Source organism: Coffea arabica, chromosome 7c (assembly GCF_036785885.1).
Source record: "Coffea arabica cultivar ET-39 chromosome 7c, Coffea Arabica ET-39 HiFi, whole genome shotgun sequence".
NCBI lineage: Eukaryota > Viridiplantae > Streptophyta > Magnoliopsida > Gentianales > Rubiaceae > Coffea > Coffea arabica.
The window spans coordinates 39,199,898-39,271,986 of NC_092322.1; the positions used below are offsets into that span (position 1 = coordinate 39,199,898).

Here is a 72,089-nt window from a genome sequence, read left to right on the forward strand (position 1 = left end):
TCTTATTCAAAATTCTTTTGTAACTCCCACAATTCCAAATAATTGTTTTGTAACTCTTATTCAAAAAAAAAAAAAACTCACAATTATAACTCCATTCAAAATGCAATGTAACTCCCACAATAACAATTTACATAACTCACCAATGAATACTATTGTAACTCCTTGAAAAGATTTATCTAAAAATTAAGATTTTATTAAAATACACCAACACATAGCAGCATTAGGTCCAAGCAGAAGAATTTGGAAGCCTCCAGAAATTGCTTTGAGATATAAATGAATTAATATAGCATTGAACTGATTAAACATATAAACAGATGAAAAGTCAATTACGGTCTTTAGACCCATTCTTTGGAGAGGATGGGTGTATCCTCATAACAATCTTCAATTACGGTCTTTAGATCCTTATTTCCCATATCCATCTGTTCTAGCTGAATTTGCTTTACAGAATCTGCAACAGACTCGCGGCACCATTTCACCTCAATCATTTCAAGAGTCTCACATTCCCCTAAACAAGAAGGGACCTCTTCTAGCTTCCTACACTGGTGCACAGCCAATTTCTCAAGACGGAAAAAATTATCAGAAGATGCAGTCCAGCTGCCAATGTCCAACCATAATAATTCCAAGACTCGGAGGTTAGGGAACTCCCCTTCTTTCATTACCCATTCTTCCCCAATAAAGGAGGAATCGTGTAATTTAAGCACTTCAAGATTAGGCAACTTTCCAATTGTTGAAATTTCACTCCATGGCTGACCATTCTTTGAGAGAGTCAACTTCTTCAAATTCAACGCGAATTTAAACCCATATCCCTGAAAACCAATCAAATGAAGTGACTCTAGTTGACTCAAACAGTCAAACACAAGAATCTCATCACAATTTCTGGTAGTTTCTCTTGATTCATCATCTCTTGATTCGTCATCGGTTGATTCGTCATCTCTCATACATTTTAGCCTGCAGATGCTTGGTAATTTTTTCAGTAACTTTTGCAAGTTTTGAGACAAGGGATCAATTGCAAGGTTTAACGTGTCCAAATGATCTAAATCTGGGGCTACTTCAAGATTTCCAACTGCAAAAATAAAACCTCTTTTCCAATATATAGTACGTAGATAACTCAATGTCCTAATGTTCCAAATAGTATTTGGCAGCACAATATTACTCTCTGGATGTTTTATGATGAGAGTTTCTAACCTTGAGAGGTTGGCTATTGCAGATGGGATTGATGTTATTCCACAGAGAGCCAGGTATCTCAAGTGAACAAGCAATAAAACTTCCATTGGAAATGATTCACCAGAGCCCCAATCCCCCAAATCCAACACTCTAAGAAGCTTAGGTAACAAAATCCTCGAAGGCTTCTCTTCACAGCCAAAAGCATCATATCCAAACAACAGTAAACAGCGTAAATTGGGAAAAATTATCACTAACTCCCAAGTCTTCAATTCCCAGCTACTTTGAACACAAACTCGGTGGTGGCTGCTTGGTTCAGCAAGACTAAAAGGGTCTTCCCAACTTTGAATAATATGTAGAAAACTTTCTTCTTTGGCTTTTTCCACACAAAACTCGTGTACCAAATCATGAAGTTGGCAGGCTTTGGCACCACTCATAGTTCTTTGGTCGGTAACCATAACTAAACTTCTATTAATTAGAGCCATCAAGTAGTTGTAAGCTGCTTCCTCCAAGCTCTTTTCTTCAGTCTGTTGCACGAATCCTTCAGAGATCCAAAGCCATAACAACCTTCGGACATTAATGACCTCATCTTCTCGAAATGCACCAAAGTATAGAAGGCATGGCTTCAAATAATCTGGTAAGTGATTATAACTCAACTCAAGCGTCTTCATGCAATATTCAATGTCAAGGACAGTAGAACTAAGATTTTTTGCAACTTCTTCCCAGCTATCTTGTGCAGTGGTAGCAAGAATTCCAGCAACAAGGACAATTGTAAGGGGTAAGCCCCTACAAGTTTTTGCTATTTGAGATCCAACTTCACTAAATGTTGAAGGACAACCTCCTTTGTCAAATAGCTTTTTCTGCAGCAATGTCCAACTCTCTTCGTCCATAAGTTGGCGGAGATAGTAAGGCTCAGTATTAGGTTTGAATTTTGAAGACAAATTCTGAAATCTGCTGGTGAAAAGAATCCTGCTTCCATTGGCATCATTTGACAATGATTTTACCAACAAATTCCATGCCTCAATGTCCCACAAGTCGTCCAAAACAAGGAGATACCTATTTCTCAGCAAAACTTGCTTTAGCTCCTTGGCCAAATCATCTTCATCCTTCTTATGATATTTTTCAGGACTCTCAGAAGAAATACTACACAAAAGCTGAACTAACAAACTACGCATGCTATACATTTGAGAGACATAACACCAGCCACACACATGAAAATGTGACGTAACTGAATCAGCAACATAAACTTTATTGGCTAATGTGGTCTTACCAATCCCAGGCATACCTACAATGGGAACAAAATCCAACTGCTTTGATCCACTCCTAAGTCGATCAATGATAGATTTCACCTTGTCATCGAGACCCACCAGATCTTCATTGTGAATGGTGGCAATAAGTTGTGATGGTATGTGAATGGACGTCTTGTTAACTCTCTGGATTTGACCATTTTGGATCTCCAAAGCCTCAATCTTCAGAAGATTGATATCTCTAGCAACAGCATCCAAAGAATCTTCACATTTATCACTAACTAGTGTTGAGTCAATCAATAACTCTGCCTTGTTTGCAGCCTCCATAACATGACTCCAAAAAGCTTGGAGTTTTCCATTCTGATAGCGCTGCTCCTTGATATTCACCAGGACAGGTCTCAAGAATTCAAGATCTTTTTCGATCCTTTGGATTCTATCCTGTAGAAAAACAATTGACTCATTAGCCTCATCACACCTTGCTAGTTCCTTGAGATTTTTTAGGAAAAAATCCATACAGCCCAACTCATTGGATCTAGGATAATTAAATAATGAATGTGGTGATGTTAGTGGATAATTGTGCGCAAGCTCTGCCATCATATACTTGAGAACTTTGTACAAATGAAACAACACAAGATCTGTTTCCTTGGAAAAGCCTTCTTTGATTTCGTTGACAGAAAGGGAGAAGATCAGAGTTCCTGCATCATGGACCACAACTCCAATAAGATCCTTAATTTCATCGCCTAGTTTCTTCTCCTGTTCAAGAAGGATACTCAAGTATTTTACTCCTTGATGGAGTTTTAGCATTTGATCCTTTTCCAGAACCTGAAAACTAGCACAATATCCTAGAAGACCCGTAAGATAATCTAGGAGAGAATCAATAAGTTCGACTAGCACTCGATGCTCATTCTGCTCAAGGGCTAAACCATATGATGTTCTTGATTGTTTCTTTGAAGCTATCAGGACATGCATGCAAGTTTCTCGGACTTGGGGACCAAGAGGATCTATATTCTCATCCATCAGGTCATAAATCTCATAGTCCGTTTGACTGGGCACTTGTTCTTCATCACTGTCAAAGCAACATTCAAAAATCGCGCATTCAACCACAACTGCAGCGTGAGTCAAGAGATCTGCCAATTGCGTACACTCAACACCTCGCATTATTGCAAAGCGAATGAGACTCCTTAAAAGCTTTAGCTCGTGTCTCATAGTATCCTCTAACTCAATTAAAGGATGCCGTAGAGCCTCCAAAAGGGATGCAATAAGATCCACAACTAGTTGTGGATCTCCCGGTGGGTAATAGTCAAAGAAGATGACCAAATATCTGTCTTAAGAAATGACCAAATATTTTCCGAGGATCTGGATGTTGCACTTAATACTATTTGCTTTCTATCTGACTCATCAGAACCTTCGTATAAAAGATAAGCAGACTGAAGATCATGACCCATCTTAATAACCATATCTTGAATTCTGAAGCAAATAGTACTATGTGACAAACTTTCAGACAAAATATTACCCTTGTCTTCCTGATCATGCTCTAAAAGCGCTTTACCCTTGTCCTCCTGATCATGCTCCAAAATCCTTTTACCCATGCCCTCCTGATCATGCTCCAAAAGCGCTTCACGGTTCCTTATCCTCCTACACTTCTTGACATACAGAAAAAAGGTTTTCAAGAATCTTATGTTTTCCTTCAGATCCGTGATATCGAAGAGCCGGAAATCGACGGACTTCTCAACCTTGCATAGAAAATCTAAAGCAAGATCAAAGCAACTAGTGCCAGTGCTGGAGGACATGTGATGCGACCGCAGATAGTCAACTAAAGCAAAATCAATGAAACTGGTGTTACTGCTGCAGGGAATCTCCATTATTGTATCTTCTTTTCCCTCTGGTATCAGACTTCTACCTGGTTTAGCCACTGAATAAAATTAGTTCAGGATCTACACTTTCTCATCTAACAAAATAGCCAACAAACAACAGGCAGGACCTTTTTTTTAACTTTTTGTGTTAATATTGTGAGACGCTATTTTGTTCATAGAAGATATCGTGCAGCAGAAGTAATAAAAAGTTAAATAAGTGTGACTACACTTCCCCAGCTACTTTAGTGGTGCCAAAAGAAGACCAAGATCAACAGATAAGTTACAATAAGGTACTGATCGATATAGTCCTTTGTTAGTGGCCACGTGTGTACCAATTTGGTCGCTTACTTTTTTTATGACCAAATTGAATTTTGCAGTCACGGTTCCTTCTCCTCCAACATATTTTCAAGCTCAATTTTGCAGTCACATGACCAGTGAGATTACGACATTCATGTAATGGTTTCTGCATTAACTATTCTGAATAATTAATTATCTCTCATCAATTGTATGACAAATTATTATGTAAGACAAATTATTACACTTAATATAGATAGATTAGAGTTTTTTGAAGTTTAACAACTGAATGGACACATTGAAGTTGTGCTTTTAGCCTTTTACAATAATACTTAGTTCCACTTGGACGGCGTTCTTTGATTATATACTCCCTTTGTCCCATAAAGATAGGTCTGTTTCTTGCCTCACGTAAATTAAAAAAATTAGTTATTGTAGTTATAACAATTATTCTTTGTTCTTACTTTCCACAAAATATCCCTTATTAATATTAGATTATTTGTTCAAAGTAAGAGGCACGTATTACTATATTGTTTTTGGAATTTAGAGTACTTTAGTTTCTTAATGCAAGAGTCAATCTAATTAATGTTACATGTTTGACTAAAATGAATAACAAAAATAAAACTGCCAAACAATCAAACATTTTAATTTGGAGCCATTAGAAGGCAACTAAAATATTCAAAAATTTATAATAATTATGTACATTAAATATGGGTATGTTAGTATAATAACAAACTAACTACTCTTTAAAAAAGGAAATAGGCATATAATTTGGGACAGGCACAAAGGAAAGTGAGCCTATTTTTATGGGATAGAGGGAGTATTAAATACTGAGCTTCTGTTCAAAAAAATACCAAGTTTTTCTCCTTCTCTTTTACTATTTTTTTTCCTTCAACGGCTTTAACAACTTATCTATTGCCTAGTTTTTCTTGGAATTCAAACTTTGACTTACTCAATAAAATTCTGCCTTGATCTCCAAATATAATTGCTTAAATGTTGGAGAAATATTTATGATCTCTCCTGAAATTTATCGTCTCCTTTATCAATTGAATTAGTTTATGCTTCTTTCCTTTTGCCTATGTGTAAAGGCACATAAGTTTCTGTTCTTTTTCTTTCACTTCTTTGTTGAATTTTATTTCAATTTTTTATAGCAGAGCTGAAAAAAATTCTTGAAATAAAGTCAAAAGGGACAAACAGAGCCAACATAAAAATAAATTTGCATGTAGAATGAGATAATTCTTGGTTTGTTGAATAAATGCCTACTTTGGTTTTTGTACTTTATATAAATGAATTAAGGAAAAATTGTTCAAAATACCCCTCACATTTTGTTAAATGAATTTTTTTTGTTTTTTACTTTTAAAATGTTATTTTTACATCTTTACAAATTTAAATTAGCAAGATTTAGTTCCAGTGGCGACTTCTAGTTGCAGCCTTAGGTGGGTCTAGGGGGCGGAGGGAGGGAGGGGAGGAGGGAGGAGGGAGAGAAGGAAGGAGAAGAAGAAGGAGAGGGAGGAGGAGAAAACAAGCGGAGAGAGGGTTTGAAAGAGAGGAGAGAGCGGGACGAGGAGGTAGGGGGTGGTGGCGATGGGTGATGCTGATGGTGGTGGTGGTGGATGGTGTATACTTTTAAAAAATACCAAAATAATTGTAAATTATAAAAATATTCTAAAATACTTAAAAAAAAAACCTCCAAAAATATATCTAAAAACACCTTCAAAAACATTTACACTAAAGTTTTACATATATACAGGGACAATAAAAGTTTTTGAAAAATACCCGCAAAAAAAAAACTAATTCAAACAGAGCCTTTCTTTTTCTAAACAAATTCCTGAATCGTTAGCTAGCTAAAAAGAGATAAAAGGAAAAAATGTTAGTTGCATGCAGAGAATTGTAAACACTAAGGGAGTTTTCGCTTTTTCCCAATTCCAAATCTAGTGTTTGGAGTGCAAATTGGCCTGTGGATTTAGGGTTGAATTACAATTGTATATGGCCCAGTTTAAAGCAGTTTTCTTGAGAGATTGAAAAATTAGAAAGTTTTCAAAATGTCATGTTCTCTATTTTATTAATCTTCTTGGGATTAAATAAGTTACATTGCACTGAACATCAGGATCACAAGCCTATATATTGTTAATGTTTCTTTTTTTTTTTAATTTTTAACTTTGCAACTTCTCCAAATTTAAAAACTTGTTAAGAAGACTAACAATTTTACTTCTTTTTTCATGTGAGATAATATGAAACAGTAAACCATCAAAATCTTTTTTTTTTTCTACATCCGTGGAGAAATAACAACAACCTACTTGTAAAATAAACACAGTGGAGGTGAAGAAACATATTAATTTCATAGTTACTCACCATACAATATCACAAGAAATGTTATCACATAATTGCTGCAGTAATTTAAGAATACATGTATTCATATAAAAAATTGATATATCTAATGCTGAGTCAAACAAAAAAGCTGGAATTTCCTCTTATTTCATCCTTAATTTCATCGTGTTTCTTTCCATGCTATGAGGTTGGGGGGAAATTGCTTTATTAAACTGAAACTGTACGTCCAAGGCTTAAGTGCATATGCAAAAAAAAAATGTTACATATATTTTAACCATTAAGTGGAAGAATACAATCATCAGCCTTAGTATATACTAGCAGAAAAAAGTGTCAAGAACACATGGAAGCCATATATATTTCAACCAAGAATAATGTGTGAAAAAAAAAAAGAAAAAGAAATTCAGCACTTACTTTGGAGAGAATGAATACTCCGGGAACAGGTGATCTGTTGAATCTGCAGAAATTCCATTTATATGGTGAAGCTACATTCAAAAAAAAAAACTTTAAATTAAAAAAGAAAAAACATAATTCAGCACTCACTTGAGCGAAAGTGAAACCTCTGGCAATAGTGGGTGATCTTGTGAATACGCAAAAAATTCCCAGTATATCATGCACCTACCCACACAAAATCAAGTTTAAGAAAGAAAAAAGAACATTATGATGATTTCAACCAAAATAAAAAGAATTCTTATATGCAAGATTTTTTGCATGTAAAATGGTAAACTAGGACATCCACAAGAGTGCAATCCCATTTGCTTCATCATCACTTTATTATCACTTTTTTTCATTATATCACTCACTATAGATTACACTCTACAGAGTATAATAGCATGAACCCACATCAAATCACACATTTATTTTAATAATCCACAATACATATCCCGTAAATAAATAAATTTATTTTCTAAAAAGTAATTTCATTATTTTTGAAAAATAATTTATTAACTTTTGGTGAAATTTTTACTTTTCAAATTATTAATACATATTTTTTGGAAAAATATTAATGATTACTTTTCAAATTTTTTTATTTTGGCAAAATAATATTATTAATTCATGAAAATAATACATATTTTTTTTATCTCAAATTAATACATCGTTATTTTCAAAAAAATAATTAAGTAATCATTAAACAAATACCCAACACTTAAAACGTAAATAAATCATAATCATCATAACTCAATTAATAATGATCCTCTATTTAATTAATTTAACCCCATTACATAACTTAAATCAATTGAAGTAGAAGTAAGATTACATAATAAATACTAATTTTAATTATCATTGCCTTCGAACCACTCCCAAATATTACTGTTGCCATGATGGAATAGGAGAGTGAGAAATTGAAAAAATATTAACAATATTTATGGACAAAATTTTGAGGATTGAAATCAAGACAGATATTACCATTGCAATGGTGCCATTATTTTGTTTTACCATTGCAAAATGGACAAAATGCACCTTCAATCTTTTGGATGAAACGGACCGTTGGAAAGCTTTTGAATAAAATGGACAAAATGGGTAATATTTTGACGGTTGAAAGCTTTGAGTATGGGTCCAATAGCTTTTGAGCGCCTCTTTTGTGTGAATATTGGTTATGCATGCAATACTCATTGTACTCCCACAATGATACGAGACACAATGCATAAGTGTAATAGTCTATTACACCCTCTATTACACACCATTGTTGATACTCTTATAACGGACAAAGTAGTAGTAGCAACTAGTAAACAATAGATACACCCCCATTAAAACAATAGTCCCTCTGAGTTTAAAGCTTTACAATCCTGAGCTACTTTGTTAAAACCGAAGGGTCACTTTCCATGATCCATGGCTGCCATTACACAATTGTGTACAATTAAGTATAGAGGCCACTGGGCTCTTGGTCCAGCGGTCAAAAGCTTGGTAGTGCGGGAGGTTCGACCCTTGCCTCCCACAAAAATTTGTCATAATATGTGACGGTTTTCAGTGGCCATTTTCGATAGAGTTTCTACTCACATATGAATCCTATCGTTGCGAAAAAAAAAAAGTATAGAGATTTCTTTTTTTCATTTCTTCCAATTTCCAATTCTAGGTACACTTGATATGCACATGATCCATGGCTGACAAACTTTGTATTGTTCCAAAATTATTAACTATGTTTTATGCATCAGACAAGTATTAAATTCTCCTAACTATTACTTGTTTGTGTTTCTAAAACTTGGGATAAAAATACCTAAAATTTAGGGGTAAGAAAATAGAATAGCATAAGTTTGGCAGATTTAGCATGCAGGGGTGTAAACTTTCAATGTGTTAAGCTAACTTTTTTTTATGTCCAAAAGTGTATTAAATAGCATTTGTTTGGGGCAATTGAGTTGAGGCCATTATAGTGATAATCTATTTTATTGGCTACATTATTACCAGAGGAAAATAATTTGGCCATTAAATTAGTAAAATGACCGGCCGGGCACTAGCTACTCATTGGGTCAAGGAGCATCCTGACAGATTATAAGGTGTCGGTAACATTATCGTAAATGTATTACAAAACAAAAGTGTAATTAACAAGCATTCTTCTAGCGTTTTAACACGTCAACTAACAATTAATGTATATTATATATATTTTTTCCAAACTTTAGATTTTGTGCCAAATTTGTATTTCAGTAGTTATAAAGAAAGACAAATAAAAAGAATGGTTCATTACACACGAAAATGAGGTTATGGGATGAAGTTAGAATTAGGGTATATATACAGTAGGAGATTAGTTGTAAATTACCCTAAAATGATCAAGTCGGTATATTTTAAAATTTCTTGTCTTAATTGCCAAGATAATTGCCAAGAAATAGTACAGAAAATTGTCCTGAAGAAATCATTAGCACATTGGTATAAACTTAGACAGTTTTGGATTGAATTTTATACAAATTTCATTATATAAGTTTACAAATTCAAGTTTACACCCATTTTAAACGACTTTACACCAAAAGAGGTTCGAACTACGACAATTAGATTGAACTAGACAACTTCCAACTGTGAGACCCTATTGTTACATATATAAGTATGGTCTGGCCAATCAGTGCACATTGAATGCTCGCTAAGAGGAGTCTCATATGTTAATTTTTTTAAGAAAAAGTATAGTTAATTTGAAAAAGTACATAAAATACAGGAGGTCCAATATTTGTGATTGTGTATATTCACATGGAAAGTCAGGTATAATTTTTGGCACGTTAACAAGTATCCATGCCTGTTAGGACAAAAATCCCTATATGTAGACCCAATTCAAACGAGCTTTCGCCATGTAAAGACATTGGTTTTTGGAGAACTTTTAGATGTTATTATAGCAATAAAATTTTATTGAAATAATTTTCCTTTTTAAGATGAATTGAAATTGGAAATTGCTTAAGGTTTACTCTTTAGGATTAACCCAGAGCTTACTAAAAAAGGATAGTAAAAAAATAAGCGAGACCCAATAGAAAAGTTCCCAATAGATTATTCTTTGTGGAGTAACAAATGTTTTTAGTTTTTTCGAAAAAAAATTCAAACAGGATTCCAAGAAAAACAAGAAACCATCCATCCAGCTATTAGTAACAGATGTCTTCAAAAACTAAATATATTTCAAAGAGTAACAATAATATGACTTATGGTCCCAGAGTATTACTACTTTCGTAATCGGCTAATTTGGGAAGATTATGATCATTAGTGAAACAAGAAAGAACTACAAGGATTCTTGCGCGCAATTTTGGGTTGAAGACAGGAGACTTGCCATGAAAAATGAGAATAAATCCTACCAGTGGATTTAAATGTCTTCTTCATCCTTTGTGGCAAATGTATGTGAGATAAGTTAGTATGTGCATGTCATTATTGATGTAGTTCCATTTAAAAGTTAATTTGGCAGAGTAATGCAGAGAATATAGAATTGAAGTATTATGAGATCTTTATATAATTATCTAAATTTGACTTTTTTTATTTTATCTAATCGATTTCTCTATCAAGGTGTTGAGCTTCTCAGACTAATCTAAAATTGTCTATTCTTTGGCTAAAAAAAGTTCCTCAAGTGATTATTATGGATATTTAGCAATACGTACGAGGCACTTCAGTTTAAGCTTTCGTTTCTATGAGTTCTTATTAGATACTTTAATTAGAAAATCTATATTTTGATTACCAAATTTGCTGCGTTAGGATGCTCATGTAATTTGACTTATTCTAGGTGAAAATCTGAAGGTGTTTCAATTGTAGAATTTCTACTTTAATTAATACCAATTTGTACGAAAAAGGTAGTAAATTTATTTAGAGAAAAAATATTGCATCATCAACTATTAGCCTCTAACTCTAACTGAGAAGGAGCACTAAGAAAAAATAAGTTTAGAAGCTTTTTCTATAATTACTTTTGCGGTTATATATTACTCACACGGTCCGATTAAATATTTTTTACATCTATACTTTATCATGAATGTGAGGAATGGAGTGACACAAGGCCTTAATATATCTAGCACTGATTTGTTCCATACCAAGAGCAAAATTAGCAGAGTTAGATCATCTTTTCCGACTTCAAAATGAATCAACTCAACCGATGATTCCTTCAAACATACAGAAAATATAAACAGCAGGGGAAATGGAATAATTGATTAACTTATTCTGGTTCTTTTTTTTTTCTTTTTTGATTTCCTTGAATTTAAAAATACCTGTTGTTGATGAGCACCGTAATCAGCTCTGTTTGAAGAAATTGACTGCAGAAGCTCCGGCAACCGGCAGGAACCAGCTTCGCCACCACCCTAACAAACCGCTGCTTACTTCACTCCTGCAGTTTAATCTCAGAAAATTTATCAAAATAAATGCAAATTTTCGGGCGATTTCTTTGAAAAATATACTACAACAATACAAGCAAATTTGTGAGAGTCACTACTGAAAGTCAGAGACGAGATAGTTCACAGTAGCAGGCCTTCACTTTCTTGCCCACAAAACGAAAAAACAGAGAGGTTGCTTTTCACTGTTCTTGCCCCACAATGATGCTCTCTGTTGTTTTTCGACAAGACTTTGTCGCCCGTTACCGCGGAAGCATGAGGCGTTCTGTGGGCCTCAGTAATAATTAGTGCTATTTGGGCAGGACCTTCACAATATTATCAAGGTTTTTTCAATTTCTTATTTAGAAAACACAATTGAAAGTTACAATAATATCTCCACCATGATTTTTTTTTGGCAAAGGATTATAACAACACCACATACGCTGAATATAAGGGGGCGCTTGGTTCAAGCTTAGGAATTGGAATTGTAATTGAAATCATACAAAAAAATTTAGTATGAGTTTTGGACAAAGGTATGATTACAAATGGGGGTACTTGGTAAATATTGGTAAGAAATGAGTATCAAATTTAATAATCAATTTTTTACCTTTAATTTCTTTTTTCTTTTCATATCTTTCTTTTTTTTCGTTCAAATGCTTATCCCACATACCCATCCACCATATATATATATTCATATGTAAATATTAATTTTCTATTTAAAATATATTTATAAATATTTATAAATATATATATATTTATATAAATATATAAATATATTTATTTCAATTTTGTTTTATAATATGTATATTAATATATATTAATATGTATATTTCAATTATGTATATTATATATATATATAAATTATTGTAATATTAATATGTATATTACAATTATGTATATTACATATATTATATCAATTGAAATAAATAATATATATTTATATATAAATATTAATTTTCTGTTTAAAATATATTTATTTATATATTTATATAAATTTATAAATATATTTATTTTAATTTTATTTTATAATATGTATATTAATATATATTAATATGTATATTTCAATTTGTATATTTCAATTATGCATATTATATATATAAATTATAGTAATATTAATATGTATATTTCAATTATGTATATTATATATATTATATCAATTGAAATAAATAATATATATTTATATATAAATATTTTTGTTTAAAATATATTTATATATATTTATAAATTTATTTATATTTATATTTATATAAATATATAAATATATTTATTTCAATTTTGTTTTATAATATGTATATTAACATATATTAATATGTATATTTCAATTAATATTTATATTTTATTATATATATAAATTATATTAATATTAATATGTATATTAGATATATTACATCAATTGAAATAAATAAATATATATATATATTTATATATAAGTATAAATATTTATAAATATATATTTATATATATAATTATATAAATATATAATTATATAAATATATATTTCAATTTTTTTATAATATGTATATTAATATATATTTATTTATATATGTATATTAAATATATATTAATATACATATAAATATATATTAATATACATATTATAAAACAAAATTGAAATACAAAATATTATATATATAAATAAATAAATATTAATATATAGAAACAAAGCCAATATATATTTTTAAAAAATCCCAAAAATAAATTTTTTTTAAGATTTTGGAATCAAATGTGGGATTCATCAAAATCCTCCAATCTACTTGGGTATTGAGAGTGGCTGATTTTTCATGAATCATTCCAAGATTTCAAAACCTATACCCATTAGCCAAGCAACAATTTTGGGGCTCAATCCAATTCTTGATTTCTATACCCTCCAACCAAGCACCCCCTAACTTTCTCAGTCATTACTTTTAAATATGTTAAATACTCACCAAAGTATGGAAATAAGAGATACGAAAAAATGACAACAAAAGACTTAAAAATTTTAGTGGGCTCATAGCATTTGTAACATTCCTACTTTTTTGCAACTGTTCATGATACTTCTTTTAGTTTGGACTATTGAACTTGTTTACTTTAGTAACCTTTTTTTTTTTTTTGCTTGATTGGTGGCAATTGGCTCTCGCTTATGTGGAGTAGTAATCCCTTTTGGTTCTTTTCTTTTTGTCCTTTTTTTGGGGTTAAATGATTTGAGGGCTAATTTTTTTTTCATCTAGTCATAAAAGGTTGATTTTGTTTTTTTTTTTTTTTGGCTTATGTGGAGTAGTAACCTGTTTTGGTTCTTTTTTCTATATATTTTTGGTTAAATGATTTAAGAGTTAATTTTTTTTTCTTGCTGTCAGGGAGAGGGAGAGGGAGGGGGAGGGGGAGGGGGAGGGGGAGGGGGCAAGGTGAAGGGATAGAAGGGAGAGGGGGCGGCGGGGAAAAGGGGGAAGGAGGAGGATATGTGGGGAGGAAAGGAAGAGGAAGGGAGGGAGGGGGGGAGGAAGGAGGAGGGGAAAGAGAGAGGATGAGAGGAAGAGAAATACAAAAAGAAAGAATAAAAAAAAAAGATAAAATGGTGGGGAGAATGAGGTGCTGGCAACAATGCTAGTGGCGATTAGGGGAGGCGGAAGGAGAAGGACGAAGAAGAAGAAAGAAAGAGAGGACAAAATAGAAATATGAAAGTTTTTCACATATTCTCTAAACATTCAAATACACAAAAGTTTTTATACAAATTATATAATAAACTATATTAAAGTTTTATTCAAATTTCCGGAAAAACACATCATCGAAATGGACCCAATTTGCTATTTCTAGTGCCTCCTGAAATTTTCTTTGAAACATTAAAGTCTCGTCATATTTGTAGTTTCTGATTTTTTTTAAAACTTGCTAGAGTGTTTATAGGTAATTATTATAAAGAGTTTTAAAAAAAGGAAAGTCATAAGTATTGCGAAGGCAAAATGTCATGAAAATTTTCTCCTTTTACTCTAGCTTTCCTACATTTTGGATATGTCATATGTAATTGCAATTATTTTTGATGGGCTTACAATTTGTCAGCTTAGTAACTTTGGCCTTTATTAGTCGTCAAGTCAACCCAAACATTCTCGAATCCTTTTGGTGAAGTTAAGGCTTTGTTAAGCATTCAAGCTGAAGTTAAGAATTTGTTATCAGCGGCGCAGCAGTGTCTTGTGAAGGGTTTCACTCAGTTACATATTGAGATTGATTCTCTTGTTTTGATTAGTATTCTTTTGGGAAAGACCAATTCTCCATCGGGTATCTGCAGAGAGGTTGAAGAATTGCTTAAACTGAAGCATCATTTTGTTGTAGTGTCGCATATTTAAACTGAAGCATTTTTTCTTTTTTGGGGCACGTGCGGTGCAACGTGGCAGCGATATATATCACAAGACTTAATCAAAGAAAGCATTAACTCCACTCGGTAAAATCAAACTTGTACTACTTTTCTACTTTGCATCATAAATGTTAATTTTGGACATTTTGAACTTTAAACTCTTAATTTTTGGATATTTTACATTCTAAACTCTTAAGTTTGTTCCATTTAAATCCAATCAATGACAACATTAGTAGAATTAACAAGATAAAAACTGATGATAGTATACCATTTTGTTCTAGCTATGATCCCTTGACTCATTTTGACCATTTTCAACACATTACCATTGATTTTTATGATCCCAATTAGCAATATTATTAACAAAATTAACAAATAAAGAATGGTGTAAACTAATGACAATGTATCGTTTCGTTCTAACAGTAATACCTTGACTCATTTTAATCACTTTTAGAATATTATTATTGATTTATAGGGCCCTTTATACCGTTAATTTTGTTAACATTGTTATTGATTGGATTTAAACGCTATAAATTTGATAATTTACTATACAAAGTGTTTAAAGTTTAGGATGTAAAGCATCCAAAACTAAATTTTGAGGTGAGTGCCAAGTGGAGTTAGTCCTTATAGGAGAAAGTGGTGTTGATAGATGAGAAAGTGATGGAAAAAAGTCGGCAAAGCACAAGCTCTATGTTGAACAAGAAGTATCCTGATAAGGTATTAAGCTTCCGCCAGATTATGATTCTTATTACAAATTATCGTAAAATGTACTTCAAAATAAAAGTGTAATTGATTGAGTTCTATGGCTCTAACGCATCACCTGAGAAAAAAAAATATTGTATATACATTTTTCAAAATTTAGATTTTGGGCCAAATTTGTATTTTAGTGGTAATAGAGTTATAAGACAAAAAAAAAAGACGAGTTTATCACCAAAAGAAAAAAAAAAGTTAGGATAAAGTGAGAATTAAGGTATCTATATTAGGAGATTAGTTGTAAATTACCTTAAAATGATCAGGTAGGTATTTTTCAAAATTTCTTGTTTTAATTGCCAAGAAATATTGCAGTAAACTTACTAGGTCTCTAACAAATAACTACCAAGGCCGCAATAATTTGTATGTTTGATAGGTTGCATTTTAGTGGGTATTTTGGGCGTTATTGCATAATTAATTGACTGAATATTTTCGTTAATTGGGTGGATTTTACTAATATTCTGTTTTGGGTGCTAATTGCAGGAATGGGTGCCGAAAAGTGCTTAAATTTAACTTTTAGAAGATTCATCGGACGTGGGGCCCGTTTGAGGAGCTGAAGAAACCTAATTGTAATAGATTTTATTTTATTATATTTTGAGGGAGTCTGGCTGCAATTTTAAGGAGTGACAATTTGTAATTTATCTGGGACGCGCGGCTTAGGTTAAAAGGGGGGTTCTTTTTCTCTTTGTTTTGGGGTTTCTTCTTTGGCTCTGGGAGGAGACAAAAACAGCCGCAGCTTTGTAGGGAGAAAGGGATAGCCACTTTTGTTGACTTTGGGGATTCTATGAACTATTGATTTGTTCTTTGACCAAATTGAGAAGTGAAAAACAATTGCAATCTTCCAATCTCTCGTATGTTTTCTTGCGTGAGAGAAGAGAGAAAGTAAAAGTGAGCCGCAATCGTGGACTTTGGTCATTGCTTTTCATTCTGGCTTTGACCGAAGGAAATTGAAGCAATCGTAATCCATTGTCGCTCTTTTCTCTCTTCGGTTGACCGAAGTGTACGAAGGTCAAGTCTTCCGTTTGCCTAGATTAAAGAATTGACAGCTTCCTCCAGCTTTGCCGCATGGCCTGTACTCCAATTATAAGGAGCTAATTCTTCAATTCTAGTCAAGGGGACAACTGATGATTTGGTTCAGAAATTACTGTGAGATCGAATTTATTTTAACTATTTCCTCCATTTATTAATATTTATATATTTCCTGTTTTTAAGTGTTATAGCCGTATGTATGATTGATTAGTGCGCAATAATTAATTGTTCATATAGGCTATTTTGCTATATAGGGGTGATTGAATCCGTAATTGTTCGTTACGTCTATTCCAGTAGCAACTGGCACAATTGGATTTGTGTCAGGGGAATATTTGATCTGGCTTGAATGAACCCTCGTAGCGTGTTTGTTAGTCAGGATTGGGCCTTTCTAATTACTAATGCAATCTAGAAATTGAATCCTACGGTCGTACCTAGGGTTGTTTTTGGGTTAGAAAAATAGCTAACGGTCGTACCTTAGCTATCGATAAATTAAGGAAGGGTTGGTTGTTTAGCGCGTACGAGACAACTAGAACCAATCTATTAATAAAGGTTGGAATTATTTTAGCATCAATGATCAGTGCATGAACCAGTTCTGAAGTATACCCTTGGCTAGAGTTTCTCTCATTTATTTCTTCTAATTAATTATTTTCTGCATTTAATTTGTTTAGTTGGCATTTGATACCAAAACCCCCCATTATTCTTGATTTGAAAAGAAACAAATATCTCTCCAGTCCCTGAGGAGACGACCCTGCTTACCACTGTCTACTAGTTAGGGAATTCAGTTAAATAATTAATTCAGGTATATCGGATTAAGCAAACTCTTCGGGAACAGGGTGAATCAAGTAACCCATTGCACACCTAGAGTCCCTGCTCCAGTACTCGAATTGATTACTAGCTGTTTCAGGTGGTAGTTAGGATTTATTTATTATTATTGCACAGGTTCGGCACCTATCAATGTTTAATTAATAAAAGTATTTGAGAATGTACATTGCACATCGGTGGCGTGTTTTTGCTGAGAGATTTTGTAAATTAAGTGAATCTATAATTGAAAAGTAAAGAAATGTTGTACAGTAACAATGTAATATGATAAGTGAACTAATCCCTTTTAGGTTCTTGGAACTGAAACTTAAAAGCATTCGGAAAAAGAAAAACCAAATTGACATTACCAGCATGTAGTAAACGAATGTTATAATGTTGTACAACCTTTTTGTTATGCTATCTATTTGCTTGACACATGTCCTATGCAATAATAAATAATAATTCAGGTTTTAAAATCTCGCTCTTGATCGGATACTTGTCACTTTAAGAAGTTGCGTACCAAACTGTGACATTGAACTGCAAAACAGAAGACCCCAAGCTATATATTGCCAAGACAAGACTTAATAAAGTAATTAATTACCTCTTAAAAGAGCTAGTTACACTATGTGATGCTTTCATACTTTGTAAGTTTGTGGACCGCATCTATACATCCGTACGTAAAGTAATCTGAAAATACCAAAATCATTACTAAAACCTAAATTTCTTCAAAATTTTTTATTCTTTCTTAATTGTTTTTTTATAGATAATATCCTATTTTGTTAATTTTATAACTTTCTTTTTATCGAACATAAAAAGGGGGAAATATACGAAATACAAGAAGAAAAAAACAAAAACTATATCAAAAACTAGAAGAAATTATAATATAAGTTATAAGGCCTGAGCAACTTAAAAAGGGAATGAATTAGGTTGATTATAAAGCAATTCAAAATTAAACGCACTTTAGCTTAATTTAAATTTTCCAAGTTGTCTAAGTGATCACACAAGTTTCTCAAGCAACAATCAAGAAATTTGAACAAAATGAACCAATTTAAAATCACGCAAGCAAATAATGAAAGGAGCTCTTAGAATTAGGAAAGAGTTAAACAAACCAAATACACTCCCAAGTTTTGACACAAATTTGGAGTTGAGTCCACTATTGAGTTTCTTCAATTTGGTGAAGCAAACCAATCATGTACAATGGAAGGCGCATTCCTTGCTCACCCCAAACTCCCTTTGGTTGAGGCAAAATGTTTTACAACTTGTCCAATGCAACCCTCACAAGACTACAAATTGAATGATCACTCACAATTGAAAAATTATACAAGATACAATTAAATACAAGGAGAGAGATAGGGTATTTTTTAACTAAAATTACTCTTGAGGACTTGTATTCAATGTAGACAAAAATTATTACAAGTTCCAACCATTGCACCTTATATAGGTGGAGAAAATTGGTGTTAAAATGAGTTTCAACGGTCAAGCATTAAATGGTGAAGAAACTAGATGTTAAGCCCGTCAGACATCCGATTCTTGAGTCATCGTCAGATGGCTTTCAAGTGAATTTTTCATTTTGGATGGTCGATCCTTTAATGCTGCGTCCAACAGTCTTGCATCTGACAGAAACCGAATGTTTGAATTTCCATCTTTATTTGTGTCGGATGGCCAATAGGGAGACGAGTGTCCGATCGGTGTGTCATGTTTAGCTTTGTCTTTCGGACATTCTATAGTTGTATTTATCACCCCACAGGCAATGTTTTTAAACTCGGACCGGCCAGTAAACGGAGAGGGGCTGGTTCGCGGTTCGATTGGTCCGATCGGTTCATCTGTTCTCTTTTTTTTTTTTTTTTGCAACTTCAATGCTAAGTATTTTATGGGTCTTCACTCTACACTTGAATTTGATAGCCGATGCACAGTCTAACATGATTATTGATAACTTAAGTCCCTAAAATGCATTTACCAACATAATTTAAAACTAAATTTAAATTGAGATAATAATAAATTTTCTAAAAGTTATACATGAAACTCCAAAAAATTGTAAAATTATAATAGTAGATAATACAATTTTCACAAGACAAACAACATCTCTATCATGGACTAGTTGAAATTTTTCTTTTGATAAAATTTTCCAAATATTTGTACTGAATCATTTTCAAATAGAAATAGAAAACAAAAATCTTGAAAAGGAAAAAAATTAAACTCATCAAAATGAAAAAACTCTTATGAAAGTTGAAGCTTCTAACTTGCTTATAAATCAACTAAGATTATAACTTGATGATAATGGGGAAGGCTTGAGAAAAAATTTTGTTATGGGTATTTGATTTGGAGGTGGAAAGGTTACAAAGAAAAAAAATGAACAAAAAAGGAGAAGAAGCAGAGACAGAGAATCGAGGATAAGGGAAGCAAAAGCAAAAGGTGTTGTTTGGTGTCCGTGTGTTAGTGCTAGGGTTTCCTTTTGTTTAATTAGATTTTAGTTTTTAACTTAAGATAAGTAGGATTGTACACAAGAAAAAGTTTGTCCTGTGAACATAGCAAGCCTTTGTTGTGATTGTGAAGACCTGGGTTTGAATCCCAAGAGCTCCATTCTTATTATTGGTTTGAAATTTGGGTGAATATTTGAAAATTTTAAAAAATCGCCGGTTTACAGTTCGAACGATTTTTAACGGTTTAAACGGTTCGCTCGATTTTCAACGATTTTTCATTACTTTGCGGCTTTAACACTAGACCGGACCGGTAACATGTCCGGTTCATGATCCAACCGGCCTGTCCGGTCCCAGTAGTCAAGGGAAGTTTTCAGAGTGTACTTGATTGTCAAGTTTAGGAATCGATTCCTGTGCCCACAGTTGGGTCTAGAGAGGGGTGAGAGGGTAAAAAAAATAAAATTCATGAAATCATTTCGACGGAAAACTTTAGTTGTGCCAGCATATGGTTTTCTCTATTTTCTAAATCTCCTAATATTAAACAAGTTACATGGTATTTGCATAGAATATCTGAAAAGCAATCTGATCTTTTAAAAATAATATGGAGGGGAGATCACATTCATCAAAACTATTTTCTTAAAGATAGAATTTTGACACACGTGAGGTCAGAGTGCATTAAGAATTAACGAGATCCTCTCTGCAAAAGCTGAAGTGCTAAATCAGTAAAATGAAGAAGTATATAGATTGCTCAGCAGAAAACGCCATCCAGCTTCTTTGATTTGTCATTTTTACCTGTTTGAACTTTGAACAATTAATCACATTAATCGGAAAATAAAAGATAAAACAGCGTAGAAAAAAGTCCAAGAAAAATTACTCTCTTTAGACTTCCGAAAAATGATTGCTAAGTTGAAGAATGCAAAGAAACATGTACGGCTAATAAATATCCTCCTTGTATTCCTCAATGACAAAATGTTTGACCTTTGTATTCGTTCGCCAGATCTTGTTACACATGAAAATATAATCACGTTCACACAAATTTACCATTTTGTTACTATCCACTTTCTCTATTAAAAAGTAACACAAATTAGATCTTTTTTTTTTTTTGGGTCTACACTAAGTATTTGTTGCGTGAGAGTTCTATCTAAGATAAACAGAAGCAAGTCAAAATCTTTTGTCTTAGGAAACACATGAAAGGAAAAGAAAAGTAAATCTCGCATACATGCTTTTTGTCTGGTGGTTTTGAGGATCATTTCAATCCGTAGCAGCATTGAAGAAGATCAACATCAAACCAGAAAAGAACATGGAGAACATTTTACAAATAGATTATGATGGATCATAAAGTATAAACACTAATAAACATCAAACCAGAAAAGAACATGGCGGATATTTTACAAACAGATTATGATGGATATAATGTTGGATTGATAGAATGCATAACTGTACTTGCTCCTGCAATGACAAAGTAATACAGCTGCATCAATTTCAAACCAAATAATTTGGAAGCTCCAGAAATTGCTTTAATAAACATGAGTTATTATATCATCCAGTTGATTCAAATGAAGAAGTGACATGAGTAATTATATACCATTGAACTAATTTAACATACGCATACAACTATATCTACACCAAATCAAGAAGAGACATGAATGCTTCAATCTTTACACCAAATCTGCTCTGGAAGAAGGGATAATTGCAGTATTACATCAGTTGAATGAAAGAGGTATACAGAACATCCAACAAAAAAGGTCATCTGGTTTCTCTGATTTGTCATTTTGATCAGTTCGAGCAATTTACCACTTAAAATGGAAAATAAAACATGAAACAACATAAAAATGTTTAAGAAAAATGGTTTCCTCTAGACTTCAAAAATATTGCATGGTGAAGAATAAAAATGTTTGTACTTCAGCATATTGCAGTGAAGAAAGACATGTTTTCAGATATTTAAAGCTATTTCAATGACACATGCTTCTCATATAACAATGTTATGCAACTTATAAAGGTCAAGTATTGACACGATTTTACAACCGAGTCCTACGCCTTTCCTTTTTGAAAAGTAACACAAACTATTGTATGTTTCAACAATCAATCAGTTGAGTTATGGTTTTTATTGAGGAAAAACAGAAGCAACTTACACTCCTGTATTACTTACATACACAAAGTGGGAGCAGAAAAGTGTATCTCGCATATATGCATGGAAGAAGATTTCACAAATTTGGGTTATAAATCCTTAAACAAACATTATCCAATATTGAAACAGATTGTGCTAGCTAATGTTGGTTTGGTTAATGCATGAATGTGTTTGCCACTGCAATCAGAAATTATATAGCATCATCGGGTTCAAACAGAAGAATTTGGAAGCCTCCAGAAATTGGTTTGAGATATAAATGAATTAAAATATCAATGAACTGATTCAACATATAAACAGATGAAAAAGAGACATTGAATCATTATATAATTGAATTGAATCAGCATATGCAAATACAATTTTACCTGAACCTGATGACTGGAATCCCACTGTACCTTCACTCCTACACAGATCAAGTGCGATGAGAGGAAATAAACTCTCATCCTGAGGAAATCTCCTCTGCTTCTGAGGGAATTGACTCTACTTCTGTGAAATTTGACTCTTCTTCTGAGAGAATTGACTCTGCTTCTGAGGAATTCGACTCTTCTTCATAGCGATCTCCAATTATGATCTTTAGAACCTCATTTTCCATATCCATCTGTTCTTGCTGAATTTGCTTTACAGAATATGTGACAGACTTGCGACACCCTTTCACTTCAATAATTTCAAGAGTTAGGCATTCCCCAAGACAAAAAGGGATCTCTTCCAGCTTCTTACACTGGTGCACAGCCAATTTCTCAAGATGGGGAAAATGATCAGAAGATGCAGTCCAGTTGCCAATGTCCAAGCAGGACAGTTCCAAGACTCGGAGGTTAAGGAACTCCCCTTCTTTCATTTCCCATTCTTCTCCGACAAAGGAGTCCTCGAGTAATTTAAGCACTTCAAGATTGGGCAACATTCCAATTGTCGAGATTTCATTCCATGGCTGACTATTCCGTGAAAGAGCCAACTTCTTCAAATTCAACGGGAATTTAAATCCATATCCCTGAAAATCAATCAAGTGAAGTGATTCTAGTTGACTCATACAGTCAAACACAAGAATCTCGTTGCAATTTCTGGTAGCTTCTCTTGACTTGTAGGGTCTCATACATTTTAGCCTGCGGATGCTTGGTAACTTTGTCAGGATCTTTTGCAAGCTTTGAGAGGAGGGATCAATGGCAAGGTTTAAAGTGTCTAAATGATCTAAATTTGGGGATACTTCAAGATTTCCATCTGTAAAAATGAAACCACGAGTCCTATGTGTAGTACGTAGATAACTCAATGTCCTAATCTTCCAAATAGTATCCGGCAGAACAATTTCGGTAAACGGATATTTTACAATATGAGTTTCTAACCTTGAGAGGTTGGCTATTGCAGATGGGATCAATGTTACTTTATTAAGCACCAGGTATCTTAAGTGAACCAGCAGCACTACTTCCATGGGAAATGATTTACGAAAGTTCAAATCCCCCAAATCTAACACTCTAAGAAGTTTAGGTAACAAAACCCCCAAATCCTCCTCTTCAAAGTGATCGCGTCCAAACACGATCAAACAGCGCAAATTGGGAAAAATTAGCATCGGCTCCCAAGTCTTCAATTCCCTGGTATTGTGAACACAAACTCGGTGGTGGTTGCATGGTCTAGTAAGACTAAAAGGGTCTATCCAACTATCAATAATATGCAGAAAACCTTGTTCTTTGGCTTTTTCCACACAAAACTCATGTACCAAATCATGAATTTGGCAGGCTTTGGCACCACCCATAGTTCTTTGTCTGGTAACTATAACTAAACTGCTATTAATTAGAGCCATCAAGTAGTCGTAAGCCACTTCCTCTAACCTTTTTCCTTCAGTCTGTTGCACGAATCCTTCAGAGATCCAAAGCCATAACAATCTTCGGACATTAATAATCTCATCTCCTTGAAATGCAGCAAAGTATAGAAGGCATGGCTTCAAATAATCCAGTAAGTGACTATAACTCATCTCAAGTGTCTTCATGATGTATTCACTGTCAAGGACAATGGGACTTAGAAGACTTTTTGCAACTTCTTCCCACCTATTTTGCTCAGTATTAGCTAGAATTCCAGCAACAAGGACAACTGTAAGGGGTAAGCCGCTGCAAGCTTTTGCTATTTGAAATCCCACTTCTCTTAGTTTTGGAGGACAACCTTCTTTACCAAATAGCTTTTTTTGTAGCAAGGTCCAACTCTCTTCATCAGTAAGATAGCGGAGATGGAAAGGCACGCTAGCATGTTTGATTTGCAAAGACAAATCCTGAAATCTACTGGTAAAGAGAATCCTGCTTCCATTGGCATCATTCGGAAATAATCTTTCCAACAAATTCCATGCCTCAACATTCCACAAATCATCCAAAACAAGGAGATATCTAGTTCTCATCAAAACTTGCATTAGCGTATCAGCCAAATTTTTTTCATCCATCTCAAGATATTTGTCAGAGCTCTTAGAAGAAATACTACACAAAAGTTGAACTAACAAACCGTGCATGCTATACGCTTGAGAAACACAACACCAGCCACAAACATGGAAATGTGACCTGACTGAAGCAGCAGTATAAACTTTATTGGCTAATGTGGTCTTACCAACCCCAGCCATACCCACGATGGGAACAACAGCCAACTGCATTGATCCTCTCATAAGTCGAAGAATGATAATTCTCGCCTCGTCCTCGTGACCCACCAGATCTTTATTGTGTATGGCAGCAATACGTTGTGGTGGTATGTGAGTGGATATCTTGTTAACTCTCTGTGGTTGACCATTATGGATCTCTAGGCTCTCAATCTTCAGAAGATTGATATCTCTAGCAACAGCATCCAAAGAATCTTCACATTTATCACCAATAAGTGTTGAGTCAATCAGTAACTCTGCCTTGTAAGTAGCCTCCATAACATGACTCCAGAAAGCTTGAAGTTTTCCATCATGATAGCGCTGATCCTTGATATTCTCCAGGAAAGATCTCAAGAATATGAGATCTTCCTGGACCATTCTATCCAATGGGAAGACAATTGAATTCTCAGCCTCATCACACCTTGGTAGTTCCTTGAGATTTTCTAGGAAAAAATCCATACAGCCCAACTCATTGGATCTAGGATAATTAGATGATGAATATGGTGATGTTAGTGGATAATTGTGTGCAACCTCTGCCATCATACACTTGAGAACATTGTGAAAATGAAACAGCCCAAGCTCTGTTTCCTTGGGCAAGCCTTCTTTGATTTCATTGACAAAAATAGAGAAGATCATAATTCCTGTATCACAGACCATAACTCCAATAAGATCCTTTATTTCATCACCTAGTTTCTCCCGCTGTTTAAGAAGGATTCTCAGGCAGCTTACTCCCCAATGGAGTTTTAGCATTTGGTCCTTCACTGATACCTGAAAACTTGCATAAGATCCTAGTAGATCCACAAGATAGTCTTGGAGAGAATCAATAAATTGGGCTACCACTGGATACTCATTCTCCTCATGGACTAAAGCAGATAATCTTGATTGATTCTTTGAAGCCATCAGGACCTGTATGTAAGTTTCTCGGACTTGAGGGTCATGAGCATTTATCTTCTCGTGTATCAGCAGAGAAATTTCAGATTCCATTTGATTGAACACTTGTTCATCACCTCTGTCAAACCGACAAACAGAAATCAGGCGTGCTGCCACAATGGCCACAAGAGTTAAGAGATCTGTCAATTGTGTAGACTCAACACCTCGCATTGTCACAAAGCCAATGAGATTCCTTAAGAGCATTAGCTTCTGTCTAATGGTATCCATTAGCTTCTCCCGTTTAAATTGAAAAGATCCTCTAGAGTCTCTAAAAGGGACGAAATAAGATCCATGACTAGTTGAGGATCTCCCAGTGAGTAATAGTCGGAGAAGATGATGATGTATGATTTCTTGATATCTGTCTCAAGAAACAACATGATATTTTTCCTGGATCTGGTTAGCGCACTTTGTAAGATGTCAGGACCTGACTCACCAGAATGTTTGTATAGAAGATAAGCAGACTGAAGATCCTGAACCATCCTGATAGCCACATCTTGAATTCTCGAGCAAATAATATTAAGTCTCAAACTCTCAGACATAATATTACCCTTGTCCTCCTGATCATGCTCCAAAAGCGCTTCACAGTTCCTCCTCCTCCTCCTACACTTTTTGACACATAGATAAAAGGTTTTCAATAATCTTACCCTTTTCTTCAGGTTTTTGATGTCCCAGTAAAAGTAGAACTTGTCAAACTTGGCTAGACAATCTAAAGCAAGATCAAAGCAGCTAGTGCTACTGCTGCAGGAGATGTGATCCGACTGCAGATAATCATCTAAAGTAAAATCAAAGTAACCGTTGCTACTCCTCCTGGAGGGGATCTCCATTATGGTATCTTCTTTTCACAGAAGATATGGTGCAGCAGAACTTCCGAAGTAATAAAAAGAATAAATAAGTGAGACCACACTTTCCCAGCAACTTCAGTAGTTCCAAGATCAAGAGAGAAGTTATAATCTTTGTCCCTTGAAAGACCAAACTGGTCCACTGTTAGTAGGCACGTGTGTACCAATTCGGTAGCTTACTTTTGTTATGACCAAATTGAAGTAAGATTTCTCCCATTTCAAACTCAAATTTGCAGTCACAAGAGCAGTGAGATTATAACATTCATGTAATGGTTTCTGCATCAATTACTCTGGATAATTAATTATTTCTCTCGTCAATTGTATGACAAATTATTACACGTAATATAGATAGATAATTAAGTATAGAGTTTGTTGAAGTTTAACACCTGAAGTAAACCATCTAAATCAATTTTTTTTTCATTTTTGTTTTCCACATCCACTGAGAAACAATAACAACCTACTCGTAAAATAAACCTTGTGGAGGTGAAGAAACATATCAATCTCATAGTTTTTTTTCATATTAATTTCATAGTTACTCATCATATCATATCACATGAAACGCGTTCACATAATTACTACAGTAATTTTACCAATACATGCATTCATATCAAAATTTCTTTATCTAATGCTGAGTCAACTAATAAAAGCTGGAATTTCCTCCTATTTCATCCTTAATTTCCTCGTGTTTCTTTCCGTACTATGAGATTGGGAAGAAATTGCTTTACTAAGCGGAAATTGTACACCCCAGGCCTAAGTGAATATGCAAAAGGAATGTCATATATATTGCAACCAAAAATATTTCAACCATTAAGTGGAAGAATACATTCATCACCCTCTAGAATACTAGCAGCAGAAATGCCAAGAACACATGGAAGCCATATATGCTTCAACCAAAAATAATGTGTGAAAAAAAAAGAAAAAGAAATTCAGCACTTACTTTGGCGAGAATGAATTAATACTCTGGGAACAGGTGATCTGTTGAATCTGCAGAAATTTCATTTATGTGGTGAAGCTACGTTTAAAAAAAAAACATTAAATTAAAAAAATACAGAATTCAGCACATACTTGAGAGAAAATGAAACTTCTGGCAGTAGCTACTTGCACCAGTGATCTTGTGAGTATGATGAAGCCAGTGATCTTGTGAATATGCTGCACTTACTCCTTCAAAAGTTTAAGGTCAAAAAAGGGGAACATCCGGAGGAAGGTGATGATTTCAATGAAAATACAAAGGCTCCGTTTGGATATGCTGTTTTTGGGGGTATTTTACAAAAATAGCACTATTCATTTATTGGAAAACAATCAATGTTGTTTGAATTAGTTGTTTTTTAAAAACAGAGTGTTTTTGAAAAACAAGTGTGTATGGATTCACTCAGTTACGAAGCCAGGAATTTTTTTTGGAGGGCCAAAATTTTTTCCTCATAAATTATCTTAATATATTATGTTCAAAATAATTTTCTTCTATTTAAATATATGACATCTAAAAATATCAAATATTAAATTTAATTATAAAGATACGTCTATTCATAAATATGCGGTACAGTCATAACAAAAATTAACAAAAAAGATAACCTTTGATTAAATATCTTATAACATCACAAACCATTCAATTTGCATATTATGAGAAGATGCTCCAATATGTCACCTATAACCATGTAATATAAATGTAACTATTTTCAATTGAAAAAAAGATAAAAGTTATGTTAAGATACTTTGAAATTTCAACATCTTTTCTTAGAAGTAAATTGAGCTCTACGCTCTTTCATAGAACTAAATTCATCTATGATTGAATCACTGCTAAATTTTTTAGTAACTTCTTTTTCTATATACACAGTTAGACAATCATTCAAGAAATTATCTTCCATCTCGTTTTGGAGCTTTGCCTTGATTATTTTCATAATTGAAAATGCCCACTCTGTAATTACAGTTGATACAGGAAGAGTAAAAACAAGTCTAATCAATCTATCAATAAGAGAATATATCACTGATTTTCTTGTGTTCACCAAGTCTTGACATAACTCATGAATACCAAATAATTCTTGCAATTCAGGATAATTTGGAATGTCGAGTTCAAAATGTTGAAGTTCTATTCTTAGATGCACAGTTCTCCATAAAATCATTCGGATAGAACTTCTTTGCAAGTTTACAAATATCATCAATCTTGAACAGCATAAATCCATTTCTAGGATCTAAAACAGTGTTCAAAACAAGCAATTCCACGGTATGATCATTAAACTTGCTATGTAACTCTTGCAATTGATAATCAATTGTTGCAAGAAATATATCCATTCGATAATAATGCTCCACATTAATCTCATCATGATAACTTCGAGATCTATCACGTCTTGCAATATATTGAGCATTCATACATGGGATATCAATTTGATGTTGCTCAAAAAATAATTTAACTTTCACCAAGAAATCATTCCATCCCGAATCTCGAAAATTCTTCAGTAGCTTTGTTGTGCTTGAAACAAGATACATTGCATTCAAAATATCTTGAGATTTACGTTACAATGCTATACAAAAAAGATGAGTAATTTCCACAATGTCTTTCATAAGATGCAAAGTGAAAACAAACTTAAAACATAACAACTAATTCAAAACAAAATTTGCATCTCCACGTTGAGAGTATGAACCTCCATCTACTGCAATGTTACTTAAAACCACACAAGTAGGATTGAACATTTTCAGTAAACTATAAATAGAATCCAAATGAGAACCCCAACGAGTATCTTCAACTCATTTTAAAGTGCCAATTTGATTAAGCTCCCTTCCAATTTCAAGTTCACCATTAGCAATCTTAGTAGCAACTTCAATTGCTTGAGCCTCCTTTAATTCATCATTATCATTACATTTGCTAGATGTAGTAACAATGTTGATAATGAAAACTAAATTGGAGAATAATTGGTGAACAGAAACAACTTCTCTAGAAACTGCAATTAAAGCAAATTGAAGCCTATGAGCCAAACAATGAATGTAACAGGCATATGGACATTCATGGCAAATTAAAGCTTGCAAGCCGTTCCATTCAAAAATGACTAATTCATATATATCTATATATATATATCAACTCTCATAATATAAACTAAAATTGTAAAAATTTAGGGGGGGCCAATTTTATTTTACACACATATTTACATATTATGAATTAAAATTCTCAAAATTTAGGGGGGACCATGGCCCCCTTCTGCCCCCTTGGCTCCATCATCGGATTCACTATTTTTGAAAAATAATATTTAATTTTTTTCCCTCTGTGTTTGAAATACTGAATGCCATTTGCACTTAAACAATTATCAATTTTTTAATACATAGATGAGACATAAGTGTACAATTTATTGGGCGTACTATCTGAACAAATAATGACAGAAGATGTTCTACTGGTGTTGATGATAGTACATCATATCAGCTATTGCTCTCCTACTTTCATTCCATTCAGCAATTCCTACAGCCGGCATATCTGGAGCTTGTGCTGCGGGCATTGGGTTGAAGGGATTTATGTTATCTGCCAATGCTATATCTGCTTCTTCTTCAACAAAATATGCGTCATTTGGAACATACTCGGGTATGAAGTTGTGCAAGGCACAACAAGCTAGGACAATATTATTTTGAGTAGCCATCATTTACTTCTGCATAGGGCCCTTAAGTATTGGAAACCGCTTCTTCAAGACACCAAACGTGTGTTCTATAATGTTTCTTAAAGATGCATGCCGTTTGTTGAAGAGTGTCCTCACTGCCCGCTCTTGCACGGTTCTCCGTGCATCTTTAAATGGAACCATGAGTCCTGTGATATTCTAATAAGCCGCGTCCACCGCGTAATACTTCCCTGGCATAATGAAATTATATTTAAAACTCATTGAAGACGCAATGAGAAAAGGAATTATGTAATTTAATTTGGACTAACCTGCTGGTGGCCACGAAAAGGCACAATTAGGATCTTGTATGACTTCTTGTAAGATTCTAGAATCATGTGCGCTACCCTTCCACCCTACCCTGACATAAGTGAATCTCATGTTGTGATCACATACGGTTAGAACATTTTATGATAAGCTACCATGCCTGTTCCGGTAACGTTCCCTGTCTTCGGTTGTACACCAGGCCGAAACACGTGTTCCGTCAATCGCTCCAACGCAATCCTAATAAAAAAAAATCTTTCCATAAGTTGATCACAGCTGTTAGGCATAATGAAATAGTAATTTCACAGAGTAGCCCATAATCTTAAACCAGGGCCAGAACAAAGCACTATTCTGTATTCTTGGATGGGTTATGTGATAATCCACCGGTCGGACCAGGTCGCGTCCCAATCGAATGAGAGATCTAAGGCAGCGTCGTAGATGGCGGTCCGTTGTCTCGGGAGAATGTTGGAATCTCTCGGCAAGCGCCCTATGTCGCTCATTATGATTCAAACATAGCAGGCATATAACAACGGACTCATGAATTCCCACCCGTTGTGTCGGGTGGGCCACCCAATAGTCCCTCTGAACCAACAAGTCACACAATTGGAGGAAAAGGGGAGCTTCCAATCGAAGGTTGTCGAATATTCTGTCTCGATGGCCGTTTATCAGCTCTATAATATATTGAGCACCCGACTGTGCACCATCTCGAATTCTTCACCGCTGCCCTGAGTTGATGTACGGGTCGACTAAGACCAATCCAACAAGGATAAAGGCAGCGAAGGCCAACATGAGCTCCTCGTCATCCGAATCATCAGATGAGTTCCCACCATTCACATAACCATCATACTCCATTTCATGTAATCTGTGCAACTGCGTCGGGCGTGAATCTGAAAAAAAAAAGGAGGCCGTGATATCATTCAAGACCACTCTTAATTTGCCTACATTGAGCAGAAAATAAAAAACTCAACATGTACATTGATCAAAATTAGGCAAAAATCTATTACATGCGATTTTCGGTAAGACAAGAGGATAACTTCTTGAAATAAGTCGAGGCTATCCGCCAACCAATTTATAGCCAACAAGTTGAGGGATCAAGCAGAAGTTTTGCATCTTACATAAGAAAAAGAATCTTACATCTTCTTCAAGTAAGTCACGTATTCTTGAAAAGAATTGTTGAAGTAAGTCATATTCTTGAAAAGAATTGTTGAAGTAAGTCATATTCCCTACCTAAAAGTTGCTCTAAAAATGACCATCATACCTAAAAGTTGCTATTTTCCTTCCAAAAGTTGCTTTTTTCTTGTCCCTTACTTCAATTACCTTACATCTTCTTCAAGTAAGTCATGAATTCTTAAAAGATTTGTTGAAGTAAGTCAATTTCTTAAAATAAGTCTTATTCTTTATTCGAAACTTTAGACTAAGTAAGGAACGTTGTCCCTTACTTGAATTACCTCATATAATTCTTGAAGTAAGTCACATAATTGAAAAGAGTTGTTGAAATTGGACATATTCTTGAAATAAGTCCTTATTCTTTACTATAAACTGTAGGCCAAGTAAGGAACGTTGTCCGTTACATCTTCCTTACTATCCAACTCTTGAAATTTTTCTGAACAAATAAAATTAGGAATCGTACGTACTGTTAAAATAATAGTGCGTTACCTAACAGAGAAAAAACTAACTAATCTGGACTCAAGCAGAATGTTGTTGAAGTAACGGATAAACTTTCTTGAAGGCAATTATTTGCATATTCAAAAAGTATCATATTCTTGAACCTGTTGCTAAAGTAATACATTCTTGAAAGTAAGGTTTAGGCCAAGTAAGGAAAAAACTCCCTTACGTATTCCTGACATTCCAACAGCCTGCATGGGTCAAACTATCACTCTTAATAAGTAGTCATATCAGACATAGTAATAGCCAAACCAGTACATTTCCTGAAACGACTACGTCGTTGGACTGCACTTTTTTTTTCAGGAAATGTACTGGTTTGGCTATTGTTATGTCTGATATGACTATTTATTAAGAGTGATAGTTTCACCCATGCAGGTTGTTGGAATGTCAGGAATACGTAAGGGAGTTTTTTCCTTACTTGGCCTAAACCTTACTTTCAAGAATGTATTACTTCAACAACAAGTTCAAAAATATGATACTTTTTGAATATATAAATAATTGCCTTCAAGAAAGTTTATCCGTTACTTCAACAACATTCTGCTTGAGTCCAAATTAATTAGTTTTTTCTCTGTTAGGTAGCGCACTATTATTTCAACAGTACGTACGATTCTTAATTTTACTTATTCAGAAAAATTTCAAAAGTTGGATAGTAAGGAAGATGTAACGGACAACGTTCCTTACTTGGCCTACAATTTATAGTAAAAAATAAGGACTTATTTCAAGAATATGTCTAATTTCAACAATTCTTTTCAATTGTGTGACTTACTTCAAGAATTATATGAGGTAATTCAAGTAAGGGACAACGTTCCTTACTTGGCCTAAAGTTTCGAATAAAGAATAAGACTTATTTTAAGAAATTGACTTACTTCAACAAATCTTTTAAGAATTCATGACTTACTTGAAGAAGATGTAAGGTAATTGAAGTAAGGGACAAGAAAAGAGCAACTTTTGGAAGGAAAATAGCAACTTTTAGGTATGATGGTCATTTTTAGATCAACTTTTAGGTATGGAATATGACTTACTTCAACAACTCTTTTCAAAAATATGACTTACTTCAATAATTCTTTTCAAGAATACGTGACTTACTTGAAGAAGATGTAAGATTCTTTTTCTTATGTAAGATGCAAAACTTCTGCTTGATCCCTCAACTTGTTGGCTATAAATTGGTTGGCGGATAGCCTCAACTTATTTCAAGAAGTTATCCTCTTGTCTTACCGAAAATCGCATGTAATAGATTTTTGCCTAATTTTGGTCCATGTACATGTTGAGTTTTATATTTCCTGCTCAATGTAGGCAAATTAAGATTGGTCTTGAATGATACCACGGCCTCCTTTTTTTTTTCAGATTCACGCCCGACGCAGTTGTACAGATTACACGAAATGGAGTATGACGGTTATGTGAATGGTGGGGACTCGTCTGATGATTCGGACGACGAGGAACTCATGTTGGCCTTCGCTGCCTTTATCCTTGCTGGATTGACCTTATTCGACCCGTACATCAACTCAGGGCAGCGGCGAAGAATTCGAGATGGTGCACTGTCGGGTGCTCAATATGTTATAGAGCTGATAAACGGCTATCGAGACAGAATATTCGACAACCTTCGAATGGAAGCTCCCCTTTCCTCCAATTCTGTGACTTGTTGGTTCAGAGAGGCTATTGGGTGGCCCACCCGACACAACGGGTGGGAATTCATGAGTCCGTTGCTATATGCCTGCTGTGTTTGAATCATAATGAGCGACATAGGGCGCTTGCCGAGAGATTCCAACATTCTCCCGAGACAACGGACCGCCATCTACGACGCTGCCTTAGATCTCTCATTCGATTGGGACACGACCTGGTCCGATAGGTGGATTATCACATAACCCATCCAAGAATATAGAATAGTGCTTTGTTCTGGCCCTGATTTAAGATTATGAGCTACTCTGTGAAATTACTATTTCATTATGCCTAACAGCTGTGACCAACTTATGGGAAGATTTTTTTTTTATTAGGATTGCGTTGGAGCGATTGACGGAACACGCGTTTCGGCCTGGTGTACAGCCGAAGACAGGGAACGTTACCGGAACAGGCATGGTAGCTTATTACAAAACGTTCTAGCCGTGTGTGATCACAACATGAGATTCACTTATGTCAGGGTAGGGTGGAAAGGTAGCGCACACGATTCTAGAATCTTACAAGAAGTCATACAAGATCCTAATTGTGCCTTTCCGTGGCCACCAGCAGGTTAGTCCAAATTAAATCACATAATTCATTTTCTCATTGCGTCTTCAATGAGTTTTAAATATAATTTCATTATGTCAGGAAAGTATTACGCAGTGGACGCGGCTTACCAGAATATCACAGGACTCATGGCTCCATTTAAATATGCACGGGGAACCGTGCAAGAGCGGACAGTGAGGACACTCTTCAACAAACGGCATGCATCGTTAATAAACATTATAGAACACACGTTTGGCGTCTTGAAGAAGCGGTTTCCAATACTTAAGGGTCTCATGCAGAAGTATATGATGACTACTCAAAATAATATTGTCCTGGCTTGTTGTGCCTTACATAACTTCATGCGCGAGTATGTTCCAAATGACGCATATTTTGTTGAAGAAGAAACAGATATAGCATTGGCAGAAAACATAAACCCCTTCAACCCAATGCCCGCAGCACAAGCTCCAGATATGTTGACTGCAGGAATTGTTGAATGGAATTAAAGTAGGAGAGGAATAGCCGATATGATGTACTATCATCAACACCAGTAGAACATCTCCTGCCATTATTTGTTCAGATAGTACGCCCAATAAATTGTACACTTATGTCTCATCTATGTATTAAAAAATTGATAATTGTTTAAGTGCAAATGGCATTCAGTATTTCAAACACAGAGGAAAAAAAAATTAAATGTTGTTTTTCAAAAACAGTGAATCCATACATGCTTGTTTTTCAAAAACACTCTGTTTTTGAAAAACAACTAATCCAAACAACATTGATTGTTTTCCAAAAAATGAATAGTGCTGTTATTGTAAAATACCCCTAAAAACAGCATATCCAAATGGAGCCTTGGTTGTTTTTGAAAGACAAAAACAGTTTTTGCAAAAATTGACAATCCAAACAGAGTCTTAGTTATTGTAGTTATAACAATTATTTTTTGTTCATGCTTTCCTCAAATGCCCCTTATTAATATTAGATCATTCGTTCAAAGTAAAAGGCATGTATTACTATATTGTTTTTTGAATTTAGAGCACTTTAGTTTCTTAATGCAAGAGTCAATCTAATTCATGTTACATGTTTAACTAAAATGAATAACAAAAATAAAATTGACAAACAATCAAACATTTTAATTTGGAGCCATTAGAAGGCAACAAATATATTATAAAATCTATAATAATAATGTACATTAAATATGGGTGTGTTAGTAAAATAACTAACTAACTACTCTTTAAAAAAATAAATAGGCTTATAATTTGGGATGGGCACAAAGGAAAGTGAGCCTATTTTTATGGGATAGAGAGAGTATTAAATACTGAGTCTCTATTCCAAAAAAATAGCAAGCTTTTCTCCTTCTCTTTTACTATTTTTTTTCCTTCAACTGCTTTAACAACTTATCTATTGCCTAGTTTTTCTTGGAATTCGAACTTTGACTTCCTCAATAAAATTCCGCCTTGATCTCCAAATATAATTGCTTAAATGTTGGAGAAATATTTATGATCTCTCTTGAAATTTATCGTCTCTTTTATCAATTGAATTAGTTTATGCTTCTTTCCTTTTGCCTATGTGTAAAGGCACATAAGTTTTTGTTCTTTTTCTTTCACTTCTTTGTTGAATTTTGTTTCATTTTTTTATAGTAGAAATGAAAAGATTCTCGAAATAAAGTCAGAAGGGACAAACAGAGCCAACGTAAAGCAATTTGCATGTAGCACGAGATAATTCTTGGTTTTTGAATAAATGCCTACTTTGGTTGTTGCATTTTATATTAATGAATTAAGGAAAAATTGTTCAAAACACCCCTTACATTTTGTTCAATGAATTTTTTTGTCTTTTACTTTTAAAATGTTATTTTTACATCTTTACAAATTTAAATTAGCAAAATTTAGTTCCCGTGGCGACTTTTGATTGCGGCCTTAGGAGGGGTCTAGGGGGCGAAGGAAGGGAGGGGATGAGGAAGGAGGGTGAGAAGGAAGGAGAAAAAGAAGGAGAGGGAGGAGGAGGGAGTAAAGAGGAAGAGAAAGGAGGCAAAGGAGAAAGGAGGCAAAGGAGAAAGGAAGCGGAGAGAGAAGGGAGGAGGAGGTAACGGGTGGTGGCGATGGGTGATGGTAGTGGTGGTGGGTGGTGTAAACTTTTAAAAAATACCAAAAAAATTGTAAATTCTAAAAATATTCCAAAATACTTTAAAAAAACCTCCTAAAAATATCTCTAAAAACACCCTAAAAAACATTTACACTAAAGTTTTATATATATACAGGTACAGAAAAAAATATTTGAAAAACACCCACAAAAATAACTAATTCAAATAGAACCTTTCTTTTTTTGAAACAAATTCCTGAATCGTTAGTTAGCTAAAAAGAGATAAAGGAAAAAATGTTAGTTGCATGCAGAGCGTTGTAAACACTGAGGGAGTTTTCGTTTTCTCCCAATTCCAAGTGTTTGGAGTGCAAATTGGCCTCTGGATTTAGAGTTGAATTACAATTGTATATGGCCCAGTTTAAACTATTTTTCTTGAGACCTTGAAAAATTAGATAGTTTTCATAGTTACTCATCATACGATATCACACGAAATGCGTTCACATAATTTCTGCAGTAATTTAAGAATACATGTATTCATATATAAAAAATTGATTTATCTAATGCTAAGTCAAATAAAAAAGCTGAACTATCCTCTTATTTCATCCTTAATTTCCTAGTGTTTCTTTCCATCATTTGATGTTGGGAGGAAATTGCTTTATTGAACTGAAACTGTACGTCCCAGCTGGCTTAAGTGAATATGCAAAAGAAATGTCAACCAAAAATATTTCAACCATTAAGTGGAAGAACACATTGATCACTCTCTGGGAACCATATATATTTCAACCAAACATAATGTGTGAACAAAAAAGAAAAAGAAATTCATTATATTTTAAAATTTCTTGTCTTAATTGCCAAGAAATAGTACAGAAAATTGTCCTAAAGAAATCATTAGCACATTGGTATAAAGTTATACAGTTTTGGTTTGAATTTTATACAAATTTCATTATATACGTTTACAAATTCAAGTTTACACCCATTTTAAACGACTTTACACCAAAAGAGGTAAGAACTGCAAGAATCAGATTGAACTAGACAACTTCCAACTGTGAGACCCCTGATCCTATTGTTACATATATAAGTATGGTTTGGCCAATCAGTGCACATTGAATGCTCACTAAGAGGTTTGCAAATCTCATATGTTAATTTTTTAAAGAAAAAGTATAGTTAATTTGAAAAAGTATATAAAATACAGGAGGTACAATAATTGTGATTGCGTGTATTCACATGGAAAGTCAGGTATAATTTTTGCACGTTAACAAGTATCCATGCCTGTTAGGACAAAAATCCCTATATGTAGACCCAATTCAAACGATGAATACATTCTCTTAGCAAATTTCTAATACAAAAATTTGCAACATCTAATTGTAATTCAAAGTAATTCGTGTCGTTTCAATTGCAGAATTTCTGCTTTTAATGAATACCAATTTGTACGAAAAGGTAGTAAATTTATTTAGAGAAAAAATATTGCATCATTAACTATTAGCCTCTAACTGAGAAGGAGCAGAAAAAAAAAAAAAAAAAGGTTTAGAAGCTTTTTACAGTTATACATTATTCACGCGGTCTGATTAAATATTTTTTTGCATCTATACTGATTTATTCCAGACCAAGACCAAAATTAGCAGAGTTAGATCATCTTTTCAGACTCCAAAATGAATCAACTCAACCGATGATTCCTTCAACATACAGAATATATAAACAGCAGAGAAAACAGAATAATTTATCAACTTATTTCCTTTTTCTTTTTTGATTTCCTTGAATTTAAAAATACCTGTTGTTGATGAGCCCCGTAATCAGCTCTGTTTGAAGAAATTAGTTGCAGAAGCTCCGGCAACCGGCAGGAACCAGCTTCGCCACTACCCCAACAAACCGGTTCGTGGGATTTCTTTGAAAAAATATACTACTATTGAATGTCTGAGACGAGATAGTTCACAGTAGCAGGCCTTCACCGTGTTGTTTCTGCGAAGAATTTTTATGCTTTTCACTTTTCTTGCCCCACAAGAATATTGAGTCTTTTGCTTTTCCACATTTCAAGGGGAGAGAGGTGGTGGTGCTTTTCAACAAGCCTTTGTCGCGTCCATTACCGCAGGAACACGAGTCGTTTTGTGGGCCTCAGAACAATTAGTGCTATTTGGGCAGGGCCTTCACAATTTTAAAGGTTTTTTCAATTTCTTATTTAGAAAACACAAATTTCAATTGAAAATATTTCTACTAGGACAGCAAACAAATCTAACTGCTCGCATGTAGGTCGAGTCAAGTTGATGAAATCGAACTCGTCCTCAAAAATACTAAACTTGGCGCTCCTGAACTCGATTATATATATATATTATTATTATTTTTTATTTTAATAATAAAATTATATATATATTTCTAATATTTTATTATTAGTTAAAAAATTATTATTTTATTTATTTTTTAAAAATAAAATAATTATGACTCGAACTGGAGTTTGACATTTTGAACTGTTGACCTCGATCTCGAGTTCGAGATTCATAAAATTAAATTAAGACTCGACTCGATTAGACCAAATCTTGACTCGACTTGACTTATTTGCACCCTAATCTCCACCATGATTTTTATTTTGGCAATGGATTATAATAACATCACATACACTGAAAGTTATAAACATATATACAATTTCCTCAATCGTTACTAGTAAATATGTTAAAATACTCACAAATGTATGGAAATGAGAGATATAAAGAAATGACAACAAAAAACTTAGAAATTTTAGCGGCGTCACAGCATTTGTAACATTCCTACTTTTATACAATTGTGCATGATACATCTTTTAGTTTGGAGTAATGAACTTTTTTACTTTAGTTACCTTTTTCTTTTTGCTTGTTTAATTTTGCTAGATTCGTAGCAATTAGCTCTCGCTTATATAGAGTAGTGATCCGTTTTGATTCTTTTCTTTTTTGTCCTTTTTTTGGCTTACATGATTTAAGGACTAATTTTTTTTTTCATCCAGTCATGAAAAGGTTGATTTTTTTGTTTATGTGGAGTAGTAACCTATTCTGGTTCTTTTTTTTTTTCTATATCTTTTAGTTTAAATGATCTAAGAGTTAATTTTTATTCTCGTCATGAGGGAGAGAGGTGGCAAGGAAAGGGAGGTTAATTCCTTAGATTATTGATGAAAAAAGAAAAAATCGGTCAATTGTTGGTCTAAAAGGGGATTTTGCAAAACTATGTCTGCCGTGCTGATTCAACACGATAGGAACAAGTACATATATATTTTTTGTAAAGTTAGATGTTGCAAAAAAAAAAAAAAAAAAAGCTTGAGATTTCTTTAACAAATCTTGTTCCCAGTTGGGCTGGCTTGGGCCGGCAATTGTGATTTTTTTTTAAAAAAAGTAACTTGAAGTTTTTTTTTTCCCCAGAAAGTTGCCTTAATCAGCCCGGCAGGTGTGATTGTTTTGAAAAAAAAAGGTGCGCCTGAACCAAGGACTAGCTTGTGCATCTTTTGGCTTGATGGAACTTTAAGCATTTTTTGGCTCCGAGGGTAGAGCGGTCTTTCCGTTTTATAAGGAATTTGGGGAGCTGGATGTAGTGAGTTCGGAGGGAATGGCTTTGCTAGAAGGCTTGATGATATGCTCCGAGAGAGGGATGCAAGGAGTTAAGGTTGAGGTTGATTCGTTGGTGTTGGTGCACTTGGTGAAGTTTGCGAAAGTTGGAAGATGGCCTTTGGTAAGGGTTCTACGAAGAATCCCGTGGCTTCTACAGAAGCTGTCGGCTACATTGGGTCATGCACTTCAGGAGGCTAGCATGGTTGCAAATGGGTTGGCGGGTTTAGATGCTCAGGACAGCCGTATTATTGAAAATCAGCATTGCTTACCTGAACATATTACGGGCTTGTTAGCACTTGATGCTAGGGAGTGCCCGGGGATTAGACGTGGGTATGTCTAGAATATTTTGTGGAGATTATCTCTTTTAGCCCCAAACTCCTTGTAATCTCTATTTAAGGAATAAAGTAGGGGGTGGCGTCTCTCCTCAAGAAAAAAAAAAAAGCATTTTTTGGCTAAACCAAGTACTAGCAGAGTTGTGCTTCTTCAATTCTGCTAGGGTTAATTTCACTTTATCCCCCTGAACTTGGACCCTTATAATATTTCATCCTCCTAACTTCAAATATATACACTTTACCTCTTGTAATCAATTCTTTGATAGGGTTAAGGTGAAGTTATATTTTTCATGACCAAAATATCCCTAACTAATTCTTAAACATACATAATAATTGTAATATAATAAATACCTATTTCTTTAATAGTTACTAAATGCATTTAAATACAATTACACTATTCATTTCGATCTTTTAGCACTAATGAATTAGATAATTCATAAAAAAGCGAAAGAAAGAAAGAAAAAAGATAAAATGATGGGGAGAGTGAGGTGTTGACATCAGCTTTGGTGAAGATTAGGAGAGGAGGAAGGAAAGGGATGAAGAAGAAGAAAGAAAGGAAAGGACAAAAAAGAAAGAAAAGAAAAATAAAAATAAAAATATGAAAAATTTTCACATATTCCCTGAACACCCAAATACACAAAAGTTTTTATACAAATTCTATAATAAACTATATTAAAGTTTTATTCAAATTTCCAAAAAAACGCATCATCCAAACAGATCCAATTTGCTATTTTTTGTGCCTCTAGGAATTTTCTTTAAAACATTAAATTCTCAGCATTTTTGTAATTTCTGATTTTTTGACTTGCAAGATTGTTTTTAAGTAATTATCATAAAGGGTTTAAAAAAGAGAGAGCTATAAGTATTGCAAAGGCAAAATGTCATGAAATTTTTTTTTCTATTAATCAGCTTTTCTACATTTTGGATATGTCATATCTAATTGCAATTCATTTGCATGATTCGATTGTCCTATAAAAAGACATAAACCACAACATTAAGTTTCAAAATTTACATTAGTGCATCATACCTTGTTGTTTTTTATGGGCATACACTGTCACCTTAGTAACTTTGGCCCTTATTAGTCGTCAAATTAACCAATAATTTTTTTTATTTGAAATACGATCCTTCCTGCATATGCAAAAGCATAAGATGTTAGCATGGTGTGCTAGAAACTTAATGTCTAAGTACATAAAATTACTCACCCTTTTCTTAAAATAGTGATTTCCTGTCATTCACCTTTTGTTTCTTGAATGTTTTCACATTAACCACGATTAGTGTCATATTAGAGGTTGAAGAAAAATATTATGCTTGATGTAATATTGATGATTGGTCTTATAAAATCTCTCAACTAATATGTAATAGTATTTGCGTCTTAAATGTGTACATGAGAATGGAAATATGCGCCATCTCAACTAACACGTACTAGTATTTGCATCTTAAATATGTAAATGAGAATGGAAATATGTGCCGTCCTGGATTATTCTTTTTTTCGTTTACGCTTGAATTACCATCATTTTTTTCACATCAGTATCTCCAAGTTGAGATGGTTTCATCTCCCAATTCAAGTCAGATTGGTTTGTATCTGTTCCTTCAAGAACAGAGCATAGAAACCAGTCATGAATCCCCACTAGTCTTCTGAGGTATCTGTTAGTATATGTGCCCTAGAAACAATCACTTCCGGGGAAATTCATATGTACTTGAACTATTTGTGCTCTAATAGATGATATTTTATCATATTGATTACTTGTATATTTATACTTGTATGATAAAGTCCCTAGAATAAATTTAATCAATGGGATCATAAGTATTATGATAATGAGATTCATTTGATTTAATAAGTTTATTCTTAAATATCTCTAGTAACAATAGTAATAATAATGGGACATTGTTAATATGGTTAGATTAGCGTATACTAAGCCACTTCTATTGAGAAGTAGTAAACCTCATCTACTATGGTGTAGTGACACTTAAACTAGTTTATGGTGCTTGATGACATGATCAAGTTCACTAGATTGATCCACATAGAGATTACTTTTTGTGCCAAAAAGGGATATATCTCTAGATGGCGTTTTATGTAATTGATCCTTGGACTTGAAGTTATCATGCTACTTTGAGTATGGATGGATATATTTCATTTGTTATATGATTGCTCACGTAAAAGGGAATGCTCACATCATTAACATGTTCAGCATATTTCTGAAGTATGGATAAGTTGTGAATAAGGTTCAAGGATTTACCACCTCTTATAAAAACGGAGTTATCTTTTTAATGGCCATTTATAGAAGTATAACTCATAAAATCTTAGTACTGAGTGAGTAAGTCTTAGAAAGGTGTTTCTAAGTACTTGTTTTTTGAAGTTATATTTTGGTACAAGATATATGCATTAATCATATTATGGAATTGGCACTATATATATATATATGTGTATATATATATATATATTCCATGATTGATGTTGAGATAAAGTTGGTAAAAGAATATTGATTGTATGGTAAATATCCATTGAAAGGTGAAGTCGTCCACTTGACTTTTTTGAAGTACTTGGATGGTCAAGATATTGCTAGATGCTAATCTTGATCTATAAGAATGAGTTAATTGATTAGATAAGTCAGTGATAAACTAAAGGAGTTTTTATTCGTATATAACAAATTTTTATTGCCAATGTATTTGAGAACCTAATGGGTCACACACACCGAGAACTCTTTTCTTTCCAGATTAAGTGAATTTCAAGTAAGGAGTTGAAAAGACAAATTTAATAATTTGTAGTTTAATTTGTCCGAGAACTCTTTTCTTGCCAGATTAAGTGAATTTCAAGTAAGGAGTTGAAAAGATAAGTTTAATAATTTATAGTTTAATTTGTAAGACAAATTAAACTTAAGGGACTAATAATGCAATTATGGTTTAGTCTTCCAATACAAGAGTTGTATTAAAAAAAGGAAATTCGGTTTCCTTAAAAAAAAAAAAAAATCATTTTCCTTATGGAATAGAATTTCTATATCTATCAATGTTATCAAAGCATTGATAGAACCAGAAGAAGGTGTTTCTGATATTGGGAATTTGAAAAATGATATTAACTTGCTTCTCCACAATATCCAAGGATGTAAAGACATACAGATGGGAGATTACTGTAACCAAAAAAAAAAAAGGGATTGGGACCATAAATACTATTAAACATCAAACCAGGAAAGAGCATGGGGAACACTTTACAAACAGATTATGATGGATATAATGTTGGATTGATAGAATGCAATGACAAAGTGATACAGCTGCATCAAGTTCAAACCAAACAATCTGGAAGTCCCAGAAATTGCTTCAATAAACATGAATTACTTTACCATCGAACTAATCCAATGCATGATTGCGCGTGCCCCTGCAATGACAAAGTAATACAGCTGCATCAAACCAAATAATTTGGTACAGACGAAAAAGAAGGTACATGAGGAATTATATATCATTAAACTCGATTAACATACACATACATACAATTATATCTAACCTGATGAGCGGAATGATCACACCAAATCAAGAAGAGACAGGAATGCTTCACTGAGTGTAAATGAGAGGAAATAGACTCTCCTTCCAAGGAAATCTGCTGTGGAAGAAGGAATAATTGCAGTGCTAGATCAGTTGAATGAAGAAGTGTTTCTAGATCTTTTGGTTTGATATTCAAGGCTATTTCTAGATCTCAATGCCAACGAAACATGCGCTTCACATAACAATGCTATGCAAATTATGAAAGACAAGTATTGATGCAAAATTTTACTATTAAGTCCTGTGCCCTTTCTCTGTTAAAAAGGAACACAACCATACCTTTTTCTTTTTTCTTTTTGGTCTCCTCTTAATATTAATTTGTTGTAAAACTATTTTTGCATGTTTGAACATATCAATCAATTGAGTTATGGTTCTTATTGAGAAATATGGAAGCAAGTTATACTTTTCTGTATTTACAAAAACTGGTAACGGAAAAGTATCTCGCATGTATGCTTGTCCCCTGCTGCTGGTTTTTAGTATCATATCAATATGTAGCAGCATGGAAGAAGATTTCACAAATTGGGGTAATAATTCCTCATATAAACATCATTCAACGCTCGACCAGAAAAGAACAAGGAGAAGATTTTAGAAACAGACTATGCTAGCCAATGTTGGTTTGGTTAATGCATGAATGTGTTTGCCGCTGCAATCAGAAAGTTATACAGCAGCATTAGGCTCAAACAAAAGAATTTGGAAGCCTCTAGAAATTGCTTCAATAAACATCAATTAATAATCATTAAACTGATTCAGCATATAAACAGATGAAAAAGAGAAACGTGAATTATTATATAACTGAACTGATTCAACGAATGCCAATATAGTTTTATCTGACCTGATGAGTGGAATCCCATTGTACGTTCACTCTCAGCATTGTCAGGCGTGATGAGAGGAAATAGACTCCTGTTCTGAGGCATTTGACTCTTCTTCTGAGAAATTTGACTCTGCTTCCGAGGGAATTCACTCTACTTCTGAGGAAGCAAATGTATAACCAAAATCTTCAATTACTGTCTTTAGAACCTCATTTCCCATATCCATCTGTTCTTGCTGAATTTGCCTTACAGAAGCTGCAACAGACTTGCGGCACCCTTTCACCTCAATCATTTCAAGAGTCGCACATTCCTCTAAATAAGAAGGGACCTCCTCTAGGTATATACACGAGTGCACACACAATTTCTCAAGACGGGAAAAATTATCAGAAGATGCGCTCCAGTTGCGAATGTCCAACATTGATAATTCCAATACTCGGAGGCTAGGGAACTCCCCTTCTTCCATTACCCATTCTTCCCCAACAAAGGATTCCTTGAGTAATTTAAGCACTTCAAGATTGGGCAGCTTTCCGATTGTTGAAATTTCACTCCATGGCTGTCTATTCCATTTTAGAGTCAACTTCTTCAAATTCAATGGAAATTTAAATCCATATCCATCCAAAGCAGTCAAACGAAGTGATTGTAGTTGATTCAAACAGTCAAACACAAGAATCTTGTCGCAATTTCTGGTAGCTGCTTTTAAACTGTAAAATCCCCTACATTTTAGTTTTAGCCTGCGGATGCTTGGTAACTTCTTCAGTATCGTTTGCAAGCTTTGAGAGGAGGGATCAATTGCAAGGCTTAATGTCTCTAAATGATCTAAATCTGGGGATACTTCAAGATTTCTAACTGGAAAAATAAAACCCACATTTGCACCATTAGTGGTACACAGATAACTCAATGTCTTAATGTTCCAAATAGTATTCGGCAGCACAATATCAGTAGACGTCCTTTTTACGATAAGAGCTTCTAACCTTGAGAGGTTGGCTATTGTAGATGGAATGGATGTTATTCCACTGAGTGCCAGGTATCTCAAATGAACAAGCAATACTACTTCCGTTGGAAATGATCCACGAAAGTTCAGATCCCCCAAATCTAGTACTCTAAGCAGTATAGGAAACAAAATCCCCAAATCCTCCTCTTTAGGTACATGATGATAGGGTCCAAATAAGAACAAACTGTGTAAATTGGGAAAAATTCGCATTAACTCCCAAATCTTCAATTCACTGGTATAGTGAACACAAGCTCGGTGGTGGTAGCTTGGTCCAGTAAGACTAAACGGGTCTTCCCAGCTATGAATAAAATGTAGAAAACCTTGTTCTTTAGCTTTTGCCACACAAAAGTCATATACCAAATCATGAACTCGGCAGGCTTTGGCACCATTCGTAGTTCCTTTTTTGGTAACCATAACTAAACTTCTATTAATTAGAGCCAACAAGTAGTCATAAACTGCTTCCTCTAACATCTTTCCTTCAGTCTGTTGCACGAATCCTTCAGAGATCCAAAGCCATAACAACCTTCGGACATTAATGACCTCATCTTCTTGAAATGCACAAAAGTATAGAAGGCATGGCTTCAAATAATCTGGTAAGTGACTATAACTCAGCTCAAGTGTCATCATGCAACAATATTCAATGTCAAAGACAGTAGAACTAAGAATTTTAGCAACTTCTTCCCAGCTATCTCGTTCAGTAGTATCAAGAATTCCAGCAACAAGGACAATTGTGAGGGGCAAGCCCCTACAATATTTTGCTATTTGAGATCCAACTTCACTTAGTGTTGGAGGACAATCTTCTATGTCAAATAGCTTTTTTTGCAGCAATTCCCAACTCTCTTCGTCACTAAGTAGGCGGAGATGGTAGGGCTCGCTATCAGGTTTGATTTGCAAAGACAAACTGTGCAACCTGCTGGTTAAGAGAATCCTGCTTCCATTGACATCATTGGGCAATGATCTTTTCAACAAATACCATGCCTCAACATCCCACAAGTCATCCAGAACAATGAAATATCTATTTCTCAGCAAAACTTTCCTTAGATTCTCAGCCAAATCATCTTCATCCATCTTAAGATATTCATTAGCACTCTTAGAAGAAATACTACACAAAAGTTGAGTTAACAAATTGTGCGTACTAAATGTTTGAGAAACACAACACCAGCCACGGACATGGAAATGTGACCTAACTGAAGGAGCAGTATAAACTTTATTGGCTAATGTGGTCTTACCAATCCCAAGCATACCCACGATGGAAACAACATCCAAGTGCTTTGATCCTCTCATAAGCCGATGTGTGATAGCTTGCACTGCATCATCAAGACCCACCAGATGTTCATTGTGTATGGCCGCAGTATGTTGTGATGGTATGTGACTGGAAGTCTTGTTAACTCTCTGGGTTTGACCATTATGGATCTCTAGGGCCTCAATCTTCAGAAGATAGGTATCTCTAGCAACAGCATCCAAAGAATGTTCACATTTATCACCAACAAGTGTTGAGTAAATCAGTAACTCTGCCTTGTATGCAGCCTCCATAACTTGACTCCTTAAAGCTTGGAGTTTTCCATTTTGATCGCTCTGCTCCTTGACGTTCTCTAGGAAAGACCTTAGGAATATGAGATCTTTCTTGGCCACTTGGATTCGATCCAATTGGGAAACAATTGAACCATCAGCCTTATCACACCTTGCTAGTTCCTTGAGATTTTCTAGGAAAAAATCCATACAGCCCAACTCATTGGATCTAGGATAATTAGATGATGAATATGGTGATGTAAGTGGATAATTGTGTGCAGCTGCTGCCATCATACACTTGAGAACTTTGTGAAAATGAAACAGCCCAAGATCTGTTTCCTCGGGCAAGCCTTCTTTGATCTCATTGATAGAGAGAGAGAAGATCAGAATTCCTGCATCACAGACCATAACTCCAATAAGATCGTTTATTTCATCACCTAGTTTCAACTCTTGTTTAAGAAGGAATCTCAGGCACCCTACTCCCCGATGGAGTTTTAGCATCTGATCCTTCACTGGAACCTGAAAACTTCCACAAGATTCTAGAAGATCCATAAGATAATATAGGAGAGAATTAACAAATTCGACTAGCACTGGATGCTCATTCTCCTCAAGGGCTAAAGCATATGATGATCTTGATTGTTTCTTTGAAGCCGTCATGACATGTATGTAAGTTTCTCGGACTTGAGGATCAAGAGGATTTATCTTCTCATGTATCAGCCGAGAAATTTCAGATTCCATTTGATTGAACACTTGTTCATCAAGTCTGTCAAACCGACATATAGAAATCAAGCGTGCAACCACAATTGCAACATGAGTCAAGAGATCTGTCAATTGCATAGACTCAACACCTCGCATTGTCGCAAAGCCAATGAGATTCCTTAAGAGCATTAGCTTCTGTCTAATGGTATCCATTAGCTTCTCCCGTTTATGATTGAAATGAACCTCCAGAGGATCCTCCATAGTCTCTAAAAAGGACACAATAAGATCCATAACTAGTCGTGGATCTCCCGGTGAGTAATAGTCGAAGAAGATGATGGTGCATGATTTCTTGATATCTGCCTCAAGAAGCAACATGATATTTTCCCGGGATCTAGTTACCGCACTTTCTAGGATGTCAAAATCTGACTCATCAGAATGGTTGTATAGAAGATAAGCAGACTGAAGATCATGAACCATCCTGCTAGTCACATCTTGAATTCTGAAGCAAATAATACTACGTCCCAAACTTTGAGACATAATATTACCCTTGTCCTCCTCATCGTACTCCAAAAGTGCTTCACGGTTCCTCCTCCTCCTACAATTTTTGATATACAGGAAAAAGGCTTTCAATAATCTTACCTTTTTCTTCAAGTTTTTGATCTCCCAGTGAAAGTAGAACTTGTCAAACTTGGCTAGACAATCCAAAGCAAGATCAAAGCAGCTAGTGCTACTGCCACAGGAGATGTGATACGAGTGCAGATAATCATCTGAAGCAAAATCAAAGCAACCAGTGTTCCTGCTGGAGGGGATCTCCATTATCTCATCTTCTTTTCACTCTGATATCAGATTTCTATCTGCTTTAGCAACTGAATAAAATTAGTTCAGGATCTACAACTTTCTCATCTAACAATAGCTAACAAACAACAGGCAGGACTTTTTTTTTCGTGTAAATATTGTAAGATGCTATCTTGTTTACAGAAGATATAGTGCAGCAGAACTTCTGCAGTAATAAGAAAGTTAAATAAGTGAGACCACACTTTCCCATCAACTTCAATAGTACCAAACAAAGACCAAGAGAAAAGTTATCATTATTGTCCCTTGAAAATATGGTATTGACCAATCTGGTCCTTTAGTAGTGGCCACGTGTGTACCAATTTGGTGGCTTACTTTTCTGTTATGACCAAACTGAACTACTGAAGTAAGATTCCTCCCACTTCAAGCTCTAATTTGCAGTCACATAAGCGGTAAGATTACTACATTCATGTAATGGTTTCTACATTAATTTTGATATTGTTCTTAAACAACTGCTGGCTTATGGCTTTCTAGTTTTCAAACTAATTATCTATTTTGAATCAATCAGAGAAGCAACCAGGGTCCTCCTGCTATAGATATTGCTGCTAGTTCAATGTTTATAGGGTACGACTTAGTTCAAAAATGTAGAATGTAGTTCGAGAAAATGATTGTGTACTTCAGAAAGAAAATCAAGTTCTCCTATTAACTGAAATTTAGTTGCTCCTTTTTGTATAAATTGTATTGTTTTTCAAAACACTTAAAAATGTAGAGCAATTTTCAAATTGTATATGTATAGTGCAAATAGATGGATTATCTAACGTTAAAAAATAATGATAAGATTGTCTAGTCGAGAATTAACAAGATTACGCCTTCTTGTTACACCGATTTTTTTTTTTTACCTTTTTTTTTTGGTCAGATATAATATTCCAACTAGTAGTAACAACCAAATCAACTATTGTACTCTCAACTATCCTTTGGGAAAAGAGGAATAAATAAGAAAGGCCAAATTGGCATCTTGTCTATAGTCTTATTCTTTTTCCACAAAAATAAAGATCAGTGGTAATTTGGACCAAAAAAGAATAGTTAAATGAGCCAGACCATACTTTCCCAGCGACCATGACAATGGATGTTACTTTATCAAAGGGAACAAGAAAAGGCATATAGACCATTCTGGCGTTGTTAACTAAAAATTTGTCAAACTTAGAATTCTCACACCCGTTTGGTCGCAAATTTGAGTCCTCCATCCTATTTCTTCATCTATTGGATCCACTTTCTTTTTCCTCTCTTTTCCTTGTAATATATATTAAAAAGCAATAATACATCTTGCTGCATACATTTAAGTTTGCATTCTACCAGAGTACCAAAATAAAAGAAATGGGTTGATATCATGAAAGAGGATTACATTCGGGTTTGTTTGGATTGTAAGTTATTTGGAATATTTTTACTGTAGTACTTTTTGTGACGTGATGTATGTGAGATAAAAAGATAATTGAAAAAATAGAAAAGTGTATTAAAAATTATAATGATGATGTAAAAAAATAAAATTTGAAAAATAATGCTCAATCCAAACAAACCGATTGGGTATAATAAAGAGAACTTGTTGCAAATGGAATATCGGAAAAGGTAGAAAAGCTAGCGAGGCAACAGAAATGGCAGTTTTATTTCTCAGTTGTGTTGTTTCTCAGCTTAATGTGGCAACTGAACAAAATAACAAGGTGCGCAAATGGCCAAGCTAACGCTAAATTGGACCATTCGTAGCACCTCTCTGCAGAAAATCATAAAATGACATAAAGAATGATAAATAATACTCAAAAAAATTAAAAAATTCAATTCAAATGCCATAAAAGAGAACATTAAGGCCACTTGAATCGATCAGAAATACAAAAACATAGTTATAGATATGGTGATGCCCAAAGTACTTTATATGAAATGACATAAAATTAACCAAAAAATTTGAAAAATTCAACTCAAATGATAGTTATTTTGTTACTAAAATATCATCAGTCTTAAGTTAGAGTGTTAGCAGAATTAGGTTTTAGTTTTTGGTATGCCTGTCTAATAATTAGTGTCATTCTATTTCGTTAATGATCAATAATGGTAGTGGTTACAAAAAATTAGGCATCAAATTTGAATTATGGTGACAAGTAAAATAATAAAGCACTTCTATCTAAAACTGTTCCTTTGCATTTTGCTCCTAATTTATTTGTTAATGCAAAATTCTAGATTAGCCACAATTCCAATACCAATATTAATATGGATAGTTATTAAACCCCCCGATAAGGAACCCGACATAAGAACTGGGTCAATGGATCACTGGTTGAACCGGTGAGTATTAATTTAATATTTATAAATATAAAATAGTAATTCATATATATATATAATATAATAAAGTGCTTTTAGATACTAAATGTTATACTTAGAAAGATATATAATAAATATATAGATATTAATAGAAGATTTAATTTCATTTTATTGTATTTTTAAATAAATAAATAAATAATATAGACATGTATAAACAAAATTTATATCGCTTGTTTTAAAAAAATATAGCATTATTTTTTCATTATTTTATTTTTTGCTTAAACACAAAGTAATTTTCTAACTAATCAAATATTGTTAGCTTAAAAGTTAAAAGGATTAATTGTATAATAAAAAATAAACAAGTTTATTAAAAAATATTTAGTTATCGAATAAAAACTAAGCATGTGGTAAAGTCTTATACATATTTAAATGAAGATCTAATGTATAAATCTTATCAAAAGAATATATATATTTTATTTCAAAAACAAAGACCCACAATTATATTTAAAAAAAAAGATAATTCGGGTCAATTGAAAAATTGGGCGGGTTCTCAGTTGAACCACCGAGTCAAACGGGTTTGTACGAGTTTAACTGGATCAGTTTCTTATCCGGTCAAACTAGAGATCCGACCCGATCTGATGCCAAAATTACCGGGCCGATTGGTTCAACTGTCAGGTTGAGTCATGTTTAATAACTATGCTTCAAAAAGGTGATTGTAGGACAAAAAAGTTAATTGTTGTTTGTGCTTGATTTGTTTTAGTGAAAGTAAGAAAGACCAACTAGCCAGCAATTCGAAGGTATCTACAAGAAAGAAAACGAAAAGAGAAAAAGGTTATATCAGTACTTCAAATCAGCTGATCTATTGATATGGTATATGATTAGATGATTTATCAGACTATATTGGAAACACATAGTGAATATAAAATAAATGATTTAGTAGCCGAGTGTAATATCATTGCTAAAATATGATGGTTGTTTATAATACCTAAAAGAATGTATATATCAATGATTTCATTAGAAGTAATAATACTTTTCGTTTAGTTTATTCTCTAAAATGCTAGGCCAAAATTAGAAGTCATGATAACTCAACCAAAGTGCTTGATTGGGAAGAAACATCGATTGCAACATGCTTTGTTGAAGCTATGTTTACATTAATGAAGCAAATCAGCTTGGTGGCAGCTTCCTTTTCTTCCCTACTCACTATTTAAAATGCATAGCATTGAACCTAAAGTTAACAAATTAGTAAGTCTTCTATCCATAAAATATTTCACTTCCTTTATAAAATTGAACATGAGTATCATAAGTAAATTATTATCTCTATTATGCATTAACAGTTACTTAATGTAGGTTTACATACCTCAGTCCCCAAATAAAGTCATTTTATTTCTAAAAACTCATAGGATTGTTCTATATATGTTGACAGTGATAAGGGAAATGGAAGGGGGAAGGCGTGGTATTGTCTCAAGCAGTAACAATTAAATCAAACATTGTACTCTTAACTATATTGGCATATTCAAACATTTCTTTAGAAAAAGAGGGCAAGGGTATAAACATTTCAAAAAATCAGGTTCTCCATAACTTGGGAATTTTTCTGACGATAACAGAATGCATCTTTTTGAGAAATTTTTGATGACCAATTGAATTAATTTATGCTTTTTTTTCCTATTTTTGGCTGGAATTAACAAGCCTTTTTATTTTCCTATAATTTCACTAAAGGCTAGTGACTGGTTCTTGCTTAACAAGCACAGAGCTGATAGCTTCAACATCGTCTTCAAAATGATGCCGAAAGAAAATTAGTGTCCAGCACTCCAGCTAATTACTTTATAGTTAAAATTGATGACAATGGTTAGGTGAAGGAAGTTGCGGTTGCATGTGATAATGAGCCTGCAAATTGTGTTTAGAATATTGTTATGGTGGGTGTCATGACGTATCATTTCATATGATGGTCCGAGTACTAAACTGTTTTTCTCATCAATTATATGACAACTATCCGAAACGCCCGCCACCCACCCTGCCGAGCAGTGACAAATAAATCAAACCTTGTACAGCCAACCATATTGGCATATTCGAATATTTTTTTTAGGATATAGGAAAAAACAAGAAAGTTCAAATTGTTAAGTTGTCTATTATATAAATGGGTAGCATAAAAAAAATAATTAGCACTTTGGTATAAGGAATTTTTTTTGAGAGGGCGGACACGGGTTCAGACAGATCTGTGTTTGGATTGCATTTTCTAGGATTTTGTGTAGAAAAATTACTGTAATAATTTGATATATGTGAGGAAAAAAGATAATATAGAAATGTGATCACGAAAAACGACGTAATTTTCCGGCGGAAAACGGCTATCCAAACAAGGAATTCTGAGGCCAAAGTTTTTTTTTTTTTTTTTTTGGCAAAAATCCATTTTACAAAAGGTAATGAGTTTTAGTCCGATCTAGCTGTTTTTGTTAAAACTGACTTGTCTGCTAATGATCTTTTTCCCCTTCTCTTTTCATTATTACCAGTTGCTACAACTCTGAATTTTGAGTTCCATTAACAACATAAGGCTTGTTCTCCAAATCTTGCAAATATTTGCGACATTTACAGAATGCATCTTTTTGAGAAATTTGTGATAATCTATTTCATCAATTTAGGCCTTTTCTTTTTCTTGACATTTTATTTTCCTTGTTAGTAATTTTGCTACAGACTAGAACCGAGGGAATGGCTTCAGCATCATCTTAAATATGATTTTGAAAGAAAAATAATCTCCAGCTTACTTGATAGTTGAAAATGTCAACAATGGTTAGGTGATGGAAACTGGATTTGCATTTGAAAATGAGCCTGCAAACTTTTGTGTTAGAATATAATTATGGTCGGTTTCATGACCATATGATAAGATATTTTGAATAATTAATTTTTTTCAAATTTTTTATGTAGGACAAGTAATCAATACACGTAATACAGGCAGTTAATTATAGAGTTTGTTGAAGTTTGGCAATTGAAAGGATATAAGTAAGCAGTGCTTTTAAAATAATGTTTAGTTCGACTTGGCTGGCATTCATTAAGGTTGCGTTTGATGTAGAGAAGGATTTGAATAAATGAACTTCAAATCCATGTAATTGAAATCTTCTGTATTTAATTACATTGTTTGGACAAGCATTTAAAGTTGAGAAAATGATTTCAAATTTAGTTTTAAAATCCACTGCTTGGTGATATGAACCAAAAAACACCATTGCGAACTATTGGAGTTCCTCTAGGACCCGTAACTCGAGCACGAGCTAAGAAGATGAGGGAGGAACTCCAAGGACTTGTTCGTGAGATACAAGGCCAAGAAATTGTCCCCAAGGTCATTGAGGGACTTGAGCATGAAGGAATGAAAGTCATTCATATAGTGCACATCAAAGAGAACCATGCGTGACCCTTCTCTAGTCACATTTGTTGTTTTAGTTAAGTCATTATAATAAGGGCTTAATGGTCCATAGCCTTGCTTTATTTATCTAAGGGATGACCTCATAAGGTTATTTGCCTAAGCGATGACCTCATAAGATTTGGTCAATCCCACAATTCTTAGTCTTATGGAAATAGTCAAGCCTACAATTGTTAGTCTTAGTCAAGCCCACAATTCTAAACTAGTTCCACATTATTTAGCTGTTCATCTCTATGTAAGGCTATAAATAGCCTACACTTCCAATGGTTTTAGGCATTCAATCAATAAATCAGATTTTGAGAGTTTTCTTGGTTTCTCCAAGACTTCTTGAATACCTTAGAATTTCTCTAGGTGTTCGTGACTTATCAATCTAGAATCGCACTAGGTTGTGGCGTCTTCTTCCATTATACCAAGGTTCGTTAACCACGTGATTAACGGGTTGAGGTCATCCGCTCCAAACTTGGTGTCCTCTTGTCGATCCTGAAGCTAATCTTTTACGGGTTTCGTCACAAGGTTAGCGACGTTCGTATCAGTTGGTAATTAGAGCTAGTTAAAAGGTATCACGTTATATCCCTTTATTTATTTCCTTTTTCGAGTCAAGTTGTCCAAAATTCTGTTTTCGGGTTCTAAGTTTGCTATCCGTAATTTCCAGATTTGTTACATTGTGTTCTTGCTTTATTTTTTCAGATTTATCGCGTCATAAACTTGCGTCTAGTTGTTGTTAATTGCTATGGTTAGCCTTGTTTGGTCCAGCCTTTTTTTTTGTGTCTTATTCTTAATTCTTAATTCTTTGTTTATGTTTGTGTCTTGTTTCTATCCCGTTATATCCATTCAATTCCAGTCTTTTGTTCTATTTGATCATTTGAGGTTACTGTTAATCTGAAAAAAAATCAGTTTGTAGCAAGGGTTTTAGAGTCCTATCTAGTTATTACCTTGAGTTCTTATTGTTTCCATACAAAAAAAAAAAAAAAATAGCTGGCTAACCTTACAAAAATTCCTGGAAATCTGTCTTGATCAAAACTTGGGTTTTTTGAAGTTCCTGATTGTTTAAAACCACAATCTTGAAGTTCTTGGAACTTTAGTTGGGATTCTTGAAGCCAACCAAAATCTGTCTTGATCAAATCGTGAAATCTTGGATTGTTTGGGGAGGAAATCATCTTCAATTTCGTGTTTCTTGAATTCTGGAAATTAACATCTTGAATTCTTGAAAGAATCTTGAAGTTTCTGGGTTTTGGGAACCAAATCTTGGTAAACAACAAGGCTGCAAAATTCCAGCTGCCAAAATCCTTGTCTTCACCACAACAATCTTCTTTCTTGACTAAGAACATTTTAGCCACGAAATTTGATTCTTCTTGGCTGATTAGAAAACAAAAACAAAGGAAGCAGAAGAACATTCAGCCTATTCAAGTCAAATTTTCCAACCTATTCAAGTCAAATTTTCCACCCTTGTTCCCAAAAACAACCAAATCAGTCCCAATCTTGAACTTGACCTCAGAATTCGTGGAAACCACCAAATAGGAAGACTAATCCTTGTTTCCAAAGGATTAAGGAAGAAAAGTCCGCCTTGGGTTTCCAAAACAGTCCTACCGCAACACAAATTCCTTTTCCATTCGGATTCCATCTTTGCAACCGTTGGGGAATTTCTGTCCAATCATTAATTCTGAAAATTTTCATGCATCATTAGGTCAGTTTTAAGTTCCTCTAAGTGTCCATTTACCTACCAAAACACTGACCAGAAATGCAGCAACCAGCAGGTCAAAATTCCAGTTTTGGGTAGAGTTTTGTCTAGGATCCTTAAAATTCAACTTTGAGTCATTCATTGAGTCGTGGTCAGTCCCTTCATCTTTTGTTCTTTTTTCATTCAAAGTGCTACAATCTTGTGACCCTGGTTGGTAAGTCGATCTACACTAGAAGGAGTTCTAACTTCTTCGAGGAGTTGACTGAGGAGCCTTGAAAACACCTTGGTGAGTTCATTAGAGTGTTCAAACACGAGAGCGAGAGTAAACACGTGAGGATGTGTGCGAGATAAACTTTGCTTCTTTCCATTATTATTATTATTATTATTTTACCCTATACTTCACCATGGCTAACGAGGGGGGAGCAAGCTCCCAAGTTTTTGATGTTAAACTTTTCACAGAAGCAATCAAACGCAAATTGGGACGCATGATGGACCAAAAACTTGAACTGATGCACCAACGCATTGACAGCTTCGAGTTGTCTCATGGAAGCTCCAAAGGTAGCCGTGGAAAGGCCTATGCACATGAATCTTGCGACTCTAACTCAGACAACAACTATGAGCATAAGCAAAGTAGGTCCAAGCGTGATGCTAGACCTTCAAATGATCACATTTCGGGCATAAAGATGAAAATTCTGCCCTTCCAAGGACGATCAGACCCCGATGCCTACTTAGAGTGGGAGAAGCGGATTGAACTTGTTTTCGACTGCAATACTTACTTAGAGGAGTAAAAGGTCAAGTTGGCCGTGGTCGAATTCACCGACTACGCCGTCGTTTGGTGGGATCAACTCTCCATTAGTCGAAGGAGGAGTCGTGAACCTACCATACAAACTTGGACGGAGCTAAGACGACTAATGAGGAAGCGTTTCGTACCAAGTCACTACTACCGTAACTTGTACCAAAAGTTTCAAACCCTCAACCAAGGAGCACGAAGTGTCGAGAACTATCACAAGGAAATGAAAATACTCATACTACGGGCAGACATCATGGAGGATCGAGAAGCAACAATGGCACGCTTCTTGAACGGACTAAGGCCCGAAATCGCTGATCAAGTGGAGTTACACCACTATGTGGAACTTGGGGACTTGATGGAAAAGGCCATCAAGATTGAAAGGAGGATTAAGAGGAGGGGTTTGACTCGGAGTTACTCCAACTTTTCACCCTCTTATCCCCGAACTACACCACCAAAGAAAGAGGATAAAGGGCCGAGTAATTCCACCCCTTTAAGACCGAGGCCGGATATGACTAAGTGGGAGTCTAAGGCAACACCAAAAACTGCCATTGAGTCGAGCATGGGGCGAAATCGAGATACTAGATGCTTCAAATGCCAAGGCCAAGGGCATATTGCTCGCCAATGCCCGAACCAACGCACTATGATCATCTTACCCAATGGTGAGTTTTTCACCGATGATGAAGATGAGAAGGAAGAGTTGCCATTCCTTGAGGAAGAAGAGGAAGAAGAGAAAGCATTGCCCATCGATGAACGAGTTGGACTCGTTGTCAGACGAGTCTTAGCAACCCAAGTGAAAGCCACCGACCATGCACAAAGGGAGAACATTTTTTACACCCGTTGCTATATCAAAGGCAAGGTATGTAGTTTGATCATAGATGGAGGTAGTTGTGCTAACGTCGCTAGTGCCTTGATGGTGGAGAAACTAGCACTACCCACTCTACGATATCTAACACCTTATCATTTGTAATGGTTGAACGATAGTGGGGATGTTCGTGTGACCAAGCAAGTCCAAGTACCTTTCCGAATTGAAAAATATGAGGACGTGGTGTTATGCGACGTGGTCCCTATGCAAGCATGTCACATACTATTGGGGAGACCATGGCAATTCGACAAGGGAGTTACATTCGATAGCATTACCAATAAATACTCTTTCAAGCATGGCGAGAAGAGGATTGTGCTTGTGCCACTCACTCCTACCCAAGTTCGTGAAGATCAAAAAAGCCTGATCAAAGAGAGCGAGCTTGAGAATGAGAAGAAAAAAAATAGGAAAAGCCGAGAGCTCAACAGAAAATGATAAGGCCGAGAAAATTGAGAGGAAAAAGACATATGGTGAGCCGGCCAAAATTGAAAAGAAAGAGAAAAGGCAAAATCTATTGATAAAAGCCAATGTAGTAAGAAAAGCTTTAAGTGTTAATACATCCATCTTTGTACTTTTGTGCAAAGAGGTGTTGGTTGTTACAAGTGATTTTACTAACACTCTACCATCTAGTATTGTCTCTCTTTTGCAGGATTATGAGGATGTCTTCCCCAATGAGATTCCAAATGGACTACCACCAATAAGGGGAATTGAGCATCAAATTAACTTGGTTCCATGTGCCCCACTTCCTAACAGACCAGCCTACAAAATGGGTCCAGATGAGACAAAGGAGCTCCAACGCCAAATCGAAAAGCTTCTAACAAAGGGATGGGCACGAGAAAGCTTGAGCCCATGTGCGATTCCCATCATCTTGGTGCCTAAAAAAGATAGAAGTTGGCGAATGTGCACTGACTGTAGGACCGTTAATGCAATAACGGTAAAATATCATCACCCTATTCCTAGACTTGATAATATGTTAGATGAGCTATATAGTTAAGAAAAATGAGCCATTTGTGTGGGGTGATGCTCAAGAACGTGCTTTCCAAATACTTAAACATCAACTCACACACGCACCACTACTTGCATTGCCATGCTTTGACAAGATATTTGAAATAGAGTGTGATGCATCTAGGGTGGGTATTGGAGCTGTTCTAATGCAAGAGGGCAAACCAATTGTATACTTTAGTGAAAAACTCAATGGGGCAACTTTGAACTATTCCACTTATGATAAGGAGTTGTACTTCTTAATCCGTGCTTTAGAAACTTGGCAACATTACTTGAGACCAAGGGAATTTGTCATACACACTGACCATGAGTCGCTTAAGCACATTAAGTCACAACACAAGTTGAATAAGCGTCATGTTAGGTGGATTGCATTTATTGAAACTTTCCCTTATGTGATTAAGTACAAAGTGGGGAAAACTAATGTTGTTGCTGATACATTATCACGTTGGTACTCTTTGCTTACTCAACTTGATGCAAGGTTGTTAAGATTTGAATTAGTTAAAAAGTTATACACCAATGATCCAGATTTCTCAGGTATTTATGACTCTTGTGGTTCAGCAACTCAAGGTAAATTTTACATCCTTGATGGATTTCTTTTCTACCTCAATCGACTGTGTATACCTAACTGCTCTATTCGCTCTTTACTTGTTAGGGAAGCACACGGAAGTGGCTTGATAGGACACTTTGGCGTGGCTAAAACCTTAGCTATCCTTCAAGAGCACTTCCATTGGCCAAGGATGAAGCGAGATGTGGAGCGAATGGTGGCTAAATGCATTACTTGCCACAAAACTAAGTCTAAACTTCAACCCTATGGCCTTTATAGTCCTTTACCTGTACCTAAGGAATCTTGGACCGACATTTCCATGAATTTTGTTTTAGGGTTGCCTAGGTCAAAGAGGGGAAATGATAGCATCTTTGTTATTGTTGACAGATTTTCAAAAATGGCACATTTTATACCATGTCACAAAACAGATGATGCATCGCATATTGCTGATTTGTTTTTCAAAGAAATCATTAGATTGCATGGCATGCCTAGGACAATTGTCTTTGATAGGGATGTCAAATTTTTGAATTACTTTTGAAAAACTTTGTGGGGAAAATTGGGTACCAAATTGCTATTTTCTACTACTAGTCACCCACAAACTGATGACCAAACTGAGGTTGTCAATCGTACACTATCTACACTCTTGCGTGCCATCATTAGAAAAAAGATTAGAACTTGGGAAGAGTGTTTACCCCATGTTGAGTTTGCATACAATCGCACGGTGCATAGTTCTACTCATTTTTCACCATTTGAAATAGTTTATAGTTTTAACCTTTTAACACCACTAGACTTATCACCTTTACCTTCTTTTGAGCACATTAACATGGATGATGCTAAACGAGCAGATTTTGTTAAGAAATTACACGAGCAGGTACGCCTAAACATTGAGCGAATGATGGACCAAGTTGCTCAACGGGTTAACAAGGGACGCCAACGCGTCGTGTTTGAATCTGGTGACTGGGTGTGGTTACATCTAAGCAAGGAAAGGCTCCCAATCCAAAGGCACAATAAATTACTTCCCCGAGGAGATGGGTCATTTCAAGTCATCAAGCGCATCAATGACAATGCTTACAAACTGGACCTACCCGGTGAGTACAATGTGAGCGCTACATTCAATGTCTCTGATCTATCTCCTTTTCTTGCAGACGATGAAACTGATTTGAGGACAAATCCTTTTGAAGAGGAGGGGGATGATACGAACCAAGAGACACCATTGCGAACTATTTGAGTTCCCCTAGGACCCGTAACTCGAGCACGAGCTAAGAAGATGAGAGAGGAACTCCAAGGACTTGTTCGTAAGATACAACGCCAAGAAATTATCCCCAAGGTCATTGAGGGACTTGAGCATGAAGGAATGAAAGTCATCCATGTAGTGCACATCAAAGAGAACCATGCATGACCCTTCTCTAGTCACATTTGCTGTTTTAGTTAAGTCATTGTAATAAGGGCTTAATGGTCCATAGCCTTGCTTTATTTACCTAAGGGATGACCTCATAAGGTTATTTACCTAAGCGATGACCTCATAAGGTTTGGTCAAACCCACAATTCTTAGTCTTATGGAAATAGTCAAACCTACAATTGTTAGTCTTAGTCAAACCTACAATTCTAGACTAGTTCCACATTATTTAGTTGTTCATCTCTATGTAAGGCTATAAATAGCCCACACTTCCAATGGTTTTAGGCATTCAATCAATAAATCAGATTTTGAAACTTTTCTTGGTTTCTCCAAGGTTTCTTGAATACTTTAGAATTTCTCTAGGTGTTCGTGACTTATCAATCTAGAATCGCACTAGATTGTGGCGTCTTCTATCATTATACCAAGGTTCGTTAACCACGTGATTAACGGGTTGAGGTCATCTGCTCCAAACTTGGTGTCCTCTTGTCGATCCTGAACCTAATCTTTTACGGGTTTTGTCACAAGTTTGGCGACGTTCGTATCACTTGGATTAATCACAGCTAAGAATTTTAAATCCTCTTCTTTTTTAAGGTTAAAAATAGGGAAATGTTAATTGCACTTTTCTTTTTATTAATGTACTCCCACTATTTTTTTATTATATAGTTTAATAAATGAAAACCATATGATAAAAATGACAGTAAGAGTATGATTAATATATTTTTAAAAATAATAGGTTTAAATACATATTACTTCCATTTGTAATTACATATTAGTAGCAAATTGTTCTCTGTATTCAATTCATAAAACCTACAAATTACCCCCTTGATGATAATATTCTTATGTATTTGAGTAACAAAAATACAATTATGCCCTCATCGTTAGAATATTGTTAAATGACCATTTGTCTTTTTCTTTGTCTTCTTGTTGTTTTCCTGATTATTATTTACATTTTTTTCCTCTTTCACAATTCCGACAATGAAATACAATTTTAACAATCATGTTCTAGAGAATGTCTACTAAAAAATTTCAATTATCAATAAGAAATTTAAGAGTATCTATTTATTCTAAGTAATTTATTTTTTATTAACAAATTTTGTTATGCATTAATTGTTAATCAAAATAAAAATCAAACATTTTTGTATAAATATTTCACTTATATTTTTTCTTTTTCTTCATCTTCTTTTCTTCTTTATGTTTATTAACAATTTATTTGACTCTCAAACATATATATTTTTCTGTAAAATATTAATTATTATAAATTGTTGTAAGAAACTAAAAGTTGTATATTAGTTAATAGTATTGTATATAATTTTATTTTTGTTAACAATTAGTGCATTATCAACATTTTATCACAACATGAAATTGTTAAAGAAAAATAGAAACTGCCTGAGTTACTTTTATTAAAAATTCACTTTCTCATTTCGTGGAGTAATAATTTATGATAGTTAGATAATTTACATAATTGAATAACAACAAATATATTTATCCATCAAAAGAAATTGTTTTAAAAAATACATGTTGAACCATAAAAAAAATTCTATAATACATTATTCTTAAAATTTGTATATTAAAGTTGATATTAAAGAAATCTATACATAATAGGAAAAAATGTAAAAGAAAGAAAAAAGAAAAAGGATTATTGATAAAATCTAATAATGAGGGCAAATTAATCATTTTGCTAGAGATATACACTTGACTGGTTATCAACGGGGGCAATTTGTATGTTTTGTGAATACAAGCAGTAATTTGCTACTTGACCCTAATTACAATGGGGTAATATGTGATTAAGCCCAAATAATATTATTCTATTAAAAAACTGTTTTTTTTATATAAAAACAAGCATAGACAAAGATCAAAAGAAGTTAACTCCTTATAGGAAAAAAAAACTATTTTTTTGGCTATAAAAACAAACATAGACAAGAATCAAAAGAAGTTAATTCCTTATAGCAAAAACCTTTTAAGAAGGCACAAAATTTAAAGGATTCATCTGCAGTAATGATATGTGACCTTTTGCTACTGGATATATCAAGTTGGACAAGAGATCCTGCTTGCACAACTTGTAAATAGTATTTTATCACACTTTGCTCTCAATACACTAGAGCTCTCCGACAAATTTTTTGCTCTTAGTGATAGAACATTAGTTAATGCATTTCATAAAGTCATGAGCTAAATCTGATATATATACATATATATATATATATATTTATTTACCCTCTCACCCTGCCGCACATCTTTCCTACCTTCAATTGTTGGGCCTAGAATTTCAGCCCTCAACGGTGGGAAACGCTGAGAGTCATGCCATGGCCATGAATACCTGACTTGAAGCTAGCAGCTAAATTGGGAAAGAAATCAAGTATCTTCTCTTCTTGTGTGAAACCTTTTAGGGTTCAAACATGATCCACAAAATAGTAGAAGGGAAAAAAATCAATAAATTGACATATAAAACATGGGAACTTTCACTAGTAAAATGTTTTCCCTCTTATCGTTTGCGAACCTCAAAGCATTACTACATTGTTTTTTTTAACCGAACGAGAACATTTTATAGATATTAACACTTGATAATACAAGAGTTAATTACAAAAAGGGGTAACTACCCCCATATCTTTCCTAACTAAATCTGTTAACCATGTTGGGAAAGAAGTTTCCCATTCAATATTCCTAACCAACTTGACAGCGAGTTGTGCCATTGCATGACTACAACCATTCGTAGTCCTGGGAGCAAAGAGAACTAAGCAACTGTCAAAGCTATCCTTGAGGGCCACAATGTCTTCTAGGATTGTTTGTATCTTACAATCCTGAACATTACCCGTATTAATAGAGCTCACAACATTTTTGCAATTTGACCGGATTTCTACTTTTGTCCATCCTACAGCTTGAGCCATTTCCAGCACACTCCTGATCGCTAACGCTTCCTCGGTGGTAGCCTCCCCTCTTCTTCTTCCAACAATTCCTCGGACTTTGACTAATTCCCCACGCCAGTTCCTTGCAACTATCCCTTGACCAGTTCTGACCATTTTTGCTGAAACTGCTGCATCCATGTTAATCCTCATGATTCCCTCCTTGGGCAGCTCCCAAGTGTGCTGAGCCAGTCTTCCCCTCTTGGATGATGCAGCTGCCCGGGGATCTGTTCCATTTGCCTCATTGTATTCGATCCACTCCTGTTGAGCTTTGTCGATGATCCCTTTTGCGTCCACACTTTCCAGCTGAAATGCCATCTTGTTCCTCCTTTTCCAGAGCTGCCAGAGGATATTCACTGTGAGTTTTATTCGATCCATTCCTTGCGCTTCCTTAGCTGATTCCAACACCGCATCCCACCATCTCCACACGTTGCATTGTAGTTCAACTAGCCCTTCCCATCTCACAGGAGCTAACCTCTACACCATTTGAGCTTTTGTGCAAAAGAAAAATATGTGTTCAATGGTTTCGGTAGCCTCTCCACAGCAATAACAAATGTTGCTTCCTTTTCCAACTCTCTGATGTAGTGCTTCATTAGTGGCCAGCCCATTCTGTAAAAACACCTCCATAAAATATGCTTCAGCTTCATCTTAATATTTAAACTCCACACTCTTTTCCACACCGTGTGCTTCCTTACTTCCCAGCTAGCCTCTGAATCAGGTTCTAATTTACGATTTATGGCGTCCCTTCCCCCTTTTACAAAAACATAACCTGATTTCACTGTATAGACCCCAGCCTTACTATGGTTCCAATATAGTCTGTCCTTCCTATCATAAAGGCTTAGAGGGATACTAGTAATATGCTCTACATCAGCTGCATTAAACCAATGCTGCAAGAGATCAGTCTTCCACCTCCCTCCCTCAATTAACTCATGTACAAACTCTATCTGTCATCCCACTTGTCTTGCCGTGGCTACTTTTCCAGTAGTTGATCCAGGTAACCACCTATCTTTCCAGATTTTTATCGCCCTTCCATCTCCCACCCTCTTGTATAACCCTTGTTGAAGGAGCTCTCCCCCCTTGTGCAAGCTTTTCCAGCACCAGGAAGCTGTGTGCGGGGGCTATTGGTCTAACCAGTCCTCATCCTTCATGTACTTAGCTTTCAGGACCTTGCTTACTAACAAATTAGGATTGGTGACAACTCTCCAAATTTTTTTTGCAAGCAAGGCCACGTTGAGAGCTTCCAAGTCTCTAAAGCCCAAACCCCCTTTCCCTTTAACCTTCGACAGCTTACTCCATCTAACCCAATGAATTTTATTTTCTGCAACCCCACCACCACACCAGAATCTAGCTATGGTTGCACTAATGGCCTTACACAAGCCTTTAGGGGGCTTGAAGCAAGACATAATATATGTAGGCATGGCCATAATGACTGATTTGATTAAAATCTCCTTACCCCCTGGACTAAGCAACTTATGTTTCCACCCTTGAAGTTTACTTGTGATTACACTTTTCAGGTACCCAAAAATCTGATTCTTAGCTCTCCCAATAGTCATAGGTAAGCCTAAGTATTTACCACTAGAGGCTTCTCTCATGTTGTCCAAGACCTCACTAATTTCCCTTCTAATCAAATTGGGAGTATTTTTAGAGAAAAACATAGCTGACTTATCAAAATTTACTACCTATCCCGTGGCTTGACCATATATCTAAATGATCTCCTTGACCTTTGTGCCTCCTCCTTGCTTGCTTTGCAACACAATAATGAGTCATCTGCAAAAAATAGATGTGAACCCATAGGGCTATCCTTGCAGACTTTGATGCCAGTTAGTTGCTTTTTTTCCACAGCTTTCTTGATTAAATTAGACAACCCTTCTATACATATAATGAATAGGTAGGGAGATAGGGGGTCTCCTTGTCGGATTCCTTTGGAAGGTTTGACGCTGCCCACCTTTTGTCCATTTAAATTAAAGGAGTAGTGGACTGTGGAAATACACGTCATGATCCAGCGAACAAAAATAGGGCAAAATCCCATTTGCAACATAATTCTGCCTAGGAATTTCCACTCCACTCTGTCATAGGCTTTAGACATATCAAGCTTTAAGGTCATGAAGCCTACTCTACCTCTCCTCTTGTTGTTCAAAAAATGCAACATTTCATGAGCTATGATCACATTGTCTAGAATTTGTCGCCCTGGTACAAAGGCAGATTGTGATGGATTAATACAATGCTTGAGGACTTTTTTCAGTCTATTGGCCAAGATCTTAGATATAATTTTATAAATCACCGTACAAAGACTAATAGGTCTGAAGTTAGTAAGCACTACAGGATTTTCAACTTTAGGGATTAAGGAGATAATGGTCTCATTGATGGCTGTTAAGATTTTGCTAGAATGAAAAAAGCTAGTCACAGCATTAACAACATCATTTTTGATAATATGCCAGTATGTTTGGAAGAATAAAGGGGGCATACCATCAACTCCAGGAGCTTTATTAGGGAACATGGAAAAAATTGCTTGTTGAATCTTCAACTCAGTCACAGGTTTAATCAACTGTGTGTTCATGAGACTGGAAATAGTGCGAGGTATGCCTAGCAACACTTCTTCAAATTCGGTAGGATCATTAGACTTGAAGAGCTCTGCATAGTGTTTGCTAATTTCAGCTTCAATTTCCTCTTCACTTGTACACCACACCCCATTTGTCTTCTAGAGTATGCTGATATTGTTCCGTTTCCTATTAGCCATGACACTTAGGTGAAAGTAAGCTGTATTCTTATCCCCCTCCTTGAGCCATCTGCTTCTTGATTTCTGGCTCCAATATAGCTCTTCATCCTTGTATGCTTTATTCAGTTGTAGCTTCAAGTTTGCAATAGCTCCTTTCTTATCCAGCTCACTCCTCTCACGTGCTACCCTTAGTTGCTCCTTTAGCTCCTCAATTTTTGCCTTTGTATTGCCTTTATTTGCCTTGTGCCATTCAATCAAAGCTACTCTACATTCCTTGATTCGTCTCACCACTCTAAACATTCTAGACCCATGTTGCTCCAGCCCCCAAGCTCTTTGGATAACAGCCACAGACTCCTCATCCTTTGCCCATCTCTAATCAAAACAGAACCTTCTTTTTATACCCCTTTGCTTCAGTTTAGTATCCACCATTAGCAAGCAGTGATCTGATGCTTCTTTCTCAATGTGTTCAACTGTAGTATTCTCATACACTTGCACCCATCCAACACTCCCTAAACATCGATCTAGCCTCTCTTTTATCTCTCCCTCCCCTTCCCATGTGTTGCTCCATGTCCAAGGAACCCCTTTATACCCTATATCCACCAATTCGTTCCCAGAGATAAAACTATTGAACTCTCTAAAACTACCCTCTGATCTCTCTTTCCCTCCCCATTTCTCCCCATTTGAGCAGATATCATTGTAGTCTCCCACTATTATCCACTTTTCCCCCCATTCCCTTTTCTTTTCCTTTATAGTCTCCCATTGTTGCACTCTTACTCTTTCCTCAGTACTTGCATATATTCCTACCAGCCACCAGTGATCATTTAACTCCTTATCTACCACCATTGCTGCAATGTACCACTTAGTGCTGTGTACATCAAGCAGTTGCACCCCCTCCTTCCAAAACAAAGCTAATCCCCCTGCTCTACCCTTGGGATTCACGACAAGGCTATGTTCAAATTTAATCCTTTTTTTGTACCTGCTTCATGTACCATTCTTTGTTTTTTGTTTCACACAAAAATACTATACTAGGAGAGTGGAGGTGGAGTACCTCCTTAAGTTGGGGAATTGTCAAGGGCCCTCCTGCACCTCGACAATTCCACACCGCCACCTTCATTGTGTTGATGGAGGCATTGCGGGGCTAGCCTCCAATTCCCCTCCATGTTGTGCATCATCTTGATCCCTTTTTAAGCACTTGTTGTGTGGACCTTGTAATGTGTCCTCTTTCATTAGATCCAAGTCATGGCATTCTTCCAGTGTTTTTCTTTTCTCTCCAATGTTGCTCTCTGTCCCCCTGTCTGTGATATCTTTCAATGGTACCCTTTTGGCGCGCAAGCTCCTCCTCCACTAATTTTTCCTTCCTGGTTTGCTTTCACTTACTTGGATTTGGCTCATGGTATCTATTGTGTTACCGTCTTTGCTAGTCAAACTCCCCTTTCCTGACTTGTCTATCCCCTCTCTAACAACACAGTCATCTAACACCATATTCGCGGGGATCCGATTTTCTTTTCTAATCAAGTCTACTCCCAGGTCCACTACCATCTTATGGGTTTCAATATTTCCCTGCACCATAGTTCCACTCCCCTTTTTTTGTTTTCCCTCACCCTTACCCTCTTTCTCTACTCGTCCTTTCAGTCCTGCACTTTCCCTCAGAATCTCTCCCCATTTTTCTTCCATTGCCAGCTTTTCCTGATCATTTCCCTTAGTCTCCTTGTCACCCCCCTGCTACTTATACCACCCATGACTCCAGATCCTCCCTCAAGTATCCCCCCTATCCTGCTATTGGATCCTTTGTCTACCATTGTCAACTCTTTAGGTTTCTGACTCGCCTTTGTGTTAGACGTGAAGCATGCTTTCAAGGGGGAGGCCATTATATTTTCTGCCCTCATACAAGCACCATACTGGCCTTCCCTACATGACAGTCCTCCCCTTTTGTCCCCTGTACATGACTTGTCCCCATGCCCAATGATCCCACAATTGTAGCAAAAATCTGGGCATCTCTCATACTTAAATTCCACCCATGTGTTCACTCCTTCAAGCTTTACCAACGTACCTCTCGGGAGAGGTTGTAGCATATCCACTTCAGCCATAATCTTCAGATGTCTCCCAGACTTTCCCTCTTAGTGGAACCAATACCTCTCTCACCGACCTAAAAATCTTTTCTAGCTTAAAGCCCACTGACTTACACAACCAATGGACTGGAAGATTCCAGATTTGTACCCAAATGTGTGCAAATCTAAAATGGTGGAGCTTCCTTTCACACCCAACCTCCCATTCCTTAATCACTAGAATATGATTATCCATAATCCACGGTCCCCCCAACAGGATTTTTTCACAATCCTCTCCCCTTTCTAACTGGAATTGAAAAAGATTTGGACCCAGCTCAGTAACAGTTAAGTTCCTGGGATATCCCCATGCATGATTAGTTAAATTCTTAATACCCGTGAAATGTGCAACCTTTTCACCAATCAACCTTCCCACCAGACTCTGCCTACAGTCTTGGATCCCCTCACTTATATCGTCAGAGGAGAGATCTACATCTTCTAGCTCTGACTTAGACAGATCGAACTTTCTAAAAGCTCTTGTTAGATCTTCCTCCATCCTCCAGATTCTAGTTGTAGAAATGCTACCTTGCATTATTTCCAATCGCAGAAGATCCAGTTGAGTACCCCTGCAAAAACAGAGTAGGAGGGCACCAAAAAACAGCAAAAAACCTAATCTATACTACCAAAAAAGACAACTACGAATTCACGCACATCAGCTCATCGAAAGTTCAAGTCACCTTTTCTGGGTTGCATCCTTCAAATGTTCCTAGGATCATGACCATTTCCACACAAGAAACAGAGTTGCAGCTCGGAGAAGAGTTTATGGACGTGGGTTTGGGTGTCTCAATTGTACGGAAGCTGAATAGTCACTATTGGAAGTAAAGCTAGCTCTGTGTAACTTTCTATTTTGGGTTGGTGCTGTTTTTGAATTTTGAAACCTCCTACAATGAGAAGAAAAGCTCTCAAACTAGAGAGAGATGCTCTCAAACAAGAGAGAGGTGTACTCAATTCAGCTTGAAAGCTTGATGCATTACTACATTGTTAGCCACAGTAAATTCTGACTTTTGTACGGACTGGATTTGTCTATGGTGGGAAGCGTCCCAGGCGCAGTAGTGTGGAATAGAGGGGCCAAAGATGAATTTTAAATTCGAATTGTGGAAGCGATGGGCCTGTTTGGAACCTGAGTTTTTTGGGAGCTTGTCTAAAACTTTACTGTAGTGCACTGTAGATTTTTTTGAAAAATTTTGTGGAAGTTTTTGTAAGGTGAAAAACTTTTTTATAGAAGTTTTTGTAATATGAAAAATTTTTATAAAAATTTTTGTAATGTGAAAAATTTTGTAGAAATTTTTGTAAGGTGAAAAATTTTTTTCCTTTTCTTTTTTTCTTTTTTTTCCCTTTTTCTTTCTTTTTCTCTTTCTCTTTCTTTCCTTTTTCTTTCTTTCCATTTTCTTTTCTTTCCTCTCTTCTTCTTCTTCTTCTTCCTTCCCCCCCTATTACCTTTGCCTCCCACCTCCAGCACCCCCGCCAGCACCACCTCTCTTCTTTTTTTTTTCTTTTCTCCTCTCCCCCCTCCCTCTCCCTCCCCCGCCACCCCTTTCCTCCCCTCTCCCCCGCTACCCCTCTCCCACTCCCTTCCCCGTTCCTCCCCCCTCTGCCCACCACCCCCCTTGGGCCGCCCCTCTCCCACTCCCTCCCCCGCCACCTCCTATGCCCACCATCCCTTTCCTCCCCTCTGCCCCTTCGCCCCTCTGCCCCGCCACCCCTCTCCCCCCGCCACGCCCTTCCCCCGCCACCCCCTCTGCCCCTTCCCTCTCTCCCCCGCCACCCTCTCTGCCCCTTCCCCCTCCCCTGTTTCCCTTCCCGCTTCTTACCTTCCCTCTGTCCCTTTCTTTTTTTCACATTTTTCCTCTCCCTCTCCTCCCGTCTCCTCTCCTTGCTCTTGCCGGCAGATGAAGTAGCGAAATGAAATTTTTTTTTTGGGCAATTTTCCTTCTCCCCCCTCCTCCCCTTCCCTCGCTACCCTCACCCTCCCCCTTGCGATCTGGTCTAGCGACCAGATCGGCCAAAGGGGAAGAGGTAGGGTGGTGGGGGATGAGTGGGGGAGACGCAGAGAGAAAAAAAAAAGACAGAGGGGAGGAAGAGGGGGAGAGGGAAAAAGGGCAAAAAAAAAAAAAGAAGAAGACTGGCACCAGAAGAGGTGATCGGCGCCGGAACCGGTGGCGGAGGTGGTGGCCGGCGACGAAGGTGGTAGTGGGTTGGGGTGGGGAAGGAAAAAGAAGAAGAGACGGGGAAAGGAATTTTTTTTTTTTGTGTTTTGGATATTTTAAGTGTGTAGGTAAAAAATTTTGAGAAGTTTTTTGGGGTTCCTGTAGCAAAAGTTGTCAAAAAACTAGTAGGTAAAAAACTTGTCCAAAAACCTGGCTTCCAAACAGGCCCGATATTATAAAGAAGGGAAGTTGGTGAAGGAGGGTCTTGGAAGCAAATATGCTAAAACATTGCAAGGGCCGTATGTATAAATAATAAAGAATGGAAAGTGACAAACAATAAAAAGAATGTGTACTAGCAGCGGAGGGGGATGCGGATTGTTCGATCGGTTCCGTAATCTAATATTTACTAACAAGCTACGTGATTAACCCCATGTACTATCTGACTTTGTATATCCTTGAAGCGGCTCTATATGGCCACAGAAAATTAGTCTGGTTGAAAGGTTAGGATATTCGTAAATGGAAAAAAAAATACTGGCAGTGGAGGAACAAAAACAAATACAACGAAGTGCAAGACTGCACCAATGGATAATATAAAATTACTATTAACTGCATTAATTTGGAGACATCACAGCAACTTGCAGGAGAAAGATAGTAGGCCAAAAAACAAAGGAAATTTGTTTCTCTGTTAACTATACAAAAAATTGAGACATTGAAAATTGAAATGGAATTTGAAATTTTTTAAGTTGTGATGCAGGCAAATATTTTAGTATCAAAATAACGTAGATTAGTCAAATATTATTCATTATGCATACTTAATTGAATTTCTTTAATAGTAGAAGTAATCTGAAAAATATATTATTAACGTGTCTTTATTAATTATTGTTGGGATTGAAGTACTGTAAATAATGGACGGGTTTACTTATTAGATTGTCGCAAGAAAGAGTTTATTGAATTGAATTAATCTCTTCCGATTGAAATTTTTTTTACAAAAAAAATGGTGGCATCATAAATATTTTTATAAATCTCATTTTCATCTCACATGCACCACATGTCCAAAAGTACTACACTATTCTTTTTTGAGAATATCTTCCAAACAATCTTCACTCCAAATAGACCTAGCAATTTTTGGATATGTAGGAAAGCTTTATTGTAAATCTGTATCTATAAATACTGTAGATATGGTGTTTTTAAAGTTTTAAAAATTTCTTTTAATATTGCCCCTACCTCTATGCCACCCCAAGTCTTCTATGCCACCTCCTTCACTTCCCTTCCCGCCTATAAGACTACTTAATTTAATAGTTAAACAAATATGTTCATCTGTGCATGCTTCGTGCCTTATTTAATTAGTTTTTATATGTTCATTTCCATAACTTAATTCAACAGGTATAAACATTAATCACAGAACCAAAAATTCCTGTTTTGGTAATGTGAAGTTTAGAAGTAAGAAATATGATAGAAAAAGTGAGGAGAGATGCATATTATTTGTTTAGGGAAAAAAATTAAAAATTTTGATGTAATTATAAGTTTTCCTTCTCCCTTTGTGAAAAAATATAGTTTACTACTTCATTTTGAAATACTTTTTTTTTAATTTTTTTAGTATTTCTCATTTTGAAATACTTAATTAGAAAAAGATGTATTGTTGAATGAAAACAAATCATAATTAGTTCAAAACTGGTTTTGGTTTTAAATGAATTGGAACATTGCTTGACAAGTCAAGTAGAAGATTTCTTTCTAATATGGGATAATTGCAGAAACCCC

At 35.2% G+C, this 72,089-nt stretch overlaps 5 protein-coding genes across 8 annotated transcripts; all 5 read right to left on the bottom strand.

The window, feature by feature from the left end:
- Window positions 1-239: 239 nt before the first annotated feature.
- LOC140010244 (putative late blight resistance protein homolog R1A-3) lies at window positions 240-11,838 on the bottom strand. The gene is made up of 4 exons (XM_072056810.1): window positions 11,533-11,838; window positions 7,421-7,495; window positions 7,292-7,334; window positions 240-4,308 (listed from the first exon to the last, which is right to left on the bottom strand). Exon 4 carries the CDS (start codon window positions 3,612-3,614, stop codon window positions 336-338), a length of 3,279 nt encoding a protein of 1,092 aa, XP_071912911.1. The 5' UTR covers window positions 3,615-4,308; window positions 7,292-7,334; window positions 7,421-7,495; window positions 11,533-11,838; the 3' UTR covers window positions 240-335.
- A 9,300-nt stretch (window positions 11,839-21,138) lies between these two features.
- LOC113698013 (putative late blight resistance protein homolog R1A-3) lies at window positions 21,139-27,836 on the bottom strand. Of its 3 annotated transcripts, none has more exons than XM_072056812.1 (4): window positions 27,506-27,836; window positions 27,378-27,424; window positions 22,435-26,201; window positions 21,139-21,393 (listed from the first exon to the last, which is right to left on the bottom strand). In XM_072056812.1, the coding sequence occupies exon 3, from the start codon at window positions 25,827-25,829 to the stop codon at window positions 22,509-22,511; it is 3,321 nt and encodes a 1,106-aa protein (XP_071912913.1). In that variant the 5' UTR covers window positions 25,830-26,201; window positions 27,378-27,424; window positions 27,506-27,836; the 3' UTR covers window positions 21,139-21,393; window positions 22,435-22,508. The 3 variants fall into 3 exon arrangements, with proteins under 3 accessions (XP_071912913.1, XP_027073476.2, XP_071912912.1); XM_027217675.2 differs by having other exon boundaries at window positions 22,435-26,206; XM_072056811.1 differs by having other exon boundaries at window positions 22,435-27,424.
- A 671-nt stretch (window positions 27,837-28,507) lies between these two features.
- Window positions 28,508-28,921, bottom strand: LOC140010704 (uncharacterized). Its single transcript, XM_072058022.1, has one exon. The coding sequence runs from the start codon at window positions 28,919-28,921 to the stop codon at window positions 28,508-28,510; it is 414 nt and encodes a 137-aa protein (XP_071914123.1).
- A 14,433-nt stretch (window positions 28,922-43,354) lies between these two features.
- LOC113698012 (putative late blight resistance protein homolog R1A-3) lies at window positions 43,355-48,687 on the bottom strand. 2 transcript variants are annotated; one of them, XM_027217673.2, is made up of 3 exons: window positions 44,526-48,687; window positions 43,659-43,751; window positions 43,355-43,532 (listed from the first exon to the last, which is right to left on the bottom strand). In XM_027217673.2, exon 1 carries the CDS (start codon window positions 48,515-48,517, stop codon window positions 44,651-44,653), a length of 3,867 nt encoding a protein of 1,288 aa, XP_027073474.1. In that variant the 5' UTR covers window positions 48,518-48,687; the 3' UTR covers window positions 43,355-43,532; window positions 43,659-43,751; window positions 44,526-44,650. The 2 variants fall into 2 exon arrangements, with proteins under 2 accessions (XP_027073474.1, XP_027073475.1); XM_027217674.2 differs by having other exon boundaries at window positions 43,659-43,754.
- A 17,377-nt stretch (window positions 48,688-66,064) lies between these two features.
- LOC140010705 (uncharacterized) lies at window positions 66,065-67,651 on the bottom strand. The gene is made up of 3 exons (XM_072058023.1): window positions 67,460-67,651; window positions 66,509-67,009; window positions 66,065-66,454 (listed from the first exon to the last, which is right to left on the bottom strand). Exons 1-3 carry the CDS (start codon window positions 67,649-67,651, stop codon window positions 66,065-66,067), a joined length of 1,083 nt encoding a protein of 360 aa, XP_071914124.1.
- Window positions 67,652-72,089: the final 4,438 nt, after the last annotated feature.

Excerpts from the sequence above, each read along its gene's own strand:
- LOC140010244 (XM_072056810.1), bottom strand. The coding sequence starts at position 3,614 with ATGAGACACGAGCTAAAGCTTTTAAGGAGTCTCATTCGCTTTGCAATA.
- LOC113698013 (XM_072056812.1), bottom strand. The coding sequence starts at position 25,829 with ATGGATACCATTAGACAGAAGCTAATGCTCTTAAGGAATCTCATTGGC.
- LOC140010704 (XM_072058022.1), bottom strand. The coding sequence starts at position 28,921 with ATGTATCTTGTTTCAAGCACAACAAAGCTACTGAAGAATTTTCGAGAT.
- LOC113698012 (XM_027217673.2), bottom strand. The coding sequence starts at position 48,517 with ATGGAGATCCCCTCCAGCAGGAACACTGGTTGCTTTGATTTTGCTTCA.
- LOC140010705 (XM_072058023.1), bottom strand. The coding sequence starts at position 67,651 with ATGGTGCAGGGAAATATTGAAACCCATAAGATGGTAGTGGACCTGGGA. Across the intron at positions 67,010-67,459 it reads ATACCATGAGCCAAATCCAA|GGTAGAGCAGGGGGATTAGC; the intron begins GTAAGTGAAAGC and ends GTGAATCCCAAG. Across the intron at positions 66,455-66,508 it reads CAGATCACTGCTTGCTAATG|AGATGGGCAAAGGATGAGGA; the intron begins GTGGATACTAAA and ends TGTTTTGATTAG.